Consider the following 65,609-nt stretch of genomic DNA (forward strand, 5'->3'; position numbering starts at 1 on the left):
ACGAGGAACAGGAAGGCAAATGCATGAAAAGCACTGAGAAGAATCATTAAATGGGACTCTGGCATAAAGCCTCTTGCTATCTTGTTCTTATCTGGTGAAAACAGGACTGTTGGGGGGGTGGGGGGACACTCAGTTTTGAAAAAAGTAGTATATAACAGAGACCTTTATTTGCACTCCAACAACAACATAAAATATATAAATCTGCTAAACATGACAGATGCTTTGTCGTAAAGAGATATATGATACCAAATGCATTGTCTAATCGCTTCATGAAATAAAGGGGATGTTCGGTATGTTCCATGATTGTTGATATAAAAAAAGGCTATTGTGATTAGAGATAAACTGAATCAGTCATTGAATTTTGTAAGAATGTGGTATTTGTATGGCAGGCTACTTTCTACAAATTACTTCATGTGTTTTAGGATCTATAGACCTAAAGCACCACCCCACCATGGGAGGGTGAACCCAATGCTAACACTGAACCATTCATCAGATGAGGAGTGGTTTTTTCACTTAAAAGATCTAGTATTTCAAAAATAAGTTAAGACACCCCTGTGATCATGCAAGTGTGAATGGGACAGTGGCTTGACAGAGCCAAAGAAAAGTGTCCTAACATCAGTTACTGAAAAAGTATGCAGCAGTCATCGCCCTTGCAGTTTCATCACTGGGGGTGACATCTACTTGAAAATAAAATGTCACTTTTTACTGGCCTTTGGGATTAATTTACAACTATATTCAACTGCTGCTGTCATTGGCACTCACAACTCAACATTTAAAATCTGTTTCATACACTTCCCATAGTCCTGCTGGCGTCTCTACTACCAGAGAGCTAACCGCCTCTTGTAATTAATTCCTATTAACAGTATCCACATCCACTATCTTTGAATAATTATTGCCAGCTTCCTGACCCGCTGTGATCATTTAACAGAACCAGTTGCCAAAAAAGTCACAACCAAGGCTATCCTTAAGCAGCCTGTGGGAAGCGCACCCTTTCTCTGCTGCTCCGTACCAGAAGGATCTGCAGCAGCCCCGGTGTTCCCTCAGATGAACTATGACACCACTACGCACACATTGCGAATTCACGGTTGCCGAGGCCAACAACCCTGGTCTGGTGCACAACCACTCTGTAAAGAAGCCTCAAGGTAGGAGAGGTGGTAAATTCCCAAGGCCTTCCCTGGGCTCTCTGTCTTCATTTGCAACCTTCCATCTCACCTCCACGGCTGGTACCTATCGCCGCTGATGTAGACAGCAGACTGCTCTGTAGCATCTTGATGCCAGACTGCTTATCCTGTATGATCACCTCCATCCCAAAAAAAGGGCATCAACTTCGATATCTTCTGCCCTCATTTTAAGATGAGCTGAAACATTGACGTAGACTTTGATTCACGCCATGGAGGATGTTGTCCTGCTGGCTTTGGAAGGGAGTCTGAGCTTGCTGAACTCTCTGACCGTGAATGCCATGCTTGGCTGGAGACTCAGAAAAACTGTTTTCAAATTGAGTATAAAACATTTAAAACCTGTGTAATATGATGCAGTAAACTTCAATAAACAGGTTCTGGTTGCTGTCTCTTTGAATTACCTTATAGTTTAAACTTTCATATTCCTAGTTCCCTTGGCAGGTGGAGCAGCAAAGCTTCCTGCAAAATGCCACAAGTTCAGCAACACAACTAGTAGTTATCCTACACGTAGAAATTTGGCACTAATACACACATGACAATTAAGCACAAAAATGTCCTCAAGGAAGCAGAAAAAAACCCTAAATTTACAAGATTTACCAGAATTGTATCCCAGAGGGGAAAAAAAAAAAGTGCCATCAGTAACTGGATTGTTGATTAAAGACCTGGGGGAGGAAAAAACAAAAATCTAGTGATGCTCAAGGCTTGCCTACACACACAAAGAATTTTGCTGTTTCTTTCTTGCACCTCTTCCTAGAAAAACTGCTTTCTCGTGTGTTGTGTGAGATCTTTTCCTGCATCCCCACCCACCCAGATGGCAAGGTCAGATGTCTTCCCCTTTTGCCATTCCCCCCGCCCCCCCGGCTTGTCTTCCACAGAAGAGCATCGCTTTGCCGCGGCTGCAGAGCCCTCGCACATCTCCTCTCACACCTCCAGCCATGAGGGAAATTTCTTCCAACCTCATCCTGGGACAAGCCACAGCCACCCCCGCAAAAGCGCTGCTCCCTCTGGAGAATAACACACAGCCGTCTTTAAAATGACCGCGATCGGAATGGCAAAAATTCTCCAGACCTGCTGCTCTCTTCTTATACTCAACTGCTCTAGATGCAATTGACACACATCCGTTTCTAAATGTCTAATGGTTATTTATCCCTTGGTGTTCTTTTAAGAGCTCAGATCATCTTCCACCTTCTTTCCATACAGAATATTACCAGAAATTAGGAGGGGTTTGGTTTAGGTTTTAAGAAATTAGATCCTTAGAATATTTTATTCTGATTCTTCTAAAGAAAGTTTAGGATGGCCTTCCAGCTTAAGTCCCAGGATAAGGCAAAGGTTCTTGTTCTACCACCTTTATTTCGTGAAGAACTACAGTAACATTTTATATTGGACACATTTTATTATGGACTAAGGACTTGGACAAGATCACTACTTCCAGTGTCTGTATTGTCATCTTAAATTATATTGCTTTGCATTAACTTGTTCCTTATTAGAAGCTTCACATCAGACAGCCTAGTACCTGAAATTGTCCAATACAAATTCAGTTTTTATGGGTTCCAAGGCTGAAATTTGTTTCTGAATGAGTCAAAACAGTGATAGAACAATTCCTACACGTTCTACTACTGTAATTTAAATGCAGTAGTAAAATTAAGCAGTGGCCTGATGCACTCCAGTTTCTTTTTTTTTCTGAGCACAAATTTAAACTACTACAAATTTGAAATGTACTGTTAGTCATTTTTCACCAGAACTCATTTGTAGCCACTTTGGAGGTGCTACAGGAAGAGTATTTTGCTGTACTAGTCAAACACTTGTTAGTCTCTGCTTGTTACATATGAACTACTTTGTTGCTAATACTGTGGTTCAATGATACAAGTAAAAATACAGGTCCAACAAGGCAGACAGGTCAAAAGCAATTTATTCAGAAGTGCCAGACTCCTTCATATTTCAGATTGTTTTGCCCGTTCTCATTTAAGGACATCTTCCTTTGTAGAATACAGAATGGCCACTTGTTTCTCAGTTGTATTATCTCTTTAGGGTTATATACATTTTGTATAATTTCAGTAGAAATGTAATCAACATTGTGGCTGTTGAGGCATGGTACCATGACATTAGGACCGTAGAACTAGTTTGATTTTAAACAGTGTTCTCCATTGAATATTTAAGTGATCGTATTTCCCCTTCTAAGACTACATTAAAAAAAACCAAAACAAAACAGAACTAAACATACAAAAAAACCCCCAAAAAACTCTTCCCACCCCACTAGAAATTTACCTCTTACATAGAAATGTTCGTTATTCTAATAAGGGATCTTTATCTTCTTGCTATTCCTTCTCCCCTTCCCTACTTTTTTTTTTTCTTCTTGCAGCTATGAACAGACCAAATAACTCTCAAACATTTGAGAGTTGAGCAAAATGTAGCAAAACACATTAATTTTCACTGCTGTTCAGCGGAAGGATTAATTTTCCATTAGCACTCCCCTTAAATGCTCCTGTGTCATTCTGCACAGTTCTCCATTCAGAAGAAGCTGCCTCTGCTACTTGAAGAGACAAAATACCAAGTGTCACCGTGTGCTGACATGCGCAATTAGCCCAAGGTCAGTCAAGGATAGGAAAGCAGCAGAAAGCAACAACCCAGATAAATTATATAAAGCTAAGGGAAGGTGGACCTCGCACTACTCAAGGGTGACTTTTTATTTTATCATTCGTTAAGTTTTGTTTCTGATGTACCTGCATTCTTTGACCTTAAAAACAGTCCATCCTTCCCAATACAAAAAAAACCACCCTTTTTTTTTTTTTTTAAATGTTACCTTTGGACTACTCATGTGTTCCAACCCACAAAGGACAAATGTCACTTTCAGGGATCCCTCCAAACCTTATTTTCCAGTGTGAAGCAGCCAGTCATTAAATACTGATGATGCAAGTTTCTTCATGGCCAAGGTGCAGCACCTGGCACTTCCAAGTGCCACTTCAAAACTCAAATCCTCACATGCTTCCTGAAGGTGCTCTGCAGATCACCAGCTGCCCACAAAGACTAACTACATATGTTTGAATGTGTGACCAGTCTAATTTCAAAAAATGTGTTCTAGGACTTGACACAGTGCTTTGAAAATTTCTCTGCAAACTTGACACATAGAGGAAAAAGTCAGGGAAGCATCACATTTCCAAAGCACTTTTGAAAAAAGAGACACGTTGAGTGAACCAGCAGGATAGTGTATTTCATTAAAGATTTCACCCAAGTGGATTTTCTGTTGTTAAATGCTTCTAACAGAACTCTGACGCTGAGCTGAATCTCTTCATCTGGTCAAGCCAACAGAAGAATTTTGTGCCAAAATCACTACATTAGGATATTGTGTGGTTAGTTTGAGGACCGAACTTCTGCCTACCCTTTAAGCATTTAGTAAAAGGTGCTCTCCTAAAATAAGACTGTCCAGAGATAATGTCAATGTCTTGTGATGCTCATGCCTAAGTTAAAAGAGGGTCACTTGAAGAACTCCAACTGTCTAGATGGGATTAGGCAACTAATCTCTCAGTTATCCACATCAAATAGAGTATGCAAAACCCCTCCTCACAGGAATGATAAACCCATAAACTGAGAGATGCTCAGACACAGCACTTTGATGATTCTGTGAAAAAGTTCAGATGGTTGAACTTCCCATGACTGTATTGTCTAAATTAGACTTTTAACAGGGTCCATCCATCAGAAAGCAAATCAGAAGCACGGTGCAGGAATACCAAGTGCACATCACTGAGCAACTATATGGACTTGCCTTCTCTTTAGGCTACAAGTTTTGACACAACTCACTGTCTTCGATCACCAAAAGCTGAGACTTAGTTTAGATTTTCTTCCAAAACTAAGTTCATGATGCAGAGAACAGCCTTCTCTTATTTAGCTGTAGCAAGCCTATTGCTAGAGCAGCAGTGGCATTTATTTATCTCCGTGCAGGTCTTAACTACAATTCTAGCTAGCATATAGGGGTTTGGTAATCCATCTTCAATTTTTTAGTATAGAGAGGCTTGGCTTTTCTCCTTTAATCCCAGAGAATAAATAGAACACTAGGTCAGGCAACAGTCATTTATTTATTGACTTCAACAAGCAAAAGATATCCTCAGCCATAATGGCCACCACTTGAGTAATACAAATCAATGTTACTGAAGAACAGGGAACATCTGTTCTCTCACCCCTCCCATCCCAGAAGTAACAATAGAAATACCAGGGCCCCTAGAGAAAAGAGAAGGAGAAAAATTATAAAAGGTGCTTAGAATGAGCTGCAGAGTTGAAACATGGACGTTAAAAAAAAAAGAAAAATCATTAGCTAATCCACCATATCACCACGATTACCTCAAAAATAACTTTCATTGTTCCATTTCTACCAGGTACCAAATATATAGCGCTGTTTAACAGCTATTTCATTGTATTAACAACTGTCCTCAGCTGAAGCAGAACAGCAATTACTATTTATATTAAATTTGAGGCTGCAGATAGAAAGAAAGCTTTCCACAGAGTACAATGCAAGTTTTCTCTAGTAAAAGAAAAGGGAATGGGGGGGAAAACAAAGCTGCTTTTAACGGTTACTGTATGTCTCTACCAATCACGCAATTCATTCCGTATTGATAGCTCATTACAGACGCAAGATCCTGATAGAGTATGGCAACTCTACTCACCCCGTGAGAGTCTATCTGAAGAATGTATCTCTAAGTCCCTTAAGTTGTGGACCACTGAAAATCCCAGCCTGCTACTCCTGTGTGGGTATTTTTAACCAGACATCAGCAGAAAAGCAAAGAGACTGCATGCAAATCATTTAGTCTTCCTTCTAACAGCTGAAAATATGAGTAAAGCATTCCTCAGATTTAGAGAAAATATTAGGAGGCTGTAGTTTTGCAGGCAAGGAGACCTTTTATTTTAATCCATTAAAAGAACCCAAAATAGTCAGCAGGTGGCCACATCTATCCATGTTTCATTAAAATCACATAAACCCTAAGTACAAAAGCACCACTGATTATTGCTCTAGAAAAACTGCATGAAAAATTCAAATACGCACAGTAAAAACATCACCATATGCACAAGACTTAATTTCTTAAAGCAAGTGTATGGAATGCTGATCCAATTTTACACATACCTTGCAATATTAAATTCATATTTATATTACTTGGCAACAATGGGAATTTCTAAAAGCACTGTTATGAGAAGGGAAATGTTCATATACAGTTTAATATGTCAACTATCATAGTCCTAAAAAAATTAGCATTTACAAAATACTTGATAAAAATATCTTTTAAAAGTTGCCCAAGAGGTACATAAAATCAACCCAAAATTTTCATGATATTTCATTCATTCTTGTCACCTACAGATTCAGTTTTCTGAGCCTGTGGAGAAGAAAAAAAAGAAATTAATTACTATAGTAAACTGCCACTACATACCTAAATACCCAAACTACCCTTACTCTTTTGATTTCTTGTTTGCAACAGCTCCCTTTCAAACCTCTGTCCATGTCACATTTACACAAACAAAACAGGTACATTCACACACTTTGCTTCAAATACTGTTCCCAGCTTTTCAAAAGCAATACAAGCCTTACCTGTCAGCTTCCATTGTTCACACTGAAAAGCACCACACTACTACCTGTTCCTATTCACTGCACACATGCTGAATGCTCTACCGTACCCTCAACTTTCACTGTTTCAATCTGCCCTTTTACTGACAGTGTGCTGGGTGGGGCACCTCTGGATGTTGAAACACTAACAGCTGAGCGAGAGATGCGAATCTGCAATAACATTATGGGCAATAAAAAGAAACATTATGAACATGCTATCAATGTCTGAAAGGCTGAATAATTAAAAAAAGCACTGATTCAATCAGCAGGAGGTATGTGTGGAAAGTACCTCTTCAGCTTTATTTTCACCATTTTCAGATGGTGTAGTACCTTCCTTTGCAGCTTCTTGTTTTTCATCCTTCTTCCCTTTAGCACCTTTGTTGGCCTTTGCTCCAGGTTCCTTCTGACAGAAGATTAAAAACATGGGTATAGACATTGTGTGAGTAGCCAGCAACCTACATCTTTTAAAAAAACCTTCATACGAACTAAAAAGAAACTCTTGGCAAGCTGCATGTGCTGGACTGAAACAGAAAACCGGCTAAAGACTACCTGGAAAATGTACAACCACAAAAGTTATAGCGAGACTCTCAAAATTTCTAGAAAATGCTGATGGCTGCTTCTTTATTGTTTCTCCTAATTTACAGGGATACAAAACACCCTCAAAATACTTTCGCAGAGCTGAGCTATATATACAGAGGTATATACAAGGTATCTGTATGAACAAATCCAATTACAGTATATTGAAAGCTTAATTCAGCCAAGCGCAAACACCACACTGCTTGTGCAGCAGCACTACCCGTTCGATTAGCATGAAATGTTAAATTAGGTTTAAAAACTTAAGCATTTTTTTTGGCTGCTCTTTTGTTAGTTTGATAACATCTGTGATGTTCATTTCATGTCAATGAAAGAACCAACCAACACACTGGGGAGGCAAACACTGATAAAAATCCATCTGCAGCAACACAAAACAGAGAATTTATCAAAAGAAACTATTCTAACAGCTACAGTTTCATTTAGAGATTTGCTCTTAAACAAACAATTCATATGTTGAAGTATTTTTTTTAATCTTTGCTCTATATACATATTTATATTTGTGATCTAATGCAAGTAGAGGATTTAAAGTGCAATGAGATAAAAATTAAAATGGTATTTCATTGAATATTTTACATTAGTATTTAAAGTAGCTCTGAAAAACACTGTGGAGATCTTCCACGTGATCACTTGCTCCAAATTCTCCATGCAACGCGGCAACAGTAGCTGTGAAAAGGGATATTAAGGCCAGTCCCCCTTCATCAACTACCTTTCCCCAGCGATCCCCATACAGGAGTGGGGCAGTGAGGAAGGAGTGCCAGGAATCCCAGGTCTGGGGCAGCCTGGGTTACTCCTTTCACCCTTCAGCTTCAGTGTTACACAGCAGCTGTGGTGCTTAACTGAGAAGCTTTTGGTGGTGTGAGTATAGTACCAACTCTACACCTACGAAAGAACAAGCTAAGGACTTGATTTAGTAAATCCATAATTTGAAAGCTTTTAGCACTAAAAATCATCTGTACCATCTTGGGTTGTTTACTAGTAGGTTCAGAGTATACATTGCTGTTTTCTGTTTAGGAGAGCAAGACTAATATGATCTTAAAAATATGATCCAGTTAGAGTCTGGAAAAAAAAGCAGATTACTGTATTAAAAAGTTACTTACAATAATGTCATAATGGATTTGAATTGCCTGAAATGAGCTTCAAACACGTCTCATGAAGCTTAGACTGACTCCATAACACCCAGCTCATTTCACAGCACGTACAGGAAGCCACAGAAGCACCATATTCCCTCCTTCATTAATACCCTTTCTATGAGGGGAGCAGCATAGACTCGACAAGCCTTTATTGGTAATTTCGTTTGGTAAACCATAAAGTATTCAAAGTCATAGAGCTTTACTTCCACATGCAGACTTTGTATCCTGATACTTGCCCAAGTGAGATACCAATAAAAGGACATGAAAAATATAAGCGTGAGCAGTGCTAGACTCAGCTTCAGCAGTATTTTTTTCCGATAAAGCAATTGCTCTTACTTAACATTCCCCTTGGGCACAAATAAATCTACAGTTTCTGAAGTACATGATTTATATGCAGAAATCCTGAAAAGGTATTTCAGATGCTAATAAGATTTTAATTTGACTGTAACTGGCCTAGAAAACCCAAACCATTCAATTTAAATATATTTAATTTCACCTTTAATTATAATTGTGCATTCTCAGCAACAGCCAGGCTTCAGGAACAGATAAGAGTTCCTCACTATAAAATGAAGTACTCCCCCTCCAGACAAGGGAACAGGATGGCACAGAGCAATCTTAAATCCTACTATAGAAATTGTTAGGTCTCATGTGCAGCTTACTCAGTGAGAGCTGTACATTTCAGGAAAGGTATAGGAAAGGTAAAGATTCTTCTTAAACTAGGAATTCACTACAAACTAACATGGTCTGCATATCAAACAGGCACGACATTTTGTTTGGACCAGTAATGAGGCCACGAAGGGGTGGAACTGAAAGAAAAGAATGATCTATTTTTATTTTTTTGTCCCCCAAAGTGGGGGCGGGTATGTAGCTGTGGGGAGGGCAGAGGAGCTGATGCCTCTCAAAAACCACTGTGAATTGAACTGTTTGAAATGCAAAGAAGTAGTACACTTGCTTACTATTGGCTACGATGATGACAACTAAAAATAAGATTACTTACCTTTGCAGTTTTCCTTGGTTTGGGTTCAGGTTTTGGTGGAGCAGGTTTCTATAAAACATTTTTTAGTTGCATGATGTGTTAGACATATTGCCAGAAGTCAGCCAGCCACCCCCACACCCCAGCTTCCCCCCACCCCACACCTTCCCTACTTCCTGCTCATTAGTATGCATCTAGAAAACTGAAAAACCTTAATGTACAAATGCACCTCATCACTGTACACACCTATTTTCATTAGCTCACTCATCTGGGAGTCAAAGCAAATTGGGGGTCATTCTAAGAGTAAAACACTGGGATGAGTAGTACCTATTAAAAAGCAAAAGTCAGATATGTTCTAACAGAGAAGAGGAACTAAAACCGAATACTAGTAGTGGCATCAAATGAAGTCCTTGAAGGACAGCTCTTTCTCCTTCCCAGAGAAGCAGCTGCATTTCACAACTTAACATCGGCCTGCAAAACAGTATGAAGTCAATATTGCATGTAACAGACAGTGTTGCACTGAGGTAGGGAAATACATCTTTTATCAGAACAACCTGAAACCAAGAAAACACAGATAACTTTAGCTCTGGATTTCTTAAATACCCCTCAGCAAGAATAAAAATTGAATTAAGAAAAATATTAACAAACCTGTTTGGTCTAAGAAACCATATGTGCCTACAAAAGTATATACCAAGAGGCATTGTACATACTTACAGCTGACAATCTTGCTGATCGTCTTGTGGGCTACAAGAAAAAAGACAACTTTTTAAATAGGCTTACAGCAAACAGCATCCAAAGCAACATAGTATCAGTCATTTCATGGTGACAGCATAAAAGACATCCCTACAAAGATACATCTATGTTGGCAAACATAATTCACATCTTCCTCATCTTGGACAATCAAAAATTTAAAGGTACAAAGTGATGTGAAACTTAGTAATAAAAACTGGTAAGGAATTACAATGTCTAAATCTCCATATGGTTAAACACTTCCCCTCCAATTTTACAAGTACTTCAGAGTCTCTTGCTGCTCTATGAAAGGTTCACAAATATAGCAAGTTTGACTACCTGTGCACAGGACAGTGAACATTTCTCATAAATACCTAGAATTATGTTTCTATGATCTAGCAGATGCTACTTGTAATAACAGGTAAAAATACCATCTGATTAACAGCAGAATAAAGTTATCATCCTTCCCTAGAGGATATCAGAGCGCTAAAATTTTAAAATATGAAGCTAAGTCCTTCCACTTCCTCAGTTCCCCACACACTCAATCTGAGAGTCCAGGTGCACAAAGACAGCTGCAGGATGAGAGAAATTATTTCTTCCACTTAACCACAGTTCTCAAAAGGAAAGAAGGCGGATATTCTGCTTTCTTCCACCTTTCTTTATCACTTCAACACACCTTCCTTATTAAATTTTATTTCACTCTGTTCTTTGTCATAAATTTATTACTGAAGATGAGAAATAGATGTAACCACATTAGTTTGTTCCAAATATTTTTGTATTCATTAAAACAGACAAAGCCACGATCCAGTTACACAGCATGGTTATCAGAGTTCAAGTCTGGTCTGTGTCATAAAACTGGAATCACACTTGTAGCCAAAATAAAGGGACAATTCAAATGCAACAAATATCCAATGTAACACAGCTTAAGCAGTGAATAAAAAGTATCTTAATTACATATTAAGCATTTAAGCTGAGCTGAAAAAACATGGCTCCACACATCTTGCAAGAGGAAAAAGCTGTTGTTAATATCTGAAGAATGCAGTAATTTGTATTCATTGGCACCATTCAAGTACTCTTAGTGGAAAGCTATAGCGAATAGTTCAGGTCTGCATCCAGCAAAATAGAAGTCTTGTTGAAAAATACCTAAAGATATTTTCAACTATCAAACATTTATGCATCGTTAACAGAAAAAGTAAACCTCTCTTTTCTTGGCAATTTCGATTATCAACTGCTTGTTAAACAGCCTAGCACTATTTTACAACAGGTTAAATAAAGCATTTCACTTGGCCAGGTAATCAAAGAACTCCTAGCTCGAGGCATCTTCTTTTACAATTCTGTTTTCTTAACTGATGATTTCTATGCCTCAGCACTTGGGCACTGGCATGTTTTGTTAGTATCCACTTTTTAAAGGATAGTATGTTGGTTTACATAAATTACAATTCTCTCCTATATTCCGCAACTGTTCCCGTTTCATGATTGGTTTCATTGAAGGCTTGTGTCGCCATAAGAAACTCAGAAGAAACCCTCAGTTCTTTAAAAATGCCTGAGAGGCAAGTAATTTTAATTCTTATTCAGAGGTTGTATGTACTTTGTGTTATCTGATTATAAGGAAGGAACTGCAGTCAAGTCAGCAAAGGTCACATTTTAATGTGCTTTTGGAACCTTTGTCCCCTCCAAACAGCTGTACTAACCCAGAAACCAGCAGCTTGCCCAACCCTCTGTTTGACTCTGGCCCACTAGCAAACGTCTACAGAAAGAGTCTATGAAACAGGGCAGACACAGAACAACACTTTGCACTTTCCCACGGCGCTGGCTTCTGGCAATCTACAGTTGCGAAGTTTCCAATCTGGATATTATATCCACATCATATGTTTAATCGTCCCCGAGGGTCATTTCCTCCGTAATTTGGAATTTCTCCATAAATTCATCTAATAACCTAGGGAAACCATTTACACTTTCAGTTTCCACAACATCCTGTGATGATGCAATGAGTTCCGTAATAGGATTACGTACTGCATGGAAAACAAAAAGCAAAACCTTCCCCCTCTGTCGTATCTCCTTTAGGCTTCTTGCCTCTTACTTTCACTAGATTCCTCTTGTTTTCGGTTTACATGAGTAACAATTCCCTGACTGCCCTTCTCTGTGTTACCGATGACTTTATCATGCCTTTGTTAAACAAAAAGTCAAGAGTTCCAGAAAATCTGGGTTGTTGGGGTTTTGTTTGTTTGTAAGATGCTCTGCATGCTCTGTTTGTCCCACTGTACTTGGTACCCTCTTCATTCTGCCATGGCCTTTTTAAGGAAGAGTCAGGATAACTTCATTTAGTCGTCCCACATCTGGAGCACAACAAATTCATCTTGGGATACACTGATGTTTCACACTCTGTCCTCTAGTATTTTTTCCTATATTCTACTTACCTTGTGTTTAGAAGAAATGTCATTTTCTAGTAACTATATTCACTGTGATGTCACAGTCTCTCCCCTGATTAACAGCTGATTTGGTAACCATCACTGTGTCTTCCCCTCCCCCTTGTGTATTAATTTGCATTTCTCCATATTTAATTTCTATTTACATTTTTTCACCTAGTTACCAGTTACTACTGATGTAACAGCCTTCTCAGTCTCTCTGACTACCCTGATAATTTTTTTGCAAACTTCGTCATTTCTCCAGTGCCTCTTCTACTACATCTTTAATTAATATATTCAGCAGCACAAGCCCAAACACTAATTCTTCCAATACTCCACTGATAATTCTCCTCCATTATGAAAATTAACTACTACTTCCCTACCCTCTTCTCAGATCTTTATCTGTTACCAATTCTTAGGAAGATCTTCCCTTTAATCCATGCTAGCTTAGTTTCTCTCAGAACCTCTTTGGGAAGCCTTATCAAAAAGCACTCTTTACATGCAAGTAAACTATATCAGTTGGCATACTATCATCCTTATATCTCTTGCCTTCCACAAAGGACTCTACTGCCTGAAGTATGACTTCTCTCATTATACATTTGTCCACATAAACTTTTTTTTTTTTTAAAACTAGTTTTGCAAGTTAGACTCTCAGCCTCTATTTTCCAGAATCTCTTATCAAAAGTCCTGGGAGCATTTAATCACCTTCAGTTACTCTGGTATTGAGGCCAATGCAAGCAGTAAATTGCACTTATCAGTTTGGCAATTGCTGGTGAATACTGTCTAGTCCTCGCTCATACTCAGTTAAAGAATGTTCTCCAGACTCTACATCCATGAGAAAAGGCTCCACTGTGAGAACCTCCCTAGGAGTTCTCCATAGCAGAAATTTCATTACTGTTCTTCAGCTTCACATTTGCCATGCTGGAGGGTTTGCTCCTTTCCTCATTATTTTCCATCTATACAAAAACCACATTTAAATATAATAAATTTCCCTCATTTTGTCATTAAGTAATTTTGTGGGTTTTGGTTGGTTGGTTGGTTGGTTGGGGGGGGGCAGTGGGAGGAAGTGAGGGCTTTTGAAAAATAATATGCATTTCTGCACAGTGCACTACAAAGCCCTTCTGCTGCCTGAAACCATTAAACTTTTTAGCTGCTCCTTTTAATAGGCTCTCGTTTTTAACAAAATTCCCTTTCTTTATATCAAATCTTACCATAGTGGAAGTTATTTGTGCTTGCATCCCTTCGAGGATGATGAACCTGAATATATTATGGTCATAATTACAGAACAGTTCCCTGACAACTGTCTTTTTAGCTAGCTCCTACATACTACTGAGAACCAAAATAAAGACCTGGTTATCCTTTTTATTGGTCCTTGCATTTGTTCCTCCAGGAAGCAAGCATTTATAGTTTTATCTTTTTTGTCTTTGTAATGCTATCCCATGCCTTTTACCAAATCTCTGAAGGATAACTGAATCTCAACCAACACTATTTCTGTCCTCAGAGCCTCTCTGTTCTGCGTTAACATCCCATTGTCACTTTTATTATTGTGATCAGATGATACCTGGCATGACTTTTACATTATATGCTTCCCATTTACACATGGCTTGGCAATCCATAAAGGATTCTGCTGTACTTATTGATACAATTAATCTAGAGAAATATTGAAGACACATAACAGAAAGGCATTCTACCACTAATGCAACTTGGCTCTTAACCCTGTATAATTTGTGCATTGGTGTCACAGTGTCCCAATAAGCTTCTGTGTTACCTATTATATCAAAGTCCTCATTTAAAGCCACAGTGTCCAAAGTTGCCTAAATTTAGATTTGCAGCCTTTGTATTTTGGCTTGATTGCCTGTTTTCAGAGGCATGAATTAAAGAGGGCTTTATTTCTCAAGAACACTCTTTATCTTTTCATATGCAAACTTTTATGGCTTCTGTGCTGGCCCCTGCTCCCTGCCCCAACAGGGAGTTCTGACTTCAGCCTACATGCTCTCAAAAACTTGCCAGTCTCCCCTCAGATGTCCTGTTTAAAATAATTCAGAAGATCTCCTCAGTGCCATCCACACAGGTCTCTCTTGGTTCAGACTGGAGTCACCCTTCCTATATAAGTTCTGCCTATTCCAGGAGCTCCCACAGTTTCTAATCTAATCCTACAACTATTTTCCTCATTCACACACTAAGAACTACGGGTATATCTATACTGAGACTATCTTATTATGGTTTTTTTCTGCAGCATCAACAGCCACTATTATCTCACCTTGACTGAAGACTACCCTAAGAGCTCTCACATTTCAGAGTCAGAGGGCTCTCTCCAGAGAGCCTGTGTATCTCTGTAAACTTTATGGTTTTTCTTCTTTATTCTAGCAATCTAGTCTCAAATTTCTTGGAGAAGGAACTTTTACTTTTCTGGCTCTTGAAGAAATAATATTTAAACTTGGACAGAGAAAAACACTCATTCAGAGCAAATGAGATTATATTTTTACTATGATTTAGTCAGCCTTTTCATACTTTATGAAAAATGAACTAATTTGTCTTCTAGGAAATTCCATAGGAAGATACCAAGGTAACAAATTCTACTCCTCTCAGATCTCTTTTTTTTTTTTTTACTCCCCAGGAGCTTATTGTAAACCTTACTATTGTATGAAATATTTTAACATTTCCACTGTGTCATCTTTTTCTGCCAGACTGAGCAACAAACAACTTCACAATTCAGAGAGTGTAAAACTTCACAGACCCTTTTTCCTCTCCTCTTCAAATGTGCTCAGATTTACAAGAAGAGGAATTAATTGTTAATTCATTTGAATATTCACCTATTATTTTCAAAGTCCTGATTTAACTTTGTCTTCCAGAAAAGATGACAACCTAAGAAAATTAATCCTCATAATTCTCTACCTGTTTTTTAAACACACATTAAGGGCTGTGGCAAACAAACTAGCGAACTTTGCTGTAGAGGCCAAGGTACCACCAGCTGTCTCCTTGCCTTCTCTGACAGAAGTTACTGTGCCCTTAAAAGAAATTCAGACAAAGAAAACCGACAAATGTGTCAGCTGCTCCAGTTTAGAGCCTGGTATCTTAATTCAAGGCACCCTTCCATCAGACACTTGCGCTAAGAATAGTTTTGAAGTAGACTGGCTGAGGTGCGTGCATTAACCCTCTTCTGCCAATCCACCAGAGACAGTGCAACAGTTTCAAGCAGCAGCATCCTACACTTTTGCCACAAGATCCACCAGAGCTTGTCTATCAAAGCCTTAAGTGTTTCTGAAATTTATTTTGTATACTAGTAAGTAGTCTGAATCCTCAGTGCACCAAAACCAAATTATGTCAGATAAGCTACAAATGTGGTTTACTGTCATTATTACCACTGAAAACATCTCACTAGAAGGGCCAGAGCAATGCATAGTTTTCTGCGACGCAGGAATGCAGATCTCCAGTCAAATAATTACATGCCACAATAAAAAAAAAATAAAAAGGAAAAAAAAAATATATACTTGCCTCTTGTTTAGTTACTTTTGCTGCATCCTTGCCTTCAGCACCCTCTGGAGACTGAAAGAAAATATTAAGTCAGTGTTTTTATTGCAGACTTAAAAGCATCCAGGCAAGAGCAAAACAAAGACGATAGTGAAGATTCTTCCTTCTAAACATTGCAGCAAATTAAAGAAGCCTGGCAAATTTACTTTACTATTTACAAGCAGCACTGTACCAAAGTCATTCTAGATTTTCCAAGCAAGAACACAAGGACTGATCATCACCAGGTGCATAAATCCCATATTTACACAGCATCCCTCAGTGGTCCCCCTAGCCAATTAACTAAAGCATCCGCAGGCTCCAGTGTGAGCTCCTTCTAATCAGCAGCTGGTAGCACAACAGTATGAACTGGAAATCTGAGGTTTGCTCTACTAGGACTTTTGAAATCCCTGAGAAATTTAACACATTTCTTCCCAAACATGAACTTAACTAGTAATGAGATATGATGAGATGAGCCAAAAAAGCACAGCATTACTGAAATGAGTAATTTCTTTACCTCATTTACTCCTTTTGTGCCTCAGGCTCACTCAGCTGTAAGCTTTAACAAGTATCTTTCTCTCATTTCATCTACTCCATTAGAACAGCAAAAATCAGTAAAACACCAAGACATTAACAGGAAAGCTCAGGACAAACATGTTTCTTCACAAGAACAAAGTATCAACCTGACCATTCTAATGCTGGTCTTCCAGAGGTAGTATGGAAACCTTAGTTAAACCACAGGGGAGGGAGAACAAAAATTAAAAAAAAAAAAAAAATTGTTTCCACCTAGGAGCAAGCAATTCGGGGGAAAAAAAAAAAAAAACGGTGAGCAGCAGCAGCAGTTAAAAGAGAACTACAAGAATGGCATGTGTTTCAAAAAGGCATTTAACAGGCAGCAGAGAATGCAATTTGGTTGCTATTTTGTTTTTCAATCAGTAATCTTTTCCTTTGTCTTTCCATTTCAATCCTAACCCAAACTCCGCACAGATTTTGACACGGAACATCTCGAAGTTACACAGCTACGGTTTGGAGCAGAGAAAAAGCCTGGCTGGGAGCAGAGAAAAAGCCTGGCTGGTTTGCAGCAGTTGCCCACTGCCTAACATACTTACAGAAAGACACCCCCCACCAGAGAATAAAATGTGGCTTTGTTACTGTGTGGTCTTCTGACAGAAAGGACGCATGCCACAAAAGCAGCTGGTTTAAAAAAAAAGCAGAGGACTGATCGTCTAAGTAGCTAGAAAACAGCAGGAAGTTAAGCAGCACTGCGCAGTGTAGAGCAACTCAGAATAGCAACAGAGTCAGGCATCCAAAATGGAGCCTGACCGTTCCCTACGCGACTGCAGCCTCACCAGCTGCCTGCAGGATTGTGTCAGGTTTGCATTCCTAAAAACCTTTCAGTTTGGTTACCGAAGAATTGCTACAGCTTGAGGGTGTGATGCTGGGAACATCAGAAGTCATAAGGAAAACAAAAACAAGTAGTTCCATGATCACTGTCAGCAACTAAGTCTTGTTTCCTACAACTTCCCGCTTCAGCTCCCGACACAGTACAAGCTCTAACTCCTCTGTACTCCATGAATTCATAACATCTATTTCTCCTATATGGATTTTCTCAAGTATAACAAACTTGCACTGCACCCCTTCCCTGGGAGGGAACTCGAATAGCATCCTTCCTCTCCTAAGCATCTATTTATATGGAAGTTCTCTCAGATTTTATAATCTTTTCCTCACAGCAGCCAAGAAGCTCAAGATTCACAAGGGTAGGGACAGAAAGACAGCATGATTCATTTCCTTCAGAAGCCAGGCTAAAAAACTCACCATAAACTAAATGAAGCTGACTGACACTCCACAATCGGGCTGTTTTACCCTGCTTCACTTTTAGGAACCACAGAGCTTTGAACAGGGCTAAATCATCACGAGATGGCGCTGCCACATGCCAATGCCTTTGCAGTGATTGCCCAGGAGCAAACTCTCATCCTGCAACACTGCGCAGTTAACACACAGGAATTTACCCCGTTCTCTTTAGCACTAATAAAAGACAAGTCTCCTAGATTTCTGTTGGGCAGGACAGCCCGATTTTAGATATCAATATTATTGCTTGACAACCGATTTAAAAAATTGCTCCTGAAGCAAATCTCAGAAGGATAAATATATTAAAATACTCTTGATGCAACCACTGTATACTACTATGATATATTATGCAACATAGTTCAATTAAGCTAGCTAATTAGCCCAGCAATCCCCCTCAAGTTAGAAAACCCAACAGCAATTCTGAAGGCCACAAAACTTTCTCCATGGAGGGACACGCGCAGCTAAAATCTCCGAGGTGTGAATAAGCAGCAAGGGGTTCTGACACGCTCTCATTTCCATTTCAGACCTGCTCCCTGCCCTCAGCAATTACTACAAGTCCGGGCGTTTGGAGGCTGCACTCATCCTCCCAGGGCTTTGGCTCCCTGGTAGGCTGGCAGAGCTGCGTGGGAGGCCATGTCATGAATAAGGTAACAGATTCAGCTGAAAAATAGCCTGCTGCTTAAACAAATTTATAAATATTATAAATGTATCTACAGATTATAAATATATAGTCTTCCCTGCTCCAGCAGAATCATTTTACTGCACAGCTGCACAAACAATTGAGCCAGTACAACAGACAAGAATGAAGTGGCACAGGGCAGTTGCAGCAGCCTGGGACTCCTTAAGCTGATAGACATACATACAAAAAAGAGTATGTCAGATATGGCTACAGTATATTTATTAAAAGAGGAACCGAAATTTTATTTTCCCCTCTGTGAGTCCTGCTTAGACATTCCAGTGAGCCCCAGCTGATGTGGATCTTCACACTAGTTTTTGCAGCACTTTCTCCCCTCCCTTGGGACCAGAGAGATTTGTACACAAACGGATCTAAGCCAAGCATAGTTCCCAAAGGACTTGGCGCGCCACACGCAGCAACTGTCCGCACTAGTATCTTGAAGTCACAGGACTTTTCTGTAGATACGACCAAAACCTTAAAGTCCTTGTCTCTAACTTTTCCACGGGAGCCCTTCCCCCATCTTTTGTCCTGGTGACAAACTACTGAAGGAACTTTGGCTTCAAAGCAACCAAACATACTATATAACCCATCCCCTTGGCACGTTTTTCCACATGACGTAATGCTGTGGCTCACCGTATTTCACATGACACCCCAGTCACATTAAAATGCACCTTGGATACTGTGCCTTACATCGTAAACTAGTCAGGAGCGGGACTGTCCACGCTGCAAGTTTTGTGCAGCAAAATCAAAGATGAAAGCAAGCACTGAATCACTTGACAAGGGCAGTACTCCAACCTCAGTAATTCTTCAGCCGTACTCCATCATATGCCTGTATTGTACTCATAAAGCAGTCCCTATAGGCCTGCTGTGCCTGATACTGGATGGATGCCTACAAGAGACAAGACAGATAAAATTAAAAAGCAAATAAGGACACAGAAAATAGTGATTTTTTTTCTTTTTTTTTCCAATCGTAGAGATACACAGGAGGAAATAAGATGACTGTCTAACTCTAAATATGCTTTTGATATTTAAACTAATAGCAAGTTTTAGGCTCAGATGACCACACATTGTGTCATAGCTCAACTGGCACTACATATTGGCAATACGATCGTAAACTAAGCTGTAGTAAAGCTCTGTACTATCTGTCAGAGCTGCGTAACTTTTATACCACAAGACTGACCTGAAAGGTTGCATGCAAGATTCCCTGTGTATATCAGCAACCAACTTCTTTTTAATTTGTTTTTACCCCACTCTTTTTAAGGGACAACCTAGAAAACTACGTTGAGAGGACTGGAAAAAACAAGAGAATATTAATAGATGATAGAGAACATAAAAAAAAAAAAAATCAAAGTAACATTAAAATTGAGCTTGTCTGTATACACAGTTCTTACATTTCACTAGTTTTGAAGTATACGTAAGAATCTGTGTTTGCACATACCAGGACAATAATGTGGTGTCTGCAATGCCAACACCATTACGGGACTGTTAAGTTGAAAACAGAAAATTAGATAACTGTTTTAAGGAAACACTTAATAGAATATATAGTCAATTTTTTTTTTTAATTGTTCTTAAGGCTCGGTTACCTGGTAGAGATGCACCACAAAAGAGACAAAAAGTTTCAATATTTCTAATCAAAACCCTGCAATATAAGCAGGATGTAATGGGAGTACAGTAACACAAAGTAATGAAGTTATTGATGTCTGTTTGAGAGATCCAAAGGTACATATTTGAACTTGCAGTAACCAGCTTCTGGATAAATATTTTGTTTGTACTGAAATTAATGGATTGTGCTGTTATAAAAGAGGACATTAAAAAGCATGAAGAATGAAAATACAAGTATGTGAGAAGTAACAGTACAGAAAGTTGCTTATAAAATGAAATAGATCTTTCATTCTCTGAAGGATCTTATTACTAGCTGACACTCAACACTTTTGCTCTGATGGGACAGGAATTAGTCCTTTCAAACCCATGTGGAAAAAAAAAAGAGGAGAAAAGAAAAAAAAAAAAAACAAAACAAAAGCAGATGCCAATTTCATTTTAATGACCACGTTAAGAAGTTAGGCAGAAAGTCTTAACCGTCCTAGCACTTGAGCATTCTCTATAGTGTGTTCTCCCTTCTTTGCAAGCTGTTTTGTTCAGCCACATCTCCATACGCTGCCTGCAATGGGATTTGCCTGCAGATACTTTCCTGGCTCGCAATTCTAGCTGCAATTTCCATGATGTAATGCTTCGGTCATTTCTCCAACAACTTCTTTCACCAACCAAAATGCAATAAAAGCTCGCTACAAAACAATGGTGCAAGAATATATATCAAGTCCTAAGCCTTTTTCAGTGTTTACTGCAGTTTTCCTAATTTTTTTCTTCCTTTCATTTCCCTTTGAGTAGAACTCTGCATTAGACAAAATTTAATTCAATAAATTGTTTCCCCATACATACTAGATCTTCTAATTCTCTTCAGAGCAGCTTTGAACTTCATGCCAGTTCATAAACGTAATTAAAATGCTGTTTATTTATTGGTTTAGATTAATGAAGACTACATGTTGGCTAATTTAACACCAACTCCTGCAACACCCTAACCATTGTTTCTTCATTTAGCTCTTCTAGCTCTTCGTTCACCTTTGTTTATAGCTAGTTCTTTGATCTGTTTTCAGTGGATAGAACAGTGCTCACTGCCAAACCAATGTGAATGAACTTTGCAAGTAAAATTAATTCTCCATAAGTGCTTTAAGAAATCAGGTATTCTTCCTACTACACCTCTTCATTTCTTTTTTTTTTTTACCATGAGCCTGATCCTAGACAAGAAAAAAAAATGCATACCACTAATTTAAAAAGCAATTAATTCTGCCAAAATAACAAAACCACAAGTGAAGTACAGAATAAATCTGATTAGTGGTTGGATTTTTTAAAATACTTATCCAAAATGATACCTGCATTGATTTCATCCAAAAAAATCCGAGGCTTTTGGTTTGAGGGGTTTTTTTACTATATGTATATATATACACACCATGTATATACATATACATACACACACATATATACATGTACATATAGTCTTCACAAAAAGAAAAAACCTCAAACAAAAATAACAAACAAACCTCTGCTTAAATATTTATTAAGTGTATAATATGTTAATCTTTTCCATTAAGAACTATTATAATGAAATATTATATAATAAGTCATTTTTAGAATTTAAATTCCTCCATCTTACATCTATTAAGAGTAGAATATTCAATTTTCTAATTCTTTGGGGGAAAATGTCAAGATCGTAAAGTTCTGAAAAGACAAATGCTATTTAAATATAAAGAAGACAATTAATATCCCCTTGTATTAATAAGCAACTGGGGAGGAATCAGTGAAAACATTTCCTGATCAAAGTCTCCATTGTTGCTTAAAGATTCAAGCTAAATAGAGCGACTGGTTAACACACATTGCATTTTCAAAGAATATAAGAGAAAATAAAAATACTACCAGCCTAGTTATAAACAAAATCAGCAGATTCAGAAAATGCATTTTATTAAACTCCTCAATTCTTAAAAATTAACTGCTGTGATCTTTATGGTCTTCCAGACAAGACAGAAGAGACAGAAACCAAGTTAGGCCCAGGGTATTTCTAGATAACCCAAAACCAGCCAGAACACGTGTTTTTCCAAAGGAGGAAATTCCATCATTGTAGATCAAGGTTTTGATATTCTCACTGAAAAGAGGTCAAATATTGACCAATATAAGGTAAAACACAGGTATATTTGATGCGACATCTTTAAAGTCCCACAGATAGCTTGGCTTTTATTTTTCCTTCCAAGTCTGTCTTCCCTGTAGTCAGTTTTTTGCATAGGACATCTCCTACCTATAGCAAAGAAGCAACAGCAGCTTCTAAAGGCTCAGATTTAAAAAAACAGCATTGTAATTTAAAATTAGACAGTTCCTTCTTCAGACAGTGAAGTAATCAGCTGCATTTTGAAAAAATAGAGATCAGCCATGGGAGCAGTGAGCATAGTGCATTTGAAATTGTTCATTTTCCCCTGAATACCAAATGGGATAATTCAGCTAGGTAGTAAGTAAATTATTGTCTCAATATTTGCTTAACCATTTTACTGCTGCCATAAAATAAAAAGGCAGATTCAAAGAATATGATGGATGAAATCCAATCCCTAATAACATTATTTCTCTGACCTTTCAAAGCTCATGCCAGTTCTGCAAGTGAGATGAAGCTGATCGACTCGTGCAAGTCTACATACAGAGCCACAGTTTTTAAAACCTCTAAGATTAGGTTCTAAAATCTGTATCTAAATAATACTGATCAGATCTGCAAAGCAAAACTAGCACAAAGTGCTTCTGAAAAAAAATGTACTTAGAGATTAAATTCAGACAACCATTTTCAATAACGACTGATTCCTGAAAATAGCCACCTCTGACAAAAATACTCTGAATGCCTGAAAAAAAAGTATAATTCCCTCCCAGAGGACCTAACTGTGATAAACCCACAATAATCCAGAAAATAACATTTTGTTGTTGTTTCAACTAACTAGTGCCACAGAACATAAGATCTCTGAGATGATGACAACAGGTCCACAAGTACAAGGCAGGTAGCAAAGGCATAACAGGTACAATGCCTTAGATACACCGATCTCTTACAACCCGGTAACAATTCCAGCTGGGGTTAACAGGAGCATTGCTCTGCCACAACAGCCAGAATGGAGAGCTTCACAGGCAACCCAAATGCAGTTTCAACAGAAGAAAAAAGCAAAATGTCTCCAAGAGGATGCAGGTAGGATAAGGAAGAAACGATGCAGCAGAGATAAAGGATGCTTTCCTACTACAAATAGAGCACCGACACCTCTTCCCAACTCTGCTTGAGAGGAACAAAACACTGCAGAGGTAAAAATGTCATTGAGACACTTGGTTTCCAACTATGGAAGTGCTCTCTGCTACTACTAACTCAGGTAGCATTAGGACAAACCAGAAAGCTAGGTGAGGAGAGCAAACATACCCAATGGTCCCAACAAAGCCAGTGTTGATGGGCAACATAGGCAATTTTTTTTTTGTGCAAGCAGATCCAAACACTCTTAGAGAAGAGTGCTTTTTATATTCTCAGTTTTCACTGTTACCAAGAACACCCACTCTTTACTATGAGAAGACAGGAGCTCTATCTCCAAGTTACAGGAGTAAATAATTGAAAATTGGTAATTCTCAAAGACACCAAAGGGGAAACAAACAAACAAACCAACCCACAAAACCAAAACCAGATAAACAAAAATGAGAAACAAGCGAAATGCCTTCCCTCCACCTCCAATGGTGCAAGGACAAAATTTTCACCACTGAGTTGTTCTGATTATTCTAATGAATTAAAGAATATTCCTTTACGCACTCAAAGTTAGGGACAATCCAAGAAAGGCTGGCTAAGGCCACCATCTGATTAATACCTGGCTGCTGCTAAGAAGAGTTCTGCCCTCCCACACCTATCATTCCTGCCAATAAGCCAGCTTAACTCTTTGGGCCAAGATATGGGAAACTAGATCAGCAGACAGGTCTGTCCAAAAACACATATGATATCCCACAAGTTAAATCAGAGTAAGGACAGGAATAAATATCTGGATTTGCTTCTTTTGGCCCATACATGCCAGCTTGAAATACCTGTTGAACTACAGTCCAAACTGTAAGTCCCACACTACCAATTTTGCCAAGTGGTGTAAGAGCATCTTCTGCATGCAGCCAGTTCCTCATTCTTGGCCCTACTCCCTTCTAACAGGTTACACCACACATTCATTGTGCCACTGTGCAGCATCTCTAAATTGGACCAGTAAAATGATCCAGGATAAAAACAAACAAACAAACACACACCACAAAAAAAACACCCCACAAAAGCACATTCAAACCTGCATTAAGTGGATTGTGGCCTGAAACACTAAGTCCAGCACCTGAAAACACCTTTTTGGCTACTGGACCATGGGATAAATCACTGTGCTAGCTTAGCGCAGTTAAAGAACAGAAAATAGATAGTGGCCTTTATGATCCTATGAAGTGCTGATTTCCAAGAGAAATATTTGGATCTAGTTTACTTACACTCTACAAAAAAGACAGTATTACAATCATGTCAAGAAAAATTCAACTTCATAAAATCTCTCTGAAACAACAAGGATATATCTTGGAACATATCAATCCCATACACAGCCACTGTTTGGGTATAAAACAGCAGAGAAAGTGAAGTTTTTCAAATAAGAGAGAAGAAAAGCAGCCTTAAACTAAATAGCATAAACCTGCTACCTTCCATTTACACACAGGACTCTCAATTTTTTTAAACTTAATAATACTGATAGTCTAGAATACAAAATAATATTACCCCTGTTGGTGTCTTGAACTACTGTACACAAAACATTACCTCCACCTGGTTAGTTTTGAACTCAGAGGAGATAACTTACAAAGTAGATTGTACTACTGGCTACACTTCATCAGATATCACGATTTAATGCACCCAAGGAGCATTAAGAATGGTTTTTAATTGACAATTCAGTGAAAACCTAAGAATTTTTAGGTTGCCCATTCATTAAGTCCAACTGTATTTCAGTGTAGTCTAAGAAGAAAATGTATATACATTGTTCTCAATTGCTGATAAATGGGCCAGAGTTTTACGAACTTGTATAAAACAATCAGAAACATTTTAGATCTAAAAATCCTTGGTCAGTAAGTTTTTAACCTCTGTAACTCTCAAAAATAGTAATAGCTAAAATTATATAATTTGCTGTTTCTAAGCCATTTTCAAGTGTATCTTTAATTTAAAAAATGGACAAATATTTGTTGCATGTATTCAATAGCTCTGTAAACATAATTTACTGCAATATGGCATAGCGGCATTCCTCAAGCATGTTTTTTTCTTCAGTGCCACTCAACATTGCTACACTGTATTACATCTAAGTGTCCCATACTCAGACAAAAATTTGTGATCTTTTCGGCTTAACTGTTCTATGAAAGATGTAGATCCTTTGAGTCAGTCTGGTCAACAGATATCCGGAATAGGCCACCTACGCAGTTTTTAATTGCTTTAAATATATCAAGGTTTAAAATTCTTAACAGTTATGAATTTAGTACAAACAGTACAATTCCTAAAATTGCTAAGTGACAAAACATCCTTTTCCCTTATATTAGAAGATTCCTGCAATCTATTAAGATTGTCATCTTCTGCTATTGCCTAGCCTGTTTTCCAGTCGTTACTGAATAGTCTAGGATTGATCTAATGGGAAAAGTGGAAAGAGAAACTACCTTTTAAGAGCTCTGACTTTTCCTCTTAGTCCTCATGCAGCACAAGGAGAGAGGAGGAAGCAGTCAGTACAAAATGCAGGGGAATTTCAAGTGAGAAGTCTGGAGAGAGAAGTGGGACAGGATGGGAGTGGGGAGAGGGCAGCAGCCAAGACATCTGAATCTGGTACTGACCCCCTTTTCCCTTCTAATCTATAACAGCCTCCAGAGCGTGAAATAAAACATGGAACCTCCCCCATTTCTATGTCCCACTGCTAACAGAGCGTGTCCTGTTACTTGTGTTCTAGGATAAGCTGAACAGTGCCTCTGCTACAGACCAAGAGCTTCCAAGCCCAGTAATGAAATAAGTTGTTTGCAGGGTCCAAGTCCCCACATCATCACTGCAGCTTCTTTCAAAAATGAAGATAACCTTAGCAGAAAACACACTGTTACATTGATGCTGGTATGTTGAATTGACATGGTCTGATACACAGCTGAAGTATCAAAATACAGAAAAGGATATAAAGTAGAGCAGCATAGCACTTGAGTGCACTTCATACTGCTGCATTATGTACACAAACTCACCTGCTACTCTTTGCACAAGATCTGCACCTCATTCCATGGATCAAAGGGTGACAGTGGGATCATTCAGAGCCACAGCAAACAGGGCTGTCATCTGCAGAACCCTCGGATTCATTAGTTAATTGGCGTTTGATCACATACAAGTTGCTCCAACAAAATTTTAGGGAGCCAGTACTATTGCAAGTTCCTCAGTTTCTATGTACACACCACAAAGCAAGAAGACAAATTTGTAGAAGTAACAACAACGAATGAACCACTCAGAGTGCAGGAGGTGCTTATTAGAGGGAATAAAAAAATCAGGACAGACATCTTAACCTGAGAATCCAAGAAGAAGGAACTATTCCAATATCTCAGCCATTTGCTTCTGTGCCCCATTTTCCTATCAGTGGATGAGGAACAACATTTCTATTTGAATATTCATGACACTTCAGAAATGCAAACTCAAACTGAAGGATTTCACAAAGAGAATCGAATTTAGGCCCAGACAAAAAAAGCATAATTAGAATTTTAACAGCTCTAGGTTGGTACCTAGGTTTAACCCCAAGGACTAGAAAATACATTGATTAGATACGTTGTTGCAAAAACAACTAGTAACATAAACGTCCCAAAAAAACTATCATGTGATCATGTAACTAAACGCACTAGGACAACCCTGGAATATGGCACCTTCTAGCTTCCACTAAAAAAAGCCCCATTCCAAGCAAAATATTCAGACTGTTTGTTTTTCTGCAGTAAATATAACCAACTAGTCTCTCTGACTTCAGAGAAAGTGAATTTGCATAACAGAACAGGAACCTACCGCAGATGTTCTCTACTACATTTTCACAGCATTGACTGTACTGCAGAAACTAACATTCCTAACGAGGCGGCAAATAGCCTACTGAAATGGCTAATTAGACCATGATACTTTTATTTGCTCTGAAACAGCAGCAATATTCAAAGATGCTACGTCAAAGAGGGCCTTAGGAAGAAAAAGTTGCATTGAGTCCTCCCATCTGATTCAACTGCAAGTGCTTTCAAAACATGTGAGGCACAGGTCACATTGCATGGAGTCAGATTAAAGAACGAGTTCGGTCATTTTGGAGTGCAACCTCAACTAACTGACAGGCTCCCCATTCAATACTGGATAAGTAACCACTTGACCTACTAATATCCCTCAGAGATGGTGCACATTCTACATAAAGGTACAAGTACCATTCATCTTGATGATGATCACATTAAAGCTGATGTACACATGCTTATGCACATGGGTTTATGTGACCATACAATGATATTCCTTGTAATCAGGTGCAGAAACTTTCTTCATCCCTTCATCGCTAACATTGAGACATTTTTACTAAAGCTATTTTAAGGTCAAGGAGTTTTCCGAAATGACCCAAGAGCTAATTCCAGCAAGACAAGCCACAAAACAAAACACCCCAATTCACTTCAAGGCGTTCATTGCTATCAATACCACAACAAGCATTCTGGTGTATCCCACACTGACATGCCATTCTCCTTGTGAAAGGCCATGTTCACACCACAACGTTATTACAACAGACAAAGGGTAAAGAAATCTGACAGAAGGAGTCCTGAGTTCAGACTCTTTTTGTTTTAGTGCTGTATTTAACACCATCGCGACACACAATGAGTTCTTCCTTTTCCCTGTGACCCTCAACCAATGACTAATGATACCCCAATACCTTAGGCCGCAGCCCTCTAGAGAAGGGGAGACAGCCTACATTTCTCTGTCCATAATATTAATAATGAACATAAGGCCAGGGACTCAGCAACTGACTTCAGTTTACCTAGAGATGAAAACAAAAGCAAACAACAAGCACCAGCCAGTTTAGATAACTAAGGCATACACCACAACAAGTACAGGTAGATTCATGCCCTTTCTGTAATAATATTTGCTTACTTACCCCCATAACTGTGAAAAGATCTCATTTTGACTTTTGATGTTTATTTCCTTATAAAACTTACAGTCTTAGCAGCTTTTTTATAAGTTAGAAATTCTAATAGAAGAATTGACTATTAGCTGAATGAGATGGTCTTGTATCCATGTGGAAGCTGACTGGTGTAATTATTCAACTACTGCTGTATCACTAACTTCTCACTCTGTGGATGTTATTCTAGAGTAAAATTGATTGTTGTACAATACTTATGGCAATTCCACTTTTCTCAAAAGGCTAATCCATTAATAACACATTTTGCCTGGAACCAGTGCTTCCCAAAATAACCACACTTAATAAACAACCTTAAAATTTAAATGTTTACCCATACAATGCTAAGTAAATGAAAATTTACGGCGCCATTAAAATTCATCTCCATTTCTCTGATACCAAATGTAATGTTTTTATTACTTTTTTTATAATCTTCTAGAAAGAAGACGTGTTCTTGTGGACTTACAACTCAGAGATAGCTCCTCTTAATAAACATTTCACAACTGGCCACAAAAACCTACATGAGTGACTTCACCCTCTCTTAGGAAGAAGAGCCTGAAACATTATCCATAGTGTAAGAACACAGAAAGGCAAAGGAAACAGGGTAGGAAGTTTGCAAGGCGTCCAAAGTTGTAAAAAGTCCTATGGGCACAGGCTAATTTTCGACTTTTTCCTGATGACAAGCAACAGCACTAAAAGAGCAAAAGCATGTGAGGCCTATGTGAGGGTGCAATGACAGAAGAACAAGAGGAAAAACTGCCCAACATTTACTAACTTCAAGCCCAGGTACCTAAATAAAGGCAATTGACCCCACAGCTGTATCAATTTTCAGAAGTGAAATCAGGTTCTTCACTATGAATTAATTAATTCAGTAGCATACTTGACCATTTGACATTTTGATACCTCTCAAAAAGAATAAGGACAAGAATTGAACACTGAGCTACATGGAAGCCATCATCTACCTGTAACTTTAATAGATTTGAGCCCCAGCCCAGACACAGTCTATTAGGAGGTCATAGGTCACATTTGGGAAATCCCCAAAAACTACAAATGGCTTTCCCTTCGTTGACCTAGTTAAAATTAGAGAACTGCAGCTATTATTTTTGTCACAGTGTGTGCTAGTGTCAAGTCTCTCGTTAGGCTCAATTAGTGCCTGCAGAAGGCGGGCAGCGAGTTCTCGAGGGAGACCTCCAGCAGGGCCCCCCTCGCTCGCCCACCCCCTGGGGCCGGGCCGGCAGCTCATCCGCCCCGCACCTGGCAGGGGAGGGGACCGGCTGCCACCCCCTGCCAGCACGGCAAGCGCTCCCCGCCGCCGGGACGCCGCGCACCCGAAAGCTCCGGGTTCAAGCGGGAAGGAGAGGGGCGGACAAAACCGCACAACACCGGGCCCGGCCGCTGAAGGGCCGCCTAAGTTTCTCTCTCTTCGGGAAGGCGATCTCACAGCCCGGCCCCCGCTGGCGGCTCCCTCCCGAGGAGGCTGCCCGCCCGCAGAGCCAAGAACGGCCGGCGGCGAGAGCCGGCCCTGGCCCCCCGCCCCCGCCATGGCTGCCCCAGCGCGGCGGGGGCGGCGGGGGCGGCGGGGGCCGCGCTCCCTCCCTCAGGAGGCGCCTCCCCGGCGGCCGCCCCCGGGGGCCCTGCCCGGATGGGCGCCGGAGTTGGTACATACGGGTCTGCGGCGGGAGGCGAGGAGAAGGGTGTAGTTTGTTTTAAACATGGCTTGCCTCACCCCTCCTCCCTTTTACCTCAGAGCCATCACCCGGGCACGGCGGGAGGCGGCGGCGGGATCCGGCCGCCCCGGGTGGGGGCTGCTCCCTCCCCGGCGCTCCCCCCGCGGCGGCGGCTGCCGGAGTTTGCGAGCAGGAAACTCCTCCCGCCGGGGGCCAGGGGCGAAGCTGCAGCTGCTGCAGCGCTTCTCCCCGGCGGCGGAGGAAGGAGGAGGGGGGGCCGGAGTTGTGATAGCGACTTCACCCCCCGGGGACGGGGGCGACGCCGCCCCGCGCGGCGCCGGGAAAGTAAACAGGGGGCGGCGGCGGCGCAGGGAGCGGCGGGGAGGGGTGGAGGGGGCTTGCAACAGGCAGCGAAATACCCGGGCTCGGCAGCAATCCGCGGGCTCCGGAGCGGCGGCGGGGAAGCAGCAGGCGCCCTCGGCCCCTAACGCGCGTTTCGCCGACCGACCGCCGCTCGGCCCCTCGCCCCGGGTAGGCGCGGAGGCAGGACCCGCCGCACTCCCGGGGCGCCTCACCTTTCTCTTCGGCATAATGTCCCTGCTCCGGGCCGCCGAAGTAAAGCGACGAAAGAAGCTCCGGCAGAAGCGCGGATCCGCCCGGTGGTGGCGGCGACACCGGTGTCGCTGGTGCCCGCAGCTCTGCCCGGTGCCCGCCGCCCCCGGCGCCCCGGCAGCCCCCACCGCCAGCGCCCGCCTCGCCGACGGGGCGGGCAGAGCGGGGCAGCCCCGGCTCCTGATTGGCTCCCCAAATGCGTGGCACCCCCCTCTCCGGCGGGAGCGGGCTAATCAGGGGCAGCGCGCGCGGGTCAGAGGCCGGGCGCGCGGTGCGAGGCGGGCTCGCGTGGGGACCGTTGGGGCCGGCGGCGGCCGCGGGCCTGTGGGGAGCGGGGGCTGGGCCGGCGGCCCCGGGGGAGCTCGTCTGCGGCCTGGAAGCCGCCCGCGGCTCTTCCTTGACGGCTGGGAAAGCGAACCGGGGGTCTGGGTGCATCGGGCAAGTTACGTGTGGCGTCTGCTCAGGAAGCCCTACAGCGCTCGTCGTACAGCCGATTTATTCCAACCCGTTTAAATTTCCTTTCGTTTTCTCCTCCCAGCAGTTCCGGTTTCTCCTCGACTGAAATCCACTGCAGTCTTTCCCCCTAGTGACCGTTCTCCCGTTTTAAACCCGGGGGTTTATTTTGCCATGTTAATCCATTCATCCTCCAGTGCTTTCAGATGTAAGGAAGATGGTTTTTCAAGTCTTCTCTTTACGTAGCCTGTTAAATATATACATATAAATTTATAAATATATAAAGGGTGAGTGTCACAAGGATGGAGCCAGGCTCCTCTCGGTGACAACCAACAATAGGACAAGGGGCAATGGGTATAAACTGGAACACAGGAGGTTTCATTTAAATTTGAGAAGAAACTTCTTCTCAGTGAGGGTGACGGAACACTGGAACAGGCTGCCCAGGGAGGTTGTGGAGTCTCCTTCTCTGGAGACATTCAAAACCCACCTGGACTCCTTCCTGTGTAACCTCATCTGGGTGTTCCTGCTCCAGCAGGGGGATTGGACTGGATGATCTTTTGAGGTCCCTTCCAATCTCTAACATCCTGTGGTTCTGTGAAATCACTAGCCAGACAAAACACTGCTGCCAAGACACTCCATTACAAGGTGGTGTAATCAATTTTTCAATGAAGTTCAAATTCCAGCAAATACCTTTAAAAAAAAAAAAAAAAGATTGATTTGTTATCAGCTTGAAACTGAATGATCCCTTTCAAGCACCTGCAGAAGAAGCAGAATTGAAACCAGAGGTTTGCCAAGAGGTGGACACCTGCCTTGTAGCCAAGAGCTAAGAGGTTTGGATGCACACAAAAATGTAGCAGCTGCCTTGGTTTAATTTTTCTCTTTACGAAGGAATTTGAACTCCTACCTCTTGTTCTTCCATAACATTATTTTGACAACAAACTATATTGTCTTTGGAGTAGGAAAGCTCAGATTCTCCTTTTGATACAGTTTCAACAGCTTTGTTGAATTTATATTAATTTGTACTAATAATTCAGCAGGGCAGGAACCCAAATGGGTTTGCTCCCAGTTAAATGTGTAAACCACTAAACCAGGGAATCATGCCCACTTGTTTGTATGCAACTTCCATACATTAAGGTAGTTTATACAAAGTGGTACAGCTCCACATGAAAAGACTGAAAAACATGCACTTCATCAGGAGATGCCTGTGCTAGTCAAAGATTTAGTCTAGATTTAGTGTAATGCCTAAATTCTGATTAACATAGAAGGAAATAAGTCTGAATGAGTCTACAGCTTAACCTTTTTCTTTTAACCTTGTTGTCCAGCATTTGTCCCATGCATCCTTAATCCGTTACAGATGATGGGAGCAACTCCTACAGCTTCAGTGTGGGCTGTCCATTCAGAAAGAGAAACCAGAACTAGGCCTCCATTAGTACAGATGAATGCTATTGAGAGGAGTACTGCACAGAACTGCAGCAATGAGTATAACCACAGCATTTCCTCTTATGCCATCCAAAAATTTCGATTAAGCCCACATCTAATTTAAAGCCAAAACAACTTGGAACACACACACATTTTAAAGTTCTGATTAGTTCTATGACTGCCTTCCTCCTTGTTCTATTCCATTCTTGTTTCATCTTGTCCCTCTATCTTAGACTCAGGATAATTCATGTTGAAAGGGACCTCAGAAAATCACCAAGTAAAACCCTCTGCTCAGAGCAACAGGCTGAGGGCCTCATCAATTTCCAAATATCTCCATCAACAGAGATTCCATGATCTCTCCAGGCACCCAATGCAAATTCTTCAGTTCTTTCTCTGCTTATACACTAGTTCAGTTCTACAATTGTCCCACCTTCTTTCCACTGTCAGTTACTCCAGTTTCTCTAAACTTTCAGCTAGTAGAAGACGACAGCAGGAGCTTGGGAAAAAGCAGAAAGTCCAGTAGACTCGAAGTATTTTTTTCTGGCTTTACAGAAAGGGAAGAAATGTGTTGACATTTATAATTAGCTAAAACTAATGTGCAGTGTGAAGGAAAATCAACATTTTTAACAGCAAGAAAGTGAGAGAACTGGTGGAACTGATAAGTTTTTCCAGATGCCCTTCTTCCATTTAACTAACTCAGGTTCAATGGAAACATGGCACCTCAGTATGAAATCATTCAAGAAAGTTGCTGCTCTGTAGAACAGTCCAGTTCATCTTTTTCTTCACTCCCTCAGCATTTTCTTGGTCCATACAGAATTGTTTCTAGTCACTTCTTGTTACTGCAAGTCCTGTCAGGTCTCTGGACAGTGGCAGGTTATAGGGGAAATGCCTTGAGACAGGAGAAGAGCAGCAAGTTGTTCTTCTGCTATCCATATACTCAGCTTTCCTGTGCCTGTGATACACTCACTCTGACAGAATTTATGTTCAGACTGGCTGGCCTGCTGCTGCAGCTTTCAGTTAAAAAGCATGGGAATTGTCTGGTAGTTTCTTCTTTCTGCAACAGTTGTCTTTTTCCAGCATACCCAACCTGCTAGTATTAAAAGATGTCTCTTGTCTGAAAAGCCTTGCCACTAACAACAAGAAAACCACCAATCTGTAGGTCTTCAAAGGGAAAAGGCAAAAATCCTCTCTTCTGTTATGTGATGAAATTGGTACCATAGATGTAGGCCATGCTAGAAAAGCCATATTTTGGCCATATTGGTTGCAATAGAAATTAGTTTATAGCTTATTTTAACTTCACAACTGTTTCTATTTATAAGTAAGTAGGTGATACAACTGTAGCACAGTACTGCTTTTCTGTAATAACATTTAGGAAGTGTACAGTTCAGGGTAATGTAACCCTACATCACCACCTTTTGTATCCAAGGGGTGACACTTGTAATATGAAGTCACCCAGATAGATAGCCTTGGAACTGTCAAAAGAGACATTACTGTGATCAGTTCCTTATAAAGGAATGTGGCTGTAGCCCAATAACTCCAAATGGTGGAGGGAAGGGATTACAGATACACAAACTAAGCAATTAATACACTTACAGCTAGTTCTACCCTTTTGAACATAGGCACCCTGAAGTCTGGTAATTGTTTTCTTTTAACTGTTAGTTTTTGCTTACAAGTAACAGTTCTGAAATAACAGAAACTTCTAAACAGCACCAGATTATTGATAATTATTATTATGACAGTTACCTTTGAAAAGAAACTTGTCAATTGGTAGGAAGAAATTCCAATAAATCGTTTCAAATTTGTTTCAGAACAGCCTTATAGTTTCTCTCTGAATAAGAAAAATATTTGTGTGCTCCATATTCACCATGCTACTATCATGATGATTTCCAAGCTATCAAGCTTTTGGAATGCATCACAGTTCTCAGCAAAGCTCCTTCTACCATTGATTCATGGATATCTCTGCCACCTTGAAACAGTACAACCACACTTTAAACCTCTCCTGTACTATAAGGAACGCAACTTTCATTCAAAAGTGCTCTGCACAAATACTGCAAGGAACAGCAGAAAACAGAGACACTTAGTAGCTGGCTGCTACAAAACAGAGCAATGCCAACTTTTCTACCGTAGTAACTGAAAAATGTGCAATCATTCCACACACGTATTAGAAAGGCAGTTGAATTTGGAAGTTTAACAATTCCCTTTTTTTTTCCCCATAAATTTCTCCTAGTTATTTGCAGAAGTAGAGCATTTGGTATACAGTTTCCATAGAAGTCAGTGTGAACCACACCAATGAAGTTTGGAGCGGAGTTTAGGTAACACCGTATGACCCAGAGAACTTGGACTATTTTCAACATTTCCGTGCCATGGTCAGCCTATGAGTTGTTAACATTTAAGATCACAGAACATTGAAGGTGACAGAATCACAGATTGATTGAAGCAGGAAGGAACCTTCACAGATTTTCTAGTCCAACCCTCTACTCAAAGCAAGGCCAGGTACAGAAGGTTGCTTGGACCTGGGTCCTTTTGGGTATCTTTGAGGATAGAGACTCCACAACCTTCCTTGGCAATCTGTTGCAGCGTCAGACCACCCTCACAGCAAGTGTTTTCTTACAATCAGGCAGAATTTCATGTAGTTCAGTTTGTGCCCATTGCCTCATGTCTTGCCACTGAATATCATCGAAAATACCCTGAGTCCAGCTTCTTTACTCCCTCCCATCAGGTGTTTATACACGTGGAAAAGATCCTCCTGAACCTTCTCTTCTGCAGACCAAACAATCCCAGCTCTCTCAGCCTCACCTTGTGCATTAGTGTTCCAATGCCTTCATCATCTTCATGGCCCTTTGCTGGACCCTGTGGTGTGTCCATGTCTATCTTGTACTGGGTAGCCCAGAATTGAATGCAGCACTCCAGGCATGTCTCACCAGGAGTGAGTAGAGAAGAATCAGTTCCCATAACCCATTGGCAACACTCTTCCTAGTGCAGTCCTGGAAACTATTGATCACAAGGACACAATGCTGCTCATATCCAACTTCTCAAACAGCAGGACTCCAAGAACTTTTCCTACCAAGCTGCTTTCCAGCCTATCAGCTCCTAGTGCCTACTGGTGCACAGAGTTATTCCTGTCCAGGGGCAGGACTTGGCATTACCTTTTGTGGAATTTCTGCCTGCTCATTTCTTCAGCCATCAAGGTCAGTCCTTCAGAGGTGGCAGCACATCTATCTGGCACATCAGCCAGAGATCCCACTTTTGTATCTCCTGCAAACCTCTGGAAAGATCATCATCTAGGTCATAAATGAAGATGTTAAACATTAGTTGCTCCAGTGTCAACCTTTGGGGTACATCACAAGTGACTAGCCTCCAGAAGGATTTCATAGAATCATTTCAGTTGGAAGAGACCTGAACCAGCAGTGTGCCCAGGTGGCCAAAAAGGCCAACAGCATCCTGGCTTGTATAAGGAATAGTGCGGCCAGCAGGACTAGAAGAGTGATTGCGCCACTGTACTCAGCACTGGTGAAGCCCCACCTTGAATACTGTGTTCAGTTTTGGGACTTTCATCAAAAGAAGGACATTGAAATACTAGAGAGAGTGCAGAGGAGATGACAAAGCTGGTGAGGGGCCTGGAACACAAGTCTTATGAGGAGCAGTTGAGGGAACTGGGGCTGTTCAGCCTGGAGGAAAGGAGGCTAAGGGAAGACCTTATTGCTATCTACAACTACCTGAAAGGAGGTTGTAGCACCGAGGGTGTTGGTCTCTTGTCCTATCACTTGTTACCTGGGAGAAGAGGAAACAGCCTCAAGTTGTGCCAGGGGAGGTTTAGATCAGATATGAGGAAAAAATTCTTCATGGAAGTGTTGTCAGGCATTGGAACAGGCTGCCCAGGGAAGTGGTGGAGTCACCATCCCTGGAGGTGTTTAAAAGGCATTTAGACAAGGTTCTTAGGGACATGGTTTAGTGCTGGTTGGACTCAATGATCCTGAGGTTCTCTTCCAGCCAAAATGATTCTATGATCCTCAGGATCATCGAGTCCAACCATAACCTAACTCTAGCACTAAACCATGGCCCTCCTAGTCTGCTTCCTCTCTGCTGTGTTGTACTTCCAGCAGACATCTGGTAGGTTGAATTCCCCCATAAGGACAAGGGCTAGCAATCAGGACACTTCTCCCAGCTGCCTGCAAAATATTTCATCTGCCTCTTCATCCCGGTTGGGTGGTCTGTAGCAGCCTGTCTGCCTTGTTGCCCTTCCCCTTGATTCTCATCCATAGACAGTCAACCCTATCATCAGCCTTATCAAGTTTCAGACAATCAAAACTCTCCCTAACATTCATGGCTACCCCACCTCCTTCCTCACCTATTCCTTCTGAAGATTTTTATAGGCATCTAATGCAGCACTCCAGTTATGGGAGTCAGCCCACCATGTTTCTGTGATGACAATTATATCATAGTTTTTTTGCCTCACAATGGCTTCCAGCTCCTCCTGTTTGTTGCTCATGCTGCATGCATTTGTATAGATGCACTTCAGCTGGGCCATTGATTCTGCCACCTTTTTCTGGTGAGAAGCCCTAGTTCCTTTGTGGCCATCATCAAGTGCTTCCACAGTTTCTAATACATCAATAACCCTCATGTTTCTCTTACTGCATGGCTCTCCATCCCTATCTCCACTGGGATGGCAGACCAAAGGGCCTCACTAGCACTACCCTCAAATGCTGGCATGTCACCCTTGGGTATGCCTCTGCCGTACCTGGTTTCCTCCCCTTCCCGCTTCAAATCTAGTTTAAAGCCCTCTCAATGAGTCCTGCTAACTCCTGCCCCAGGATCCTTTTCCCCTTTTGAGACAGGCCACTAATCACATCCCTGTGGTCACAAATTGCCAGGCTTTGGCCTGACAGTTCAGCCAGTTTTCAGTCCATCTTACTATCCACTTATCTAGACTGTACTTCATCAGTTTGTCAAAACAACTGTCATGGGAGAGTGTCAAAAGCCTCGCTAAAGTCATCTAAGTCACAACATCCACTCTTTCCACCAGTCACCTGATCATAAAAAGCTATCAAGTTGAACAGGAATGGTTCCCCCTTCGTAAATTCATGCTGACTACACCAAATCACCTTCTTGTCCTTAATACATTCGGAAACATTTCCAGGATTATTTTATCCATCACATTCCAAGGGATCAAGTCAAGGCTGACAAGCCTGTAATTTCTCCTTCTTGATGTCAGGAGTGACATTTGTTCTCTTCCAGTCCTCAGGAGCCTCTCCTGATCATCGTGGCCTTTCAAAGATATTGAGACTGGCCTCAAAGTCATTGGCCAATGGCCCTCAGCACTTGCTGGTGTCACCCATCAGGTCTCCTTAAGACATGTCTTACTAATAAAGACTGAGGCAAAGAAGACATCAAGCATCTCATCTTTTTCCGTGTCCTCTGTCACCAGGTCTCCTGCCCCATTCATCAGCAGGACCACATTTTCAGTAGTCTTCCCTTTGCTGCGATATATTCAAAAGGTAATGCAAAGGCAATCACTTGCCACTTCCCATGGGCAGGTCAATGCCTAGGCAGTTCCCAAGCAAAAAATGGCTAACCTTCTCTCCTTTTTATTGCTGAGCATGGCATTATATGGCATGAGATAGCCCTTTCATTAGTTCGGGTCATCTGCTTCATTCTGTGCTCTCCCAATCTATTCAAAGGGGAAAGCAGAGTAAGAAATAGAGAAGGCCTTGATGCTGTACGAACACTGTTCAGCAATAGCTAAACATTAGCATGTTATCAGCATTCTTTTGGTCACAGATCTAAAATAGCACCGTATGAGCTGCTATAAAGAAAGTTAACTCCATCCCAGCCAGGAGCAGTACAGAAACTATCAGATCCAGCTGAGCATCTATTATTGCAGCTCCCCAATGGCCTATACCAGGACACTGTCATTGATGCTCTGCAGAAACCTCCTGGACTGCTTGTACCCTGCTGTGTTACCCCTCTAGCAGATACCAGGGTGGTTCAAGTCTGCCAGGAGGGCATGGCCCTAGGAATGTGAGGCTTCTTCCCATTGTCTGAAGGTAGCCTGATCAGGCAGCTGGTAGCCAACACCTGCGTTGGTCAGTCCTTTAACCCACCCATGAGCTCTCAGCTGTCCCCAGGCAGAGCTCCATGAATTCCCACTGCTCTCTCACATAAAGGGCGACTCCCTCTCTTGTAATCCTTGCCTGCCTATCCTGAAGAGCCTGTATCCCTCCACAGCGCATTCCAATTGTATGAGTTCTCAAAACATCCAAGCAAAGCAAGTCTGTTTGGAAACTTCTTTGGAATCTTCTGGAACCACTTTGGTTCCAGAGAAACAAGCACAAATTAAAAAAAAAAGTTAAAAGAATTAAGAAGGTAATTTTTGAGGGCTTGTTGAGCAAGTAAAACTCTTTTCAGGTATCAAAGATTGCTGTGAGAAAAGTCCTATCAGTTAGGTATCCCAAATGTTCACTGTGACTTACGAAAAAATAAGGACTGCAAGAAAACAAATTATAAAAAGCTGAAGAGAATTAGGGTTCCGTGACACACAAGTCTGTTAAGCCTTGATGCAGTAGAAACATACCCTGGAGAGGCAACTGCATATTGCAGTTACATGAGAAGCACACCACATAGTTATCCAGCCTGTTGCCAAAGACAGACAACCACCTGCTTTCTTCCTCTTATGTATAATAAATCTATGAGGCAACTTAAGACCTATTTATACAGGTACATTTTTTTGCATGACTTGTCCCTCGTCTCAGCTTTTTACCTTCTAATCTCCCAACATACAAAAGCTGAACCAAGAAAGATACCACCTTTTCAGATAAAGTAGTATTAAAAGTAGCAAATCTTGAATTAATCTGGACAGCCAGGGGAAGAGCCTTTCTGATCTTAATTAGACAAGAATTCCAGAGAAGTGATTCTCTCTTCTTAAGCCTTCTCCTGAGTTATTCTACTTGCAGTAGCTCTGTCTTCAGAACTCTTTAATTCTATGCCAAGCCTTTCTAAAAGCATCCACAAACACTTACCTGTAAGTACACATTCGTGCATCCAGGATGATATTAATATTTGTTTTCTGAATGCAGGAAACTTACCTTGAGTACATTCCTTTCTGCTATTTATTTCCACATCTATTCTTAGCATGCCTAAGAATGAAATAGCTAATAAATGAGAATAGAGAAGCACCCTGAAGGGCTTTCCACATTGTGGTATCCACCAAGCAAGCAAAAGTAGACCTGACTCCTCTTCAGAGAGCTTTAATGAAAGTCTTATATGTTGCTCCACCTACCACTGAGCCAGGTGAACCTGGAGGTTCCTCTCAGGTCTGTCAATATGCCAACTCAGGTGGCCACACCCCAGTTCACTATTTAGTGAAGTAGCTGGGTTAGAAACACAAGTATTTAGAGGTATTTAATTAATCAAACCATTTAATAGACCTGAGTCTGAGAGCAATCACAGGTACAGTGTGGGGTTTGGGCAAATGCTGACCTCCAATTAATGAGGCAGGGCAGCAATCTGCAGCTGAGTGCAATAGATTTCATTTAGCTGCTGCTGGAACAGTTTGTCTGACTGCAGTTGTACTGCAGCTGTTGTCCTGCCTTCAGCAAGTTAATGGCAGTGATGCCTCATTTCAGTTGCGGCTTTGCTAGGTCAAGGGACCTCTCCACTTCCTTGACCATAAAACCCTCTAAAAGCTGCTGCCTTCAATTCTGCTGTCCCAGTCTTCCCTGTTTCAGTTTGGGCAGACCAAAATTGACCTGCAAAGACCTGTCGCTGGAAGTGAGTGGGCCTGGCTCATTTCAACACATATTGGGGAGCAAAAAGACAAGTTACACTGGCAGAAACTAGGAGGTGGAAATCTGTGATGGGGGTGGAAATAAGCAGCTGAGAGTGCTCCAAGAGTTCTTCCCTCAGCATAGCTACAGCCAGCAGTAGCTATGTGAACGCAAAACCAGCTGCCCTGAGCATCCTTTTTAATCCATGGAGAGAGTTGGGCAGCTATAGCAGGTACTTTATCCTGCTAAGGATCTGAATAACCCTTTGAAATCGCAAAGACCATGCAAATATTAGGAGGAGATTCATAAATCTAGATTCGTGTCTTCCCGATAATATAGAGTAGCATTTCCATCACTAGCATGTTTCTCTGAAATACTGCAGCTGATTGACAAAGACAAGGAAGTGTTTCTTTTAAAGTTTAAAATCAAGTTTAATTTTAAGGCAAGTTTAGGTAAGTGATAGGTCCTCTGTTAACATACAGTGAGAAAGAAAACAAAACAAAACTACAGACATAATTCGGTTCCACAGCATTAAGCCCAGCTGCTGTCAATAATCAGTAAGAATTTATCTGTAGGGTATATTATAAAGGACCTAATTGGATCAGCTAAAATGTAATGGTTGTTTAAAAAACTCTAAATGTGCAGAGTATATATTTATACTTTGGTAAAAGGTAAGTGAATTTTTCAGTGTAGATACCGTATGAAGTTCATCTTAGCTGAAGATGTGATGAGTCCACCTTCACTAATGACAAAATGCTGCTACAACACAGGAACAATAATATTTTTGAGCTTGTCACTTAATGACACTTTGAACAGCTCAAACCAATGCTCTTAATGTTCTGTTGAAATTCTGGACCAGCTAAACAAAATCAGCACTTCCTCTGCATTGCCTGTTGCTAGCTCTTTTCAATGTTTGCTTAGAGTTTCTCTGCAATCAGTTCATCTTCCTCCAACTGGAAAGGTGGGAAGCATACAGGTGAACACAGTGGTCTGGCACAGAGCTCCTGAGATTACAGCAATGAGATTGCTCTCATCTCTGCTTTACAGAGGCTGCATCTGCTACTGGATAAGAGTCTGCTGTTAGATGTTAAATAGGAATCATTCTTTAAGGTTGCCTGAGGGGTGCAGAGGTTAGTTTATTAGCTGTTTTGTAGCAAGGAAGTAGTGTAAATATATATTAATTAAGTCTTCCCGTCTTCCTTGCATATGCTTCCCTGGGCTAACTGTGCTTTTCCCTTTCTGTATATATTTCATGATAAATATGTCAGTAATTGATTGAGCTGACAGGAAGAAAAAGACAATGCAAAGTGGAAACCTTGTCAAATAAGGCCTTTAAATAGCCAGTATAATTTAAATGGGCAATCCTAAATCAACTGCTAGATAATGTAGTAAGTAAACACATTAAGCAGCCACAAAGTCATAAATTATGTTTGTTGATATAACAAAGTCTAGTCATAGCAATCAACAAAGGCATAAGGAACAGTTAATGAAACTCAGGAAATATACTATATCATTTTATGGACTTTATGAATTACAACTTCCAAACACTTATTATAAAAAATATTTCCAGACTGCTGCTTTAGAATCATAGTTGAAAAGTATAAAAGTATGTTTTGTTCTCAATTAGACCTGACCACTTAGGAGATTTAGAGGTATTAGTGCTCAAAGAATGCTTAAAGTTCAGGAATGCATGATAGAACTGTTACTGGAAGAGTGCTTGGTTCTGTACAGTAAACAGTATATAGTCATTGTACTGAAAAAGATTTTTTTGTGTGAAATTTTGTCACTCTTTAAAAAAACCAACAAAACCTGTATATGCATGCAGGTATGGTATATTGTAATAAAATACCTTTATAAAAATGTTGGTGTGTTAGATATGGTTGTATTTACAAAACCTTTTTTCTTTACAGCATATTTGCACCTATTCACTTTTTTTTCATTACACACAGACCTTTTTATTTTTTCTGAATGAATCTTATAATTATCCCCTCTAGTAAAAACAGATATGAGAATGTAACTAGTCCACCCACTTTTGCTACAAGTTGGCTCCTAATACCCCACGTAAAACCAAACAAAACCAAGCACCAACACCCCCTAAACTCACAAAACTTTGCATCATGCATCCTCTTCAAACTGAGGAGACATCATTGGTGGGATTTCCCAAAGACTTGCTGTCAGCTATCTGCTGCCACTGAAAACAATGAAACCATTGTCTTTGATAGAAGTGAAGTTAGGCCAAAGCTGAGCGCTTCTACAAATCCTTTCCCTGTCAGCTACAAAGACGAAAAGCATTTGAAAATACATATTATACTTGGAATGTTAACAAGCTTGTATGACTAACTCTGCCAATGCCTTACTAACTAAAAAGAAACAAATCTTTCTGAAAATTGACATTGCTACTTCTAATCCCCAAATGGTAAATGATTAGCTATTGTGTGCACTGTTGTCTTAGGGGAACCTGCACAGCTGGGTGAACAGTGGAAGTCAGCAAATCTAGTAATAAGTGTTTTCAGTGGAGAGCTGAATGGATCCCATAGTTGCTAGTTTAGGCATTTGGAATTTAAACAGTGGAGAACTTTAGTGAGAAGCGGGTTAGCTGGAGCTAACTAAAGATCTCTGTTTGTTTGTTTGTTTTTGTTTAAGAAGCAACTATCCACAGCTTAGGCTGTGTACCTGATACGGCCTTTACTGATGTAGCAATGCCAAAGTCAGAGCATTCCAACTGAAAACTTGAGATATCTACAACATGCATCAAACACACTGCCACTTTGTAGAGTAATTTTTTTCCAGTATGGTGACGATGTCAATGCCTTAAGAGATGTTTCTGGCATGCTGTGGTAGGTGAGACAATCACCCCTATGGGGATCAGCTTTTTATGTACAACTGATGTGTCTCCTGGTTTTAATTTTCTTCATCCTAATTGCCAGCAGAAGTTGTGATTGTTTTTTGAGGGTTCCCAGTACTATCTCCAACAGAGACATTAAAGTATTAAAAGCAGTTGGTAAGCTGAGCCTAGATGTACTCATGAAGTGAATTTCTTCTTAACTCCTGAGAGAAGAAATCAAAGCTGCTGAAGCACCGTATGCTAACGTACTCTGAAAGCACTTCTACACAGTACTTTGTAAAGTTAAACTGCCTCAGTGTTTTGCTCCAGGATCTCTATATGCCAGACACATACAGAGACATGTCTTGGAAGAGGAGGGAAAGGTGAGATTGTTCTGCTTTACTGGGTGGCATTTATCTTTAAATCTTTTCTTAAATTAAGAAGGAAACTCAATTTTATATTGATACATATAATTATATATATATATATACACGCACATATATGTATAAATAGGCATGGAACATAACATGTAATAGAAAATATAAGACAATATACATTACCCCATGTATATTGTAATATATTATTGTAGTATATGTTGACATGACATGTTATATTTTACATACAGAATAAGACATACATTAAAAAGTTATGTTGTTGATTTAAGGTTTCTCTGGCTTCTTCACTAGAGAGGAAATGAGTAGGGTCACAGCCTGAAGCCCACCTCTGCAGCTTCACACATCTGCTGCTCATCCGCTTCTTTGTCTCCCTTTAAATACCTTATCTAAAAGTATATATGCAGCTAGACTATGAGAAAGAAATTTGCTAGAATTACTGTTACCTTGTAATGCAGATGTAATACCTCTGTGGTGGAATCAGTGTTCCTGGGTGATGCTATAACACACAGAATGTACTTCACGCTTCAGCGTGAAGCAGCCAGCTCTCAGTCAGTTCTCTTTGGTAGCCCTCTGTGGCACGTTTCACTGTGTATAACAGTATAGGACATGTTCTCTGCCGCTGACTAAAAACATTTCCAGGTTTGACCATCATGCTGTGAGACACAGCGAAGAGATGTGTATGAAGAACGAAATCCCATCTTCATGGAAACTAAGGGAAAAACACTCCAAACCTCTCATTGAATTACTTAGGCTCAACATTTTGAAATGCAAGATACAGAATTATTATCCTTTTGTCCTTGGAGAAGATTGTTGCAGAATTTCAGACACATTCTTGGGACATATCAAGACATGAAAAGACCTGGAGGAGTTGCCCTTGCAATGATACACATTCTCAGGAGAAACTGAACACGCTGTGTGTGGTCAGAGGAAGGCAGCACTAAGAGAGCGTTTGTGGTCGACACGCACCTAAGGTTTTGGCTTGCCAATGTCCACTGTAATTCCAGCTCTGCTCTGGGACTTAGGCATGTCACATTATAAGAGGGATCTCTCCTCAGGCCATGTGGCAGCAATGTCTTTTTAAGAATAGGAGCAGATCTGCAAGCTGGAGATCAGTGGTCTTTTGGCTAGGATTTCTGGACATCTGCAGCCTGTTGAAGCTGCAACTGCCAATAAGTTTTCAGCACCAGAGAAATGAAGAAAGGCTTTGAGTTCCACCCAGTGGAAAAGAGGATGTGATCCCAGGCTTCTCAGCCTTAGGGCTTTTACCCAGGAGGGGGGAGATCTAGTTTTTTAGTTTTTGTTCCAAGAACTGTTCATGACTTTTCTTCACTGACTGTTTCTTATAAAATGCAGGAATTATCAAAGCAGAGCTCAGGTCCCAGATATTTCTCTAGGGCCGACCAAGCTTCCTGACTGTATTCCCTCTTTCTTCTCAGGGAAATGGAAGAACATCAAGCTTTTTCGCTACCTCAGCTGGTGCAGGTGTGAGATAGTTGCTGAGATGCTTCACAATTACCTTCAGAAGAAAGCTGAGAGATTTGTAGCAATTTGTTCAGAATGAGCAGAGGTTTTCAGATAATCAATTCAGACTTGAGCATCTCTTATCCAGGTTTTGAGCCCGAAATCATTGATCTTTCTCTTTTTTAAAATGTTTTTTTACAGATTTTTTTTTTTTTTGGTAAGCATATCAGTATTTGATGCATATCAGCTGGATTTAGCCAATGTCATACAATATGGGTGAGATGGCAGAGAACAAAAAGTGAGAAAAACAAAATCTCACAGCTGAAAACTGAAGTCAGCAAAACTTTTAATAGTGGTAAGGATTAGCTCACTTATGGAGCAGGTAACCGAATAGTGTCCTCCAGTTTCAAAATCAAGAACCGAAATTTTGCCAGAAAGTATGCGTAGCCCAGTGCCTGGAATTATTTTTCTGGTCTCTTCTGGTTTTAACTGTACAGTTGTGAGCCTTTACTCTGGGTGGGCAGGAGTCAGCTCCAAACTATAAACAGGGTAGCCATGGTTAGTAAGCCTGAGCTACCAAGCCTTTGCTGATAGTGTGGGCACAACAAGTTGTGTCTGCTCAGAGCACAACCAAAAAATGAAGTTCACATCTGCCTAAAAAAAAATGAAAGTGTAAACCTATTCCCTCTGTTCTTTTCCTGCTTCCTCCCCTGCCTTTCTCGTTTCCTTACCCTTTTTCTTTGTTTTCACCCACATACATCCACAAGAGCACTCACAGAAACACCACCTATCTAAGCCCTCCACCCAGATGGTTCAAATTCCTGAGTGGGATCTGACAGGGCACACATTTGTTTAGGATGGTAAGAAGTGGCTGTGTTTTGGTATGAGGCCCCTTGTGCAGTTCCTTACAATGAACTTGAACAAAGAGCAGTTGTTACATTCACCTGTTTCAACAAGGTTTTATTCAACCTAGGAAGTGTGTGTTTTTTACCTACTGCAGCTGACTGAACCCTCAGTAATATAAATCATGGGAGAGGAAGCCACTATGCTGAGTTCTGAACACTTTTTGGGGAGTTCCCCATTCACAGGGGACAGACTCAGTGTAAGTTTCACTAAATCCAGGATGGCAGCATGTCAGTGCCCTGCAGCTCACAGCACAGATTGACAGCGGAAATGTCAACAGCAGCTTCGCTTTGCTGTTGACAGTGGCAGCTGATGACGTGAATTTTGAGTGACTTTTCATGTGGCTACAAGATCCAGGTTCCATGGGGTTTTCTTGTGCACAGGATAAGAAACAGGTTACTTTTCCCCTAATTTTTCTTTTACTCTGTTGTTTCTTCCACTAGCTAGCTGCTAATTACGTTGTATATCATCTTCTGTCATTTTTCTAGCACAAGCCAGTGGAAATTCAACATTCATTAAGTTTAGAATGCATTTACTGTGTATCTACTCTTTTTTTTTTTCTTTTTCCCTAAGATGATCACTTACAAGAACGCGACTAACAATTTTGCAACAGGAAGCCCTCCATGTTAGACAGCAAAGCCACATAAGCTCCATCTTGGCTATCATTGCCTTGATGCCTGGGATTTAGTTTTTCTGAGATTTGGGGATTTTTACCAGCCAGCTTTGAAAAACGTCAACAATCTTAGTCACCTACACGCTTGCACGAGGACTGTGTTTTCAAAGAAGCAGTACTTTTTGACAGAACAACCATGAAAAATGCTGAGAAGGAAAAGGATCATTCTCTTTTTCAAATGTATAATCCTTACATGAGATTACTGATGGGTGAACATTAGAGCTGGTCTGCCTTCTAGCTTGAAAGCTTCTTTCTTGGGGAAAGCTGTCTTCTGGCAAATTAAAGGAAATGGAGTTTCTCAGGCTCCCACTTCCCCCTGCACAGGAGAAACTGATATAAAAGAAAGGAAGTTCACTTATTCCTGTGAATTCTTCCGCTACGCATATGTGTGTGTTTGTGTGTGATATTCTTATCCCAGTGGAAAAACCCAAACACATCAAGTGTAGACCCTATCATTTTATTTTCTCATATTTTCTAAATCTCAAAGAAACATTAGGAAGCTAAATATTGCTCTCCCTCTGTAACTCATTCCTGCTAACGGATGGATGCCATAGTCCTGCAGGCTCATCCACATGCTCTATAGCTTGGGTAAATGTGGGAGGAATATTAGTGTCACTGTTCTAGTCGGAAGCTACTTACATAGTTCCACTATTACAGCATGGTCATAAGCTTTAACATATATACATATCTTCCATAAATCTGATATAGTCAGACTAGCACTGGTATTCCCATTAAAAAAAAAAAAAAAGTAAACGACTTGTCCAACATTACATATATCCATGGTCATGCAAAATCACATTTGTTCCCTGGCAGAGCAAGGCTTGATTTTTTTTTCACAAGCCAAAATAGTGCATGTATTTGTTTAACAGGCCCAAAACAGTGCTTTAACCCTTTCGTCTCTAGATCAATACCTTGTTATGGCAGAATTAAGTATCATATAGTATCTAAAATAAACACAGATTTCTCATGTCTGCCAAGTGTGTATAGAAACTTCACAGTATTTGGGCTAACTGAGACAGTCAGGGATAGCAGATGGAGTGCAGAGCTCCTAATTTCCAAAACAGGTTTTGGGGCTTGGAAAAGTCAGTAAAAAAAAAAAAATCAAATCTCACATGATTTTACCTGCTGGAGAAGGTGAGAATTCTGTTCTTATACCTTCTGCAAGTTAGTATCCTGTTCCTGCTTGACATCCTAAATCTTCACAGCCTGCACTCTAGGACTATGTTATGCTATGAAGAAGAAGAATGCAATTAATTATGTCCTACCTCTCATTCAGCTTTCAGCAAGCAATTATTAGACAAAACCTGGTCAAGGTCTTTATTTGATTTTGTTTTGACCACATCCGTATCTTTCAAATTCCAAAGAACTGCTTCATACAACTATTCTTGTACCCCAACTGTCCTTTTTATGTAATGGGTTTTAAATGCTCACAGCAACCATTAGATTATTTCTCATTGATGTAGCTATGTGCTTATAAAAATAAAGTTGTTGGTTTTTTTTTCCCTAGGAATAATACTTGCTATTCACTGTTTACTACCTATCTGTTTTAAAAGTTTTCTATCTGATCAATAAGTAGAAAAGATTTGAAGAGTTACTCATCACAAGTGAAAACTACAGAATAGCTGAGCTGGTAAGAGTGTGGAAAAATTAAGACACAATTCTGATGCAAAAAAAAATCAGTAAGCATTTTAAAATAAGCACCTTCTCTAAATATTGCAAACCTAAATACTGTAATGAATGTTGCTGTGGTATGTTGACCCTCTCTGGATGCCAGGCACCCACCAAAGCTGCTCTGTCACTCCTCCGCTCAGCTGGACAGAGGAGCAAAAAGGTAATGAAAGGCTTGTGGGCTGAGATTAAGGACAGGGAGAGATCACTTGCCAATTACCATCACAGGCAAAACCAACTCAACTTGTGGAAATTAGTTTAATTTATTGCCAATCAAATCAGAGCAGGGTAACAAGAAATAAACACTAAATCTTAGAACACCTTCCCCCACCCCTCCCTTCTTCCTGGGCTTATCTTTATTCCTGATTTTCTCTACCTCCTCCCCTTCAAGTGGCACAGGAGGATGAGGAATGGGAGTTGTGGTCAGTTCATCACACGTCGTCTCTGCTGCTCCTTCTTCCTCCACGCAGGACTCCTCACATTTTTCCTCTGCTCCAGCGTGGCATCCCTCCCGCAGTCCTTCACGAACTTCTCCAATGTGAGTCCTTCCCACAGGCTGCAGTTTTGCATGAACTGCTCCAGTGTGGGTCCCTTCCATGGGGTGCAGTCCTTCAGGCACAGACTGCTCCAGCCTGGGTCCCCCATGGGGTCACAAGTCCTGCCAGCAAACCTGCTGCAGTCTGGGCTACTCTCTCCATGTGGCCACAGGTTCCACAGGGTCACAGCCTCCTTTGGGCGTCCACCTGTTCCATAGCAGGCTCCTCCATGGGCTGCAGTGGGTATCTGCTCCACCAAGGACCTCCATGGGCTGCAGTGGGACAGCCGGCCTCACCATGAGCTGCACCACGGGCTGCAAGGGGAATCTTTGCTCTGGTACCTGGAGCAGCTCCTGTCCCTCCTTCTGCACCAACCTGGCTTTCTGCAGGGTTGTTCCTCTCAGATATTCTCACTCCTCTCTCCAGCTGCTGTTGTGCAGCAGTTTTTTCTTCCCTCTTTACTATGTTATCCAAGAGGTGCTACCACCATCACTGATGGGCTCAGCCTTGGCCAGTGGTGGGTTCTTCTTGGAGCCAGCTGGAACTGGCTCTGTCACACAGTGGGAGGCAGCTCCTGGCATCTTCTCACAGAAGCCACCCCTGCAGCCACCCAGTGCCGAAACCTTGCCACGCAAACCCAACACAGTTGCTCAAATACTCACAAGGACAAGAAGGGCTAAAATTGTGATTACCTGGAAAACGCCATGACTGTACAGCTCAAGAGTCCATGAGCAACTTTAATGATGCAGAACTTCCCGTTCCTGAAATGGAAGTGGTTCTCTTTCCTTCCGTCATTGCATGCCACATTCTAGGCGAAATTCACCTCCACCTCACCAGGCTACCACCTCAGCTGAGTGTGTGGAAATCAGGCAATCTTTTGGCACTGAGTATCTGTATATCACCTTAAGCTTTCTTATGTCAAAATGTCAGCAGTACTAGATATTTTTATACTGCTTAATATTGGTATTATTGTTCTTTTATATGTCAGACGGAAGATATAATAGTATCATAAAGTGGTCTAGATGTCAAGGTATTTCATTATTATATAACAGTCAGTGCAGTTTTCTCTGCTCTCCTTAGCCTTACAGTAAAAGTTGATGTATTTCTTTAGAAATCATCTATTATTTTACGTATCTGATTAACATAATAACGCACTGGGACATACATTTACAGAAAAAGTAAGTTGGACCTAACAATTAAATAACGAAACAAAAGCAAATACCTAATTGTATTATTTGCTGTTAGAATGGTATTTTTGGTTGTAAATTTTTTGTATGGACAATCAGAGGAAAAGCCATTCCTGGCTTCAGGGAAGACACTGTAAATTTCTAGTCTTTTATTGACTTCCTAACTAAGAATATAGGAAAGCAAGGTTACTCAGGATGCCTCAGTGTGAAGAAAGCAATTGTGTGCCTTTTTTTTTTTTATGGCCATGCAAGACTAAGTGAACCATACAGTTTTAGACAAATATGTGTATGTTTATCAGCACATCATTTTCTGCAGTGTGTGACAACTGGGTAATTATCTTTAGTAGATACCCTTGTATGAATATGCACCAGCTTATATGCACCACCCAATGTAGAGGTCTTCAGAAACTATTCTGTACAAAACCCATAATAATAATAATAATATATAATTTAAGGCAGATATTCAGACCAGCACTTCATTTTGAGAAAGGGTTATCTTTTGTATTTAAGATACACAAGACTATTGAAGGATAATACTAATTATTATCTAGCAAATGAATCTCAATGCTGTTAATTGTCAGTGAACTAAAATCTAAGTGATATAATTATCTTGAAAAATGTCTGCAATAAGAACATACCAGACTGTATCATATCAAAGGTCCCAGTAACCCACTATCCTGTCTCCAGCAGTGATATTCAGTAGGAGAGAGAATCAACAACCTCATTAGCACTGAAATGGGTGCAATAGTTTGTTTCAGAAACAACTGATTAAAACACAGCAGGAGTTTGACAGAATCACAGAATGGTTGGGGTTGGAAGGGACCCCTGGAGGTCATCTAGTCCAACCCTGCTAAAGCAGGTTCACCCAGAGCAGATCACACAGGAATGTGTCCAGGCGGGTTTCGAATGTCTGCTGAGAAGGAGACTCCACAACCTCTCTGGGCAGCCTGTCCCAGTGCTCTGGCACCCTCAAAGTAAAGAAGTTTCTCCTCATTTTCAGATGGAACCTCCTGTGCTTCAGTCTGTGCCCATTGCCCCTCATCCTATCACTGGGCACCACTGAAAAGGGTCTGGTCCCATCCTCTTGACATCCACCCTTGAGATATTTATAAACATTTTAAGTTTAATTAATCTCCTTTAACAGTATTTACCTCCAGTGTATATGCCTACATCTGAGCTAACTGTCTAGCCTCCCTAACCAAAATTAGTCACTGGAAGGACTAGAACTATTCATTTCTGATCTGTAACCTTAAAATGTCTGTATCTCTTTAGGGACTGTAGGTGGAACCTGCAGTGACTACCTCAGACACAGACATTTATATGACTCCCTCTGCAGGACCTTATGTTTTAAAACACTTAAACGTTTATACATGCAGGTGGGACAGGAAAGCCAGGGGCACTGCATTCATCTTCTCTGCAAGCAAATGCAGGGGAGACGCCTCAGGTGGAACAACTTCATTCAAACTCATTCATCTGGACACGTAAATCATTGCCAGAACTAACAGAGCTCAAGTGATTTCACCAAGGAGCTCGTTGTTGTCTGGTGAAGAATGGTGATGAAATGGTAGGATTAACAAAAGTGATCTGTAACCACAGTGAGGATTTTAAATGGGCAAACTTTGATAAGCTGGGAAAACTATATAGTAAAGCAGGCTGGACTGAAGTGCTTGGGGAAGGGAATGCTTGAACTGGATTTTTCTGAAAGCAAAACTGCAAAGATTAGTATGGAATTTTCATCTAGAAACTGGTACGAAAAGGTTCAGAATCAAGCTGGACAATTAACCACCTCAAAAGGATATCAGAAATAAGTAGACACCCTTAGAGAAATACCAAAAGAGACTGAACAGTTTCCTGGAGGGCAAGAAGTGTAGAGCTAAATTAAGAATCACTGAAAGTTAAGATGAATTAGATCTTGTAAAGATAATTAAAATAGTAGATTTTAATTTTAGCTGTATAAACAAAAAAGTGAAGTAAAAAAGAAGAAGAGGGGGTCTTATGTGGCAAAGTTGAACTTACTGGTTTTTTTGGCAATATGTCTGGGATAAATGGAACAAAATCTGTTTTGTGTTCAGCAAAAGTAGATTATACGATAACAGCACCATTTTTTTTAAAGACAAAAATATTTTCTCTTTTTTGTCCTTCCCTTGAAATGCAATGGCTTTAATCAACTTGGATGTTGTTTACTCACTTTCTATTCCACACAGAGAATCATCAGTTTATGAAGAAAAAGATATATATAAGAACTGAAAAGAGGGTAGTTAGAACACAGACTACAGGAGTTTGTGCTGAAAACACAGTCATAATATTAGAGGGAAGTAGGTAGCAAAATTCTTCCAGGAACAGTTTTGGTCTGTTTTGATCTCTAATTTAATATTTTCATGTAGTATATATTGTCACGAGAAAATGTGTGTATCCTAATTAAATCTGGCACAAAATTGAGAGGCAATGTTAACATAAAAAAGGATTTGAATTTCAAGGGTATAAGACGGGATCAGAGGGTATAAAAGAGGATTGGAGAAGTGTTTGAGGATGGAAGGGCGTTTAACAATGCCAAGTGCAAAGCAATAGACCTAGGAACAAAGAACAGGAATCTCTGCTGTTATGTAGGTTGTCATCAGGTGGCCACAGGGGAACTGTGTGGTGCCAAGATGATATGATCACGAAACAGGCGAATGCGATTCCAGGATGTGTCAGGAAGCATCAGTGTGATATGTAAAGCTGTCCCTGAACTCTCTTTTGGATGAACCACCTTTCTCTGGGGTAGTTCTAGAGATCATTGTTTCCCAGGGATTGTTCCCTGCAGACAGAGGTGGTTCCTAGTTGCCAGGTTTTTCTCCCTTGGGCCTTCAGATTCCTCTAACACTAGTCCAGAAAGCTGAAGACACCCTTAAACTCCACTGGGCTGATGCCAGGCCCCAGAGTAAGCAATACATACTATCACCACTCTGGTAGGCTCCATCCAGCACAGGCCTTGCATTCGCTTTGAACTTAGACACACACACAGAATTCTCGTTGTTGTTATTATTGTTATTATTATTATGTTTTAGACCTACAGGGTCCCTACACTGTCCCCAGGGAGACCCAAGCCAAGCAGTGTGCAGTGTGTACGTGAGCAGCTGGTTTCGTTTTGGACAGCGTGGGTGCTGGCTTCTCTGCACCTCTGGGTCTGAAGGCCACCTGGGAGGATGCCTGCAGACACAGGTGTTGACACAAGCTGCCTGTGGCCATTCAGGACCAGTATCTAGAATACTACCTTCCTACAGGCTAGACAGCTTTTCTGGCTGTCACTGGAACAGAACAATCCCTTTCCCGAACTTTGTGATTCAAACTGTCAAAGCAGCTCTTGCAGCTGCCATAGGGATACACTCCCTTTTCCTTTGGCTATCCTAGGAAAGCTGGACAGTTGCCAAAATCTGAATTGAATGATTCATTGCCCCTTTGCAGATCTAAAGGAGTGTCTTGCTAAATAAGAGCGATGTGGGACCAATGCCTCTTAGCCAGTTACTTTGATATCACACTTAAGTAAAAACAAAGTGAGACAAAGTATCAATTCCAAATGTAAAGCTGATGTCAGAATTGCAAAAGTTTGTAGAAACAAAAAGAAACTGCTTAATCTGTTGGTACCAAGATCAACATCTGAAAAAAAAAAAAAAAAGAAATATCTCTCCTTCTTTACAGTCAGCATTTTGCAGACAGACTGAGTACCTCTGTTCTGGTAAAAACACAGGGCCGGGGAGTGAGTTTTAACACTACACCCCACGGTTGTCCTATTAAAATTTTAAGGAAACAAAGCAACTCCAGCATGAGGGGGAAATGCCCGCATGGATAAATAACAGTTTAATTGTCAGCTGACCCCTGTCTCTGCATTTAACCATCTAACTTATTCTCCATGAGATAAAAATCTAGATACACTTTTGGGAGCAGCTCAGTCCAGAAACCAATTCTAGCAGGCAGTTAGAAAAAGACTATCAGGTTCAACTCCCTACACAATCCTTCAAAAAAGTCTTGTATAGGCTTTGTACCCTTTTGCTTCCTAGAAAACACAACAGAAACCCTCCAGTTTCAGATTCCAATGATATGATGGTGATAGGCTGCCACACAGTCCTGAAGTTACTTCAGAGAATTTGTGATTAAATAAAAAAGACCCAGATAATAATAATCTTAGGATCTTGGGGGCAACACATAGGATTCAGAAGAGATCAGTGCCAAGTATTCTGCTGTGGACACAGTTGATTTCTCCAAAGCGGACTAGCCCTGAGCAGTGGGGACTTTTGCTAATCCATGTCATCTGGCCTCAGGGTCAAGCATTGGTTCCAGATCTCTTACCAGCACAGATGTACCGATCCCTTCACTGATTCTGTCTCCTTGTTTGCCCTTCTAACATCTTATGTCCCACAGTGGAAACAACCTCCTAGTGTAGCACCCTGACCTCTGTTTTTCTTTAGAGGTTTCTGGGTAATCCATTCTGACTCAGACATCCTGCCCTAAAACCTCCTTGCACTAAGTCAAGAGATAATTTTCCTCCTGTTGATTTAAGAATAGACTCACCTTTTCAGGATGGAAATGTCACATTGCCAGAGCAGGTGTCATCTCTGCTTGGCTGACCTTGACTTCTTGTGGAGTAAAACACCTTTCTCTGTTGTGACTCTGTGTGTGACTCAGTGTGAAGTGTCTCCATCTCCTGAGCTGCTATTTTATATCAACCTGTAAACAGGAGAATGTACCTCTTACAAACCATCACATGAGCCTAGTACACCCCATTCTTTATAGATCCTTGACTGACAAAAGAAAATACTATAATCTACCACTTTGGATGAAATTGAGTTTGAGTTTCTCCCATTTTATGAGAGGAGACAAAAAGGTTTAGCTTGGGTAGCTTAACAAAATGAGAATTGAGACAAAGAGAACTGTAGGATAATTCAGGTTGGAAGAGATCTGGAGCTTATCCAGTTCAACATCTTTCTCAAAGCCAGACCAAAATTCAAAGTTAGCTTAGGTTGCTCAGGTCTTTGTCCAGTTGAATTTAGAGTATCTCCAGGGACTGCGATTCCATAGCCACTCTAGGCAACCTGGCCCAGTGCCTGGCCATTCTCCTGTCAATTATTTTTCTTGTTTTATCCAGTCAGAATTTCTTTGTGGAAATTTGTGCCTGTTGCCTTTCATCTTTTTTTTTCTGACTACTTTAAAGAAGACATTGACTATCTTATCTATAACAAACCCACATCTCAGCCTGTCCTCACACATCATGTGCTCCATGTTGAACTTGAAGATACAGTATGTCCCTTTCCTCTGTTTTGATTTTTGTAAAATCAGTTTCAGCATTTTGGGCTCTAGGGCAATTTTTTAAAAGACTATCTTAACCAGTGACCTTCCTGCTGTGGACAGGAGAGGTCTGAAGATGTAGGGAAGATTTGTGAAATCATTATTTGGAATAAGAATCATAAATTTTAGCTGCAAATAATTCTAACCAAAACCATGTAAAAGTCTCCCAATTTATGTCTTTTGGAGACTTTTTTTTTAATGGCTTCTAAAACTGCTGAATGCATCCAGGTCTTGCTTTCAAGGCTTCTCTATCCAAACATGAGTATAAGAAATGTACATTACAAAAAAAAAAAGAAAGAAAAAACCAACAGCTGCCACATCTCTGTTCAGTTCTAGAAGCTGATGCCTCACAGGAAGTCTCCAGCTTTGTCAATGCTGTGCACATAAGCCCAAGAAGAGTAAAAAAGCGTTTCCTCCTGTCCTATTGCAGAAATGAAGTGGTTTATTCTCTTCTCTCCTAGGATCATTTAATATTTTCACTGGTGATTGTGAGAGAAGAAAGAGAGAAAATAAAACCGGCATGGCTCTCTAAGAGCCCTATGTCCAGGGTCCACAATGAGCCATGTGCAGGCCATCACTAGACATACTACAAGGAAAAACATATTACGTTTCTGGCCTTAATTTTATAGTATGTGAAATGGAAACCAAGAGGTTAAAATTCAAAAGCTCTTGCTGAAGTGAAGAGATACAGACAGAAATAGTTCACTGTGATGTTCTTGGGAAGCTCAGCCTTCGCTAAGCAAAGAGTTAACGCAATGCTCTGTGTTACTGTGTTGAACATCCTCTAGCAGCACATTTGGTTTGACATTAAAAGCAAAATAATTCAGCTAGCAAGCTACAGAGCGCTATTGCCTGCTCTAAAATTGCAGCTGTGCTTACTGCATTCTCTTGATGTTAGTGATCAGATCATAGAGACTTCACTTCTGTTTACAAATAATTTGTTTTTGAGCTAACAGCATCAATGCTGCTTATGTTTTTGGGCTGACTGCAGATATAATCATGTCTCTCTTCCATGCCTGAGCTAATCAACTAGAAATGAACCTTGGTGGGCAGGTTCTCTCAGGTGATCAGCTAATGGACCCCTGTCAGCAGCATGGTTTTCAGAAGCATTTTTCGTGCATGTAACACTCTATTGATATGGATCAGATTGTACAGTTAGGGTTTATGATTTTTAGGGACTTGAACACTGTCAATAGGAAAAAAGCAGGTCTCTTTTCACGCAAAAAAAAATCTGCTGGTGTGTTCTGAAGAAAGCCCATTGAACCACCTCGATAGCATCTCATAATTACTTTCCTGCTTCTTTTGACTCCTGCTATGAATACTTTTCTTCCTAAAGAAAAAATGGATAATATTGTTCTCCAGCAGATACCTGCTTTACATTGGGAAGAGAAAGATTAATTACACAATAGAACCCCAGTATTTGAAAACCCGTGACCCAAACTCTCCCTCTAACAAGCTACTTCTTCCACAGTGATTTTCCACTTTCGTATTGATTTGCTATTAGCTGCAAATCCTTGATGTCGTCTTATTCAGACAGCCAGAATTTCATTGCAAAGCTATGATGCCCTAGTAGTTTATAACATGTTAGAGTATTTTTTCTAGAGCTGCATTAACAAAAGAAACACAAACTTCCCTCTTTAATGTTATGGCACTGTTATACTGTGCGTGCTCTCACATTATATTGCATTAATTGATTTAGGAAAGTCAAGAAAACAACAACTCATGAACAGATTTTTGAAATAAATATTCAGAGTTATTTGGAAAGACAAGATAAACTCCCAAAACATAATTATATTTTCATAGCTTGTTCAGCTTAAGCAGCAATTTGGGTTCAGTGGGACTTTAATTTATTCCTGGATTGTTTGCTCATCATTTGATATTAGATTGCCTAGTAATACATTATTCTCTGCTGTTTTTAAAATGTGATGTTACAGCTCAATACATGCTGAATGAAAAGCCTCGATCAAGTGTACCTTATCTTGTCACTATGACCAGCAAAAAAAGGGAAGAAATCCACCACACAACTAATGATGCCAGGCAGTAAGACAATAAGCCATCTCTGTTCTTGGGAGCAGTACTTTTTTCCAGCATTGTACCTACATTTTAAATAATGATAATTCTTTTATTCATTATTTCCATTCAAGTTTTGTTCACTGGCCACTCCCATATCACTGTTTTGTATTCCTGACTTCTTGTCTTACGGAATTCTTGAAGACGAGGCAAGAATAGAAACACAGCACTTGAATTCACTGATGACTGAAGCAACCTACTAGACACCCATTAATTAAAATAATTAAGGAAACCATTAAGGAAACATTTGTAAGACCCTTGCCTTTGTAAATGATGCACTACAGATTCATTGACAAATACAGGCAGATTATTTAGCTCGGGGAGGATTCTGTCCTCTCTTTTCCATGTGCATATATTTCAGCTGTAAACTTGGGCCAGGCTCTGTCCAGCTTTTCACTCACTTAAACTGTTCTTTATTTGACAAAGAACTAACTAAAAAATTACAAATGTTGTATTGCCCTTTGCTTGGGAGTGTCAGTCCTTTAGCCATGCCCCTTGTGCATGCCTTCCAGCAGCATTGTTGATATTTAACAAGTATTACAGATGATGGAGGATGCTCACCCACTCATTTTCAAAATGCTTTTAGGAATAATGTTCTCCACTTGACAGAGCATTCCTGCTGAATGAAGCTTGAAGGAAATAATGTCAGCTCATGCTCTTTGTCTTTGTTAATAGTCCCCTGTTTTCCCTTACCATTAGCTGTGTACAAAGCTCAATACTGAAAGATGGCTGTATGCTGATTTTCCAGACTGACAAGCAGAAAATTGGCCAAATACATATCAATAAGTACATGTTAGACAGTGTTAAGCACTAGCAGTTTAAAAAAAATTGTAAAGACAAAGAGGGACATCCATCTTCAACTGATGGACTTTCAAAAGACAGTCTAGCGCTGAGGAGTCCCACTAGCACTCACTATCACCCTTGAAGATACTGCTTTACACCAGCATCATCACGAGTAGCTTACAGCCTTGGCAGTCTGAGCATGGATGGAGAAAGAGTGCACTGAGCCTCTCGCTCGTACGTATGTCAACATTATGGGTTTAATGAACTGCCATGTCACAAACCCTGTGAGAACGGCAGTCCTGTGGGGATAGCTGTTTGCAGGGCTTAGGTAGAGCTTGGGACATATGCAAGAGTTGTCAACAACAGGGATGTCCCACAACCACAGGAAAAGTCAAACCTCTTTATCAACCCCTGCCACCTACTCCTTTTTGATAGCATCAGTGGTATCTGTGTTTCCATCACACTTGGAATGAGAGGAAAGGATGGCCGTTCTGGAGAGGGAAATGGGATAAAATATAGAGAGACAGGCTTAAAACCTTCTGTCCTTCCCTTTCTGGAGCCTAGAGATGCAGGAAAAATATAGGACTCTTCGCTCTGGAGAGGAGAAAGCTAAGGGGGATTTAAAAAAAACGTGTAGGTGGTAGATAAACTGAACTGTTGTTCACCAAAACCTGCAATACTGGAACAAGGGAAATTAACTGAAATGAGTGGTAGAGCATTTTAAAGCACATATAAAAAAGTACACCTTTGCACAGTGGATAGTCGGCTTCTGTTTTTTGTTGCCACAGGGGTCTGTGGGGGCACATGGTATCAGCAGCTTCCAAAGGTGCTGGACAAATTCATGGCCAATGGGTTGATAGACAGATGCTAAAGAAAATTAGCAGGGATGTACCCTGTGATAGTGAGTGTGGCTTATGGTGATGTGTAAGGGAACGAATTCAGAAGGTGGCAAAGCTCCGGTGCACTCTCTAACCACCCTCTCCTACTGCTGCGCTCAGTGACAGGGTACAGGGCTAGGTGTACCACTGGTGTGATCCATTCCTTATGTTCATACCCAGAAGGACGGTAGCAATGGAGAAATTTGAAAACCATGCCTCACACTTGCAAAATACTGGTATAATATACAGGTTTCAGAATACATCTCACATCATATTGTCGAGATTCAACAAGGCCAAGTGCCGGGTCCTGCACTTGGGTCACAACAACCCCAGGCAGCGCTACAGGCTCGGGGAAGAGTGGCTGGAAAGCTGCCTGGCAGAAAGGGATCTGGGGTTGTTTATTGACAGCCAGCTGAATATGACCCAGCAGTGTGCCCGAGTGGCCAAAAAGGCCAACAGCATCCTGGCTTGTATCAGGAATAGTGTGGTCAGCAGGACTAGAGAAGTGATTGTGCCACTGTACTCAGTGCTGGTGAGGCTGCACCTTGAATCCTGTGTTCAGTTTTGGGCCTCTCACTGCAAGAAAGACATTGAGGTGCTGGAGGGAGTTGAGAGAAGCGCAACAAAACTGGTGAAGAGTTTGGAGCACAAGTCTGATGAGGAGCAGCTGAAAGAAGTGGAGCTGTTTAGCCTGGAGAAAAGGAGGCTGAGGGGAGACCTTATCGCTGTCTACAAATACCTGAGAGGAGGCTGTAGCACAGAGGGTGTTGGTCTCTTCTCCCAAGAAACATGCAATAAGATGAGAGGAAATGGCCTCAAGTTGGACCAGGAGAGGTTTAGTTTGGATATTAGGAAAAATGTGCTTTTATGTCCTCACCCTCTGTGGGGTATACCTCCTTCACCCTTAGCAACCTCATCAGTGCTGGCCTCTTACTGGAGGAACACAGCACAAGTTTATAGGGCAGACAGGATGAAATACGTTCTCTCTTCGTTGAGAGAAGGTGAAATCTAGAAACTGGCTTAGACTAAGCTCCTTCATTTTAGAGAGCTAAAATGGAACAAAATTAATCCTGTCTGATAACCAGAATTTTAGATATACTTAGAGACCACAAATCCTTTTGAGGGTAATTGGTGATCAGACTATCTGAAGTTGATTAAGCATTCTTTCTAGTCCAGATAAAAATGACAATACTTGTTCAAATGGTTTGAAGTGGTTGTCTGTGTTCCCTGGAGCTGTCTATGATCCTTCAGACCAAAAGAACTTATAATATTGAAATTAATATACTTTGTACCATAAGCACCCACCACATGACATGAGGGGCAAAGATAATGTGCTACGGAAGCTAATAGACTGCAAATTATTTTCAAGGGCTCAAGTAAGTTCAGCAGCAGAAACAGGTAAATTAGAACATTTTTAGAAATGCATTAGAGCAGTTTTGAATTGAGAAGCAGAGAGAATGTTTGGACAGAATTTAGCAAGACAAATGCTGGTTATAATCAAAGCTATGTATTGTAAAACATGAATTGCTGATACGACCCGAAAATCTATGTGATCCTGTTTAGTGTTCTAATTGGCTACATCTGGGTTAAATATTAGGAAATGATTGATCTCTCATCACAGATGCTTTGTGAGTTTGGTTTTGGTGCATCATAAGCAATCTTAACTGCTGGGTACAGTTACTGAAATTCACTAACCAAAATAGCAGTTTTCTTTAAATATTTCCGATGACATAAATTAGGTCTATGGTTAGAGTTACTGGTATATTGCAGATGCCTAGGCCATATAGTAAAAAAACATCTTTCTTGAATTTTAAGAGAAATCTTGTCTTACTGAGGTCAGTACACTCTTTTCAATGGAAGGGGTTTTTCATCCACTCTCTCCAGTATTTCTGATTTTTATCAACATTGAATAACTACACTGAACCCAGTTGTAATCCTTGCCTGCACTTGCAGCATGGGACCTATGTGTAGAGAAACCAGACATCTCTCACAAGACAATATTTATAGAGCTTGCTCAGGGTTGTCAAGAAAACTGTGAGTGTTAGAACACTTTTAAAACTTTATTAGCAGGAATAGTCTGATTTCATATTAAAAGTTCCAAATGTACTGAGAGGATATTTGAAATACTTAATTCCATTTCTTTCTCCTGAATATTCATTAACTTCAAAAGAAAAGTTCATAACCTAAGATTAATGCCATAATGTTGGGCATGCATAGCTTGGAATGACTGAATGGTAAAATGGCAAACCACAACATACCTATAGAGATAAACGTTGTGAAATTCTACTCATTTTGGCCTCAAACTTCACTGAGTTAATTCAGTTTCCATGTAGAAAGATATTGATAAATGTTAAATAACTACAGTAACATACATTTCAATGATGTCTTTAGATCCAGCTTCTGGCCATTAAGGGGTCAGGAATGTAATGGCTAACAAAAATATATACAATTAGAGTTATTCAGTGTATTGCACTACTTGTACCACAAAGTGAAGCAGCAAGTAAATTAATAGGAGGGTTTAGTGATAAAAGTAATTGTTGGAAAACTTTGTAGGCACAAGTAAAACTAACCTATACCATCTTCCTTGGACACAAGACCTGGAATAAAAGGCGCCAGAGAAGCTTTTTTTTTTTTTTTTGCTAAAGGAGATAGGTAGATGTACAATAAGAGACCATGCAGCAGAGATTGTTGTCCTATACTCAGCTTACAGGATGTTGGCCCATTGAGGAATAGGTATTTTAGATGTATGGAGGCAACGCTATGGAAAGACTGTGAGTCTGAAGAGGATATAATTATAAATATCAGGCTCGTCAATGCTGATACCGAAAGCATATTACAGGCAATCATTCAGGAGTATGTATCATTTCATACCTCATGAGAAGGAACCAGGTGAGATTTTTTTCTTCAAAATAAAGCAATATTGTGTGTATTTAAAATAAAGGGTCCAGGTCTTTCCAGTGTTCATTCCAGCTGGAGAAGAAGTTAGTATGGGAAGTCCAGTTACACTGTGCACCCCCATGAAAACAGCTGATTGAAACTTTTTGGTAGCATGGAAATAAACTTCCTACAACCATTCCTCCATGCTCCCATTCCTTAATGTAATTCACTACATTTAATGTAATTAATTTGGAAAGAAGGAAGAGCAGTTTTCCCAAAGGAATTTCTTGACTGACAGCTGTTTTACATAATCAGTGCAGAAACAGCAGTGGTGGAGCATACTCCAGCCATTACCTCCTAATGGACATCTATTTTGTTTTACTACTGTTTTCCTCAGCAAGATAGCTAGAGAGATTCAATTTAAATTCCTTCCCCTATACAATTAATTCTTTAGCTAAATGTGCGTGTTACAGAAGCTTCTGCTTTGGGACAATAATGAGCACGCAGTGCCTGGTGAGCCTGCAAGTCATCTAGGTGTTCTGCAGAAATGTCAGCATCATAAACCAAGTATCAGTTAAAAAAATCTCTTTCTCAAAGAGAAAATGGTAACATCTTAGATACCAATAGCTTTGTGCAACTGTGAAGTAAAGAAAATGCATGGACCTCAATAATGTTTGTAAAATGATTCGTGAGTGCTTAATAAGGGAAACTGTGTTCATTCTGATAATTATTCAAGTCTATTTGACTGACTTTGTGAGGTGAAATGGAAAAGCACTATAAAGAAAATCAAATAATCATTTGACACTTCTCTGCAGCAAAATGTAGTGAAGAACGGGTGAAGAATAGTAAATATGTAATAAAACAAATATTTGATTCTTCCTGAATAATCTTTATCTAATTTATGGGAGGAAAAGAATTACATCTTTCTCTGTTGGCTCATACAATACACAGGTGACTTGTGGAATGTGTCTCTAATTTTCCGTGTTTGTTTTAAATGAAAAGCTGTGTATTTTTCTAATCTAAATTTGGAAAGAAACCATAAACTTGGTAGGAGTTCCCTGCAGACACTGTACGTGTAGATGTTCAACAGTAGGTGGTGCTCCCAGGGTAGACAGGTACATAGTCTAAAATGCAAACTAAAGAGGGTTTAGTGAGGAAGGAGAGATTTTGGGGGTTTTTAGCATGGTAACTGAACAATGTATAAAAGTGCAAAATCTCTAAAAAGATATTAAATATTACACTAACTGATTTTTTAATCCTATGCAACTACATGGCCACTCAAACAAATATGGAAGATGCACAGTTTTCAATCTGTTCTTTTTCTTCCAAATATTTGTGCAACAAATTGTTCACTCAACTTATACCCTGACCATGGAATTTCTGTCCATGTGCTTTATTGTCCAGATTTCATTCACATTTGCTGAGAAAGTCAGTATCAAATCCAAATTACCTATATGGTTTTCTCAGTTGTTAGATGTTTAATCTATTTCATGAGCAATTGTGCACTTTAAATATTCTTTTTGAATTACATCCTAGATTTATAGCACATACCATGAGATTCTTAAAAATCCTAGAATCTTTTCAAAGTTATTAATAGCAATAGAAGCTAACATTTTCTGTTGGGTTTCTTTGCTGTAGGCAATCTTCATTTAATATATATTTACTTTTCAGTTTTGCTGCTTGAATTTTGTGATATAAATATGGTCTCACACATACCTTATACAACCACAGAGCATCACATTGGGAGGCATAACTTAGTACACTCAAATTCCAGCTCGAATGACATTGGCAGAGCATCCTACAAATTTTTAATGAAAAAGAGAACTAAAATTAAAATTGCAGTTGAAAACAAACCACAAAGATCAACTGTCTCAAATAGTTTTCAAAGAGGAGGGTGATTTTATATTTTTGTTGGTTGGTTTGGGGTTTTTTTTGTGAATATGGACATTCTTTGCCTGTTTATATTTCTGCAGGAGTTCAACAGCATTTGCATAATATACTATTTGTTTATACATGATCTGACAAATCTGGTAATTTGCAAACAGTGCATTTTCTTAACTATAGTAGGTGCTTTGGCTATTTATGTATGTGAGCAGCTTGAGCTAAATTGAGAGAATAAAACCAATGAGGCAGGAAAGTCCAATTAAAAGTACATTAATCAAATGCCCCCCAAATGCCTTTCCTCTCTAACATGTATTGTTGCACTTTATGTAGAATGCCTGTTTGATGTCAATTGTCCTTCTGTATCTAATGCAGTATCTTGCTCAGTCAATGTGCAGTAATAAATGTAATTGTCAAGTGCCTGGTTTTGGATGCTTCATTTTAGATTTTTATAGATTTTAGTGTTCATTTAAATTTTAAAACATTCTTCTTTTCAAGATTAATTATAACCCAGAAACACAGAGAAATGAGAAAGTGAGTACCATGTTACGAAATGACTGTTTAAAACACAGGCTGCTTTTGATTTACCATTGTTGCAGTAGATCTCCTCATCTGCACTAGAATAAGTAGAAGTAGACTCTTTTGTTTTTTACATAAAATTCAAAATAGAAAACCGCTTCAACCGAGCAGTTAAAATTTGTTCCCTTGATATCTCATGAACAATATTAGCTTGGCTCAGCTTCTAGTATAACACCATAAATCAAGAATAGGTCTGTGGAAGCCTGTATGAAAAGTTTATTTTGCTGTACCGATGCATCTCTCAATTAAAAAATGCGGACTTGCATTTGTTCTGAAACACAAATTATGTAGTCAAGTAGTCTGAGAGTTGGACACAGAATTCTAGTTCTTTGCTCTGTTGCAGCATCTTTATGGGATGCTAGGCAAGACTTTTAGGACCAGATCTCAAAAAAAAAAAAAAAAAAAGAAAAAGTAAATGAAAACAACATTCGTATGGAATTTAGGATATGAATCTGTTTTATCTATCCTTTGTGGAGAGGGATCTAGGGGTTCTGGTCAACAGCAAGTTGAACACGAGCCAACAGTGTCCCTGGCAGCCAAGAGGGCAACCGTGTCCTGGGTGCATCCAGCCCAGCATGGCCAGCCGGGCAGGGAGGGGATTGTCCCGCTCTGCTCTGCACTGGGGAGGCCTCACCTGCAGCACTGGCTGCAGTTCTGGGAGCCACAGGATAAAAAAGATATTAAGCTATTGGAGAGTGTCCAGAAGAGGGCTACGAAGTTGGTGAAGGGTTCAGAGAGGAAGCCGTATGAGGAGCTGCTAAAGTCACTTGGTTTGTTCAGCCTGGAGAAGAGGAGACTGAGGGGAGGCCTCATGGTGGCTACAGCTTCCTCACAAGGGGAGGAGGGGCAGGCGCTGAACTCATCTCTTTAGTGACCAATGGCAGAACCCAAGGGGATGGCAGGAAGATGTGTTGGGGGAGGTTTAGGTTGGATATTAGGAAAAGGTTCTTCACCCAGAGGGTGCTGGACACTGGAACAGGCTCCCCAGGGAGGTGTCACGGCCCCAAGACTGACAGTGTTCAAGAAGAGACTGGACAAGCCCTCAGACACATGGTGTGAACTGTGGGGTTGTCCTATGCAGGGACAGGAGTTGGACTCGATGATCCTTGTGAGTCCCTTCCAGCTCAGGACATTCTGTGATTCTATGATTCTATCTAATCCTGGGACTGCCTCAATCCTGTTACACTTTTCAGCTCCTTGTGTGCCTAAATCACACTCCTGTTCAGTTAGAGAGCAGCCGTACTTCAAAGACGACAGAGCAGTTTGGTGTCTGCCCAACAATGAGACCATCCAGGGA

General features: G+C 40.5%; 1 protein-coding gene across 1 annotated transcript; it reads right to left on the reverse strand.

Moving 5' to 3' along the window:
• Positions 1–6,541: 6,541 nt before the first annotated feature.
• HMGN3 (high mobility group nucleosomal binding domain 3) lies at positions 6,542–30,784 on the reverse strand. The gene is made up of 6 exons (XM_065632901.1): positions 30,604–30,784; positions 16,089–16,139; positions 10,174–10,203; positions 9,484–9,531; positions 7,052–7,165; positions 6,542–6,933 (listed from the first exon to the last, which is right to left on the reverse strand). The coding sequence occupies exons 1-6, from the start codon at positions 30,616–30,618 to the stop codon at positions 6,802–6,804; spliced, it is 390 nt and encodes a 129-aa protein (XP_065488973.1). The 5' UTR covers positions 30,619–30,784; the 3' UTR covers positions 6,542–6,801.
• Between the last annotated feature and the right edge of the window lie 34,825 nt (positions 30,785–65,609).

The sequence above is a fragment of the Caloenas nicobarica genome, chromosome 3, assembly GCF_036013445.1.
Source record: "Caloenas nicobarica isolate bCalNic1 chromosome 3, bCalNic1.hap1, whole genome shotgun sequence".
Lineage (NCBI taxonomy): Eukaryota > Metazoa > Chordata > Aves > Columbiformes > Columbidae > Caloenas > Caloenas nicobarica.

Coding starts and splice junctions, on each gene's coding strand:
- HMGN3 (XM_065632901.1), bottom strand. Junction 9,532..10,173: donor GATCAGCAAGATTGTCAGCT/GTAAGTATGTAC, acceptor AATGTTTTATAG/AAACCTGCTCCACCAAAACC. Junction 7,166..9,483: donor AACCAAGGAAAACTGCAAAG/GTAAGTAATCTT, acceptor ATCTTCTGTCAG/AAGGAACCTGGAGCAAAGGC.